Source organism: Nyctibius grandis, chromosome 6 (assembly GCF_013368605.1).
Source record: "Nyctibius grandis isolate bNycGra1 chromosome 6, bNycGra1.pri, whole genome shotgun sequence".
Lineage (NCBI taxonomy): Eukaryota > Metazoa > Chordata > Aves > Nyctibiiformes > Nyctibiidae > Nyctibius > Nyctibius grandis.
Window position 1 is genome coordinate 27,257,396 of NC_090663.1, and position 60,948 is coordinate 27,318,343.

Sequence of the window (60,948 nt, forward strand, 5' to 3'; positions counted from 1 at the left end):
TATTGGTGAAATTTGTCCCAAAATGCAGTGAGTTTCTGGTCAGGGTGAACGTGCCTATTTGTATAGGGCCTGGAACATCTGGACAATCATTTCAGCTGGACTCGTGGACAATATTGCAATATAAATAAAACCCAAAAGCCATGCAGGATTAAAACAACATTTAAAAATCAGAGGAAGGCCACCCTGAAAACTCTGATGAGAATGTCCTCTCAAACCCTACTCTTTTATTTCCTGCGTGACAATGTTTTGTTTTCCAGTATATGACCTTTCCAGTATATGACCTTCTTCTAATTTGATTATTTAAATCTCTCAGTATACCCAGAAATTATTGGTACTTCCTCCCAGGCATGATTACATTTGACAGCCTTATCTATTGTTTAGTAATTTTTTTTTTCTCTTCTGATGTTCTTCTGGAAACCACACACATTACACCAGACATCAAAGCAGTTCCTTCAGAAGCAGTGCTGTGGGCAGCAGCATTGCTTTTCTGAGCACGGAGCATACCAAATCTCCCAACAGAAGAGTCATTTCAGGCATAACAGCCATTTCAATAAAACAATAAGGAAGGCTTAAATGCTAAAACTAATGCAATGGAAGTAAGAACAGCCAGATAAGGCACTGCTTTTAATCACAGCCCCATTGGAGAGAAATTGTCTTGTGGCATGACTTCTTTGAAGGGTTTTACTCAGCTGAGTTGTCCCACAGTTGTTCACATAAAATGAAGTGAAGATTTGATCCACTGTCACGGAATAGCTAAAAGCAAATTTGGCTTAATCTCTTCCCCCTATGTACTGAAGCCCAAAAGAAGCATACAGCCAGAGGGGGTGTCAGAGACAAGATGCACTTGTGACTCAAATTGCAAGATAATACTTGATGAAGTGGGAAAAATGATTATTTGGATTTTCTGTTTAATCTATATGAAACTGAGGATGGAAAACAAGGCTGCGTGAAATCACTAGGAGAGTGATGAAACTGGATTTTTACTCACCATCACCACAACAAAGCAGATTTCGATGTGTTACATGCAGTGCTTGGTGTAGTGTCCAGTCCTGTGGGGGCTTCTGTGGATCATTTTCTTGCCAGTCATGTTCAGTTTATCATTTATCATTTCATCTACAAGTTCTGCTCTAAACTGAGCTCCTACATCTTTTCTATGATTTGCTTTTTATAGCAAAGCAATGACTCTGACCTTCAGAATGTTGTACAATAGTGGGGTTTTTTTTGTTGGTCTGCTTAAGAAACATATTTTCTCAGCTCTAATATCTTTTCTCACATTTTAAGAGTACTGTTTGCACCAGAAGATAATAACCTTCAAGAATTTTAAAACAGGTGTAAGTCTGAAAACTACATAGTCACAGAAATTATTCCTCTGTTTCATCATTTATAGCTTGGAGGATGTAATAACAAAACCCATAAATGCAAGACTTTTTTTTTAAAGCTTGCTACTTGTGATCTTTGATTAGAAATTACTGCTGTATTTTCAATTAACATAGTATAAAATATTTTATAATATCACTTCCCATGCAAGCAAGAAGAGTGAAACCTTTAAAAAGCTGGATATATATGGTGATTTAATATTTATTGTCCTGTATCGAAATAAATTTCTTTCAGACACCCTCATTGACCAACACTCTTATCTGTGGATGTTAAAAAGGTAATGCGGAAGCCAGATTCTTCTGGTTATTATATTTAATTACAAAGTGCCTGCTATGGGGAGCTGGCATTAATTTTGATACAAAAGATCAAGTAATGTAGGTTCAGTTATCCTTCTCGCATGAAAAGAGACAGATCTTCAGCTGACATCGAGGAGGGTAACTTGCTGGAAGCCAACAAGGTTGTGCTGTTTTACAAGTGAGGATGCAGTTCACTGTGGGACAGCTTTTTCCCCCACCCCAAGGTCCTCGTCTTTGCAGTGAATTGTGCTGTAGGCTGTTGGCTGGTTCTGCACAAGTAAGGGTAGGAGGAGAAAAGAATATACATTGTCCATTTTCACAAGGAATCCACTTCAAGTTCATGGAATATTTTGCTGCAATGATTTGATGTATTTCTCCTAAACATCCTAGATAAAATACAATTTTTTTCTCAGGCTTTGGGGCAGAGTAATCTTCTCCAATTACCTGGCGGTCTGGAACAGCCAGGCCTCACGCAGAATCATTCAACGTAGTTAATTTAAATTAGTTAATTTTAATTTCCTTTCTGCATCACTTTTCACAATAGGCATGTGCATCCTGGGCAAACATTTTAACAAGTGTACTTATAAGTAAAGTTTAGTTTTAGGGGTTATTTATAACCTCATGTTTGAGTAAAAGGATAAATCTTGATGAGCAGACATTAATGATCTCTGATTAAGAACATACAGTTTGTAAATTAACTCAAATGCCTACAGCATGGGTTATTAAATCATTAATTTATTATTATTATTACTAAAAATAAAATCAGATTTTGTTTCTAATTCTCTGGTATTTATTACCATTATCTCTGGATAGCTCTATATTATTTTAAACCCTAATGCTCCCCTGGTGTTTTCTTTTTTTGCTTGGATTAACACAGGAATCCCTAACGCGGGATCTGAGCTGCTGCTGAGGCAGTGCTCAGCATTTCAGGCTCTGATGCCAGAGGAAGAAGACTGCTGCGCTCCATGGGAACAGTGAGGAAGCAGCAGGTCTCAACTATTTCTACATGCTGCCTCAGATCCACTGGAGCATCTTCCTTCCTCAGAGCAGCTCTGGGTCCACTGCCAAGAACTGAAACTAGAAAATAAACTGCAAATCCCAAAGTAGTAGGATTTGATCTAAAATGAAGTATCATAATTGGCATATTCGGCCTCTGTCATTACTTCTCTTACGGTAGTATGTCTAACTTCCTAGACTGCATAACTACTTTGAAGAGCAAAAGGCAGAGACATCCGTGTTGATCATCAAAGTATCTTAAACTTTGGAAACTGCTCATAATTCGTTCTGACTTGCCTGAGATACATACAAAAGGCAAGCATTCATTAGAAAAGTTAGAATTTACATTTTAAAATTTCCACAGATGACATGCTATTTCTACTGACACTTATTTTTAGATTATTTCAAATTACCTTAGAAATTGCCAGGTTGGTGCAGTGCTACATCGTATATCACAGAATCACAGAATCACAGAATCAACCAGGTTGGAAGAGACCTCAGGGATCATCGATCGAGTCCAACCATTGCCCTGACACCACCATGTCAACTAGACCATGGAGCTAAGTGCCATGTCCAGTCTTTTCTTAAACACAGCCAGAGATGGTGACTCCACCACCTCCCTGGGCAGCCCATTCCAATGTCTAATAATCCTTTCTGTAAAGAAATTCTTCCTAATGTTCAACCTGAACCTCCCCTGGTGAAGCTTGAGGCTATGTCCTCTTGTCCTATCACTAGTTGCCCGGGAGAAGAGGCCGACTCCCACTTCACTACAACCTCCCTTCAGGTAGTTGTAGACTGCAATAAGGTCACCTCGGAGCCTCCTCTTCTCCAGGCTAAACAACCCCAGCTCCCTCAGCCCTTCCTCATAGGTCAGACGCTCTAGACCCTTCACCAGCTTGGTCGCCCTCCTCTGGACTCGCTCCAACACCTCAACAACTTTCTTGAAGTGCGGGGCCCAGAACTGGACACAGTACTCAAGGTGCGGCCTCACCAGTGCTGAGTACAGAGGGACGATCACTTCCCTAGACCGGCTGGCTACACTATTCCTAATAGAGGCCAGGATGCCATTGGCCTTCTTGGCCACCTGGGCACACTGCTGGCTCATGTTTAGCTGGCTGTCGATCAGCACCCCCAGGTCTCTTTCCACCGGGCCGCTTTCTAACCACTCTTCCCCCAGCCTGTAGCGCTGCATGGGGTTGTTGTGGCCGAAGTGTAAGACCCGGCACTTGTTCTTGTTGAACCTCATGCTGTTGGTCTCGGCCCATCTATCTAACTTGTCCAGATCCCTCTGTAGGGCCTTCCTACCCTCCAGCAGATTGACACTCCCACCCAGCTTGGTGTCATCTGCAAATTTGCTGAGGGTGCACTCAATCCCTATGTCTAGATCATCTATAAAGATATTGAACAGCACCGGCCCCAGAACTGAGCCCTGGGGAACACCGCTAGTGACCGGCCGCAAGTTGGACTGTGCCTCATTCACCACCACTCTCTGGGCCTGGCCATCCAGCCAGTTTTTAACCCATTGAAGAGTCCACACATCCAAGCCCCAGGCAGCCAGTTTATCTAGGAGGATGCTGTGGGAGACAGTGTCGAATGCCTTACTGAAGTCTAGATAGACTACATCCACAGCCCTGCCCTCATCTACTAAGCGGGTCACTTGGTCATAGAAGGAGACCAGGCTGGTCAAGCAGGACCTGCCTTTCATGAATCCATGTTGGCTGGCCCTGATGCCCCGATTGTCCTGCATGTGCCGTGTAATGGCACTCAGGATGATCTGTTCCATCACCTTGCCTGGCACCGAGGTCAGGCTGATAGGCCTAGAGTTCCCTGGATCATCCTTCTGGCCCTTCTTGTAGATGGGCGTTACATTTGCTAATTTCCAGTCAGCTGGAACTTCTCCAGTTAACCAGGACTGCCGGTAGATAATAGAGAGTGGTTTGGCAAGCTCATTTGCCAGTTCCTTCATTACTCTGGGGTGAAAAAAGAGTATAAAGAGTAAGACACAAAGACAAAAGGTTACTAACGATTGCTATTTATTTTGTTAAGTCGATAAAAAGTGCATAGTACAAGCCCTTTATCCCAATCCAAGTACTCAGTAAAAGATTACTAGGAAACCGCAAATGGCACAGATGATTTTTTGTTTGGCATAATTCAGACATTTTAAACCACTGGTTTACATTAGGTACATCACATCATCACTCTTCTTTTTTCAATCATGAACTTTACAAGGCTAAGTGATCTGCAGTCAATACATGAATACATATGATTTCTCATTTCAGAGTATAATAATTGTGTTAAGCAGACTCTAAAAATACTATTGTTTTAACAAAGTTCTAAGCTAAGGTGTAATTGTAAACTTCCTTCCATATTTCCCAAGTTGCCACAACTTGCATCTCTTACTAACAGAGCTTAAAACCTTCGTTACAGAATTAATCATATCCTGAAGCTCCACATACCACTAATCTCTTCCACACTCCTCCTCAAAATTTACCATGAACATCTGTAATCATGTCCTGGCCAAACCAAACCATGATACAATTATTTCATCACAAACTACATCACTAAAGGTCAGATTTCTGCCACCCTTACTAAAGCTGCTACTAGTACATTATCTCAGAGTAGTCCCACAAATGTCAGTGCAACTACTTGATGAGTAAGGCACTATTTAACATGAATAAGAGTGGCAAAATACAGTCCTACAATTAGTTACCTTTATTTTAATTAAGAGTGGTGATTTGAAGATTGTATCTTGGAGAGATTATCTGAATTTAAAAGGCATACTTTTTGATGTGGGATAGTGGCCTGGCTCTTTAGTAAAACATTTTACAATAAAATATTTCCAATGTTTTTTCTTAGAAAATTTAAAATAGCAATTTACATGAGGAAAGCATACATGTAGAAAATCACTGGGACAATTACTTAGATGAATTTAAGGAAAAAGTTCATTTAAATGTAAAACACAACATTACTCTGAACAAAAAGTTCAGTTGCCAAGACTGTTAGAGCTGGGTGCACATGGTGAGTTTTATAAATCCGTACACAGACATTTAAGTAAAGCGAGACTGATCCTCACAAGCGAGGAGGATCTGCTGTAAATCTCACCAACTTCCAATAGGATGAGAAGCGGCGCTCTGTCTGAAATGAAGCCTGTTTCAGTTGGCTTTTTAATCAACTGGAAGCCTGTTTTATGTATCTGATAGTGAAGAATTCTGGCCAAAAGTTCTTGGAGAAAAGGTCATTGTAGGAGATTACGTATATTGTCTTGTTGGTTCAACAGCATGATGCTGTATTACTTGTTCTGTTCAAAACAGCACCCCAAACATAAATGTACACAGAAGGCAAAAAGCAAGCACAGTCAGATTGCTTGTCCCAGTGACATCTTTACACAGTGTTTGTGGCCTGTACATCATTAGACACAATGGGACAAATTCTCTCAGCTTCTCTGCTGCAGCTCCATTGCTTTACATGGCACTGCACTGATGTCACTGAGAGCACCTGGCCCAATCTTCTTCATTTTTTAAAAAAAAAAATTATTTTTTACACTTGCTCCTATGCTTGGGAGCACACTATTCCATGGAAATTCAAAGGGCAGTTACAGCAAATTACAGAAGCCTTTCTTCAGGTCTACGCTGCACCTTTACAAAGAGGCTTAGCTGGCCCGCCATTTACCCTGAGGAGGAAAACCCTTCATCTGTCAACCATGGCATCTTATGTGAGATGTTTGTTAGAGCCCATTAATACAAACCTTTATGCATCTTAACAGTTAGTCCCTTCAGCTCCGTAACTAAAGCCCTCATGAAATAAAGGTTTGTAGAGTAAGGCTTTGAATTCCCATATGTCTGTTCTGCTGACCTTTACTGAAAGAAGCTTCATATTGGTAACACAAAAATGTTCTTTACATTAGTCTCATCAATTTTTCAAATTGATCAAGAAAAATATACAGTGTCGCTTTTCTGTACATCTTCAAAATGTTCTTAAATTAATGTACATAAAAAAGACATTCCCATTTGCTACAACGGGAGGTGTGCACAGGTACGTGCACAGCCACACACACACACACATAAAGACACCACACATGCACACAACTATTAGAGGGAAAAGACATGCCATATGTAGTCACCTGCAAGTTTGTTATTCTACAATTACAACCAGTAGATAAGAATGAAATGTTAAGAATTGCTGATAACATACAGGTGAAAAAACTTGAAGATCCAGTATATGTTGTATACCAAAAATTGGTAACCTCGGTAACCTCTTGGTATGATTTCAATCTGTCCAATATACATTACATCATGGCTAAAACTTAGTAAGATATTGATTATTAAAAGACTATACCAGGACAGAAAATTCTACCAAGTTCTTCTCACTAAATTTCTCTTTTCATAAAGTCTATAAGTAAACAAATACATTTTTGGAATACATTTTTTTTGACAACATATTGAATAAAATATATCATTTATTGATGAACAAGATTAAATTAATTTCTTTTTTGGTGGTATAATATTTTGTGTAAAGTTCCCAACATATATGTCAAAGCTTTGACAGTGGCAATTATCACATTCACTTCTTTGCGCACACACACACACACACACACAGAGTATAATTCTAGTGGACAATCCGTGCTTTTGCCAACAACCCTGAAACCTATGTTAGTGGTCCAAAGACCAGACTAAAAACTGCTCTGAACCCAGGGCAAATATAAAATAATTTCAATTTTTCACCACATAACTAAGCTAATACTTGCAACCATAATATAACTCTCAAAAGCATACTGGAGAAAAAATATGGATTAATCTGAAGAAAGGTTAGTAACCTTCCATTATTATAGATGCACAGGGATACTCTTTTTCTTTCAATGCGTATCAGAAATCACTGCAAAGAAATTAAGATCATTGTAACAGAAAGAGACTGAGCGGAATGTCCACAGTAATGGTAACAACCAAAAAACCCCTGCAACGCCTTATCTTTATTCAAATTACAATCTACTAGGAACTGTAATATCATACAAAGCAAAAATTAACCTAAAATTGAAGTCGCTAAAAGCAGTTCGTGAAGATAACCGCTGAATGATAATTCTGCTCTATATAAACGAGAAAAGAAAACAGTATTGAATGGGGTTTAGAAGTAATCTGGTCACCTCGTTCATTTGGTCGTGCAAGGTTTTAGCTGCTGAACTTTTCCAATACTGAATGCTCTAGTCCACTGGTGGGGCTGGTGGTTCTTGTCCCTAGGGGGAAGGAAGGAGGAAAAGAAGGAAAAAAACCCCAAGTACAGGATTAGAAAAAGAACTCAGAAGAGTTACATTGTGCTTTCTTTTAAGATATTTCACTATCTCTTTCAATATTCAGAGTAAATGAACATCAAAGAACAATACTATTTCCTGTATCAATAGGAATTTTTGCATGATCCCACATCTAGGACAAAGATCACCTTCCTAGTTTCGTGCTGTAATTTTGCTTACTGACTTCTCTAAAAGCTGTGATTTTCCCCTTGTACATAAGAAGGCAGCAGGCAGTTCCAGCCGGGGACAGCCGGTGTCCGGAGGACATTATGACCCACACTCAGTCACCTGTGCCTGCTCCATCCCATGGCAGGCCTCACAGTTGGCCTTCATGATTCTACTTCCACTTTGGTTTTACTCATTTTCACTGTTAATGGAGTTCCAAGAAAATACAGGTGAAAAATGTAAGGAAAAAATTACTATAAGATAGTCTGTACTAAAACCAAATACATTTCAGCTATTGTAGAGTCTCTCTGCAGGGCACTTCAAGATGCACTTACATTATGTGGGCTGGTTGGCTTCCCGGCTGTGTTGGATCCTCTCAGGTTACTAGGTCTCAGTAAGAACAAGACAAGTGCAATCACCACCCAGGCCATCATCATCATGGCAAAGCTGATGCCGTTGTCACTGGAGGAATTTGGTCCTGGCACTACAGACAAGGAAAACTCAAGTTATAATGCAGAGTGATAGCAGAGTTCTTTCCCCAAACTGAAAAGAAAAATGCAACGTAAGTCTCAGAAAAAAAACTGAAATATTTTTCAATTGAGTTTTCTGCTTAGTCCTTCCTTTTGGCTTTGAGACAAGTAATTCTTGGTTAGTGTTACACTGTTTTTTTATCACATTTCTTATCCCTTTGAAAAGAGAATCTATTTCATAAGATTTCACTGGAAGTCTCAGAATTATCACGAATATTTCTTAGTTTACATTAACTCCTATTTAAATACAGATTATAAACACACACTTTGTATTTAAGAAATCAAACTTGATTTTTAAGAAATCAAACTAGATGCAAAATATATTTATGTGGGAAAAAACCCCACTTGTGTGTTGGTGTTTGGTTTTTGCCTCAAACAAATAAAAGAATAAGACTAAAGAGATGAAAGCTTAGACTCCGTTGTTAGGTCCCATGCAGAAAACATGCTAATTCTGCTAAGAAGGGAGCAAACTAATGGTTATAATTTTGTTGGCTACTGTAAGTTATTTATTGAGAGCTTGTTCAAACAAGTGTCTGTGTCAATATGCCAGATCTCCATGACTGATCATCAAGGTCATGTGGTATTTCTGATAGCATCAAGGAAAACGTATCTGTCAGGAGAGGAAAAAATGCTGAGGAGATACATGAAAAAGTGAAGCCCAGGAATAGAATATAAAAATTTTACACCTAATTTCCATACAGAATGGCTGAGACGTCAAAGTATGGAAGTAGAACTGAGAAAATCCCCTCAGACTGGAGATGGCTGGTTAGTCTTTTTGGATCAAGAAACTCTTGCAAATACCTGCACATTTGAAAACAACTTTTCTCCTCTGAAACATAATTTCAAATAATCAAACTAACTAATGTTGTCAGCTGAAGTGCAAACAAATGTATAGTTAACTACCTATGGTACTTGCATGGCTCCATTTACAACAGTATCTAAAGACCTAACGTCTTTATTAATGATCTACATGATCAATTAATACAGAGGAATTAATACAAAGCTATAATGAATAACCTTCAGAAAGAGAAGAGCCATTCTATTTTATTACTCAATTTGAAAACTTTAACATCTGGGGAAATTCCACAAAGACACCCGTATCCATCAGATTTTTCAGTTTACATAATTTGGATCATCTCATTATTCAGTCAAGTCTGGATTCAGTAGCAGGTGGAAGTTGTTCTTATTTAACATTTGCTAGATACCCAGTGAACTGTTGGAGTCAGTTATTTTCTTGAAGGTTAATGCTGCTACCAAAGAACCATCCTCATCACTGTCACACTGCGTAGCATTTTTAACAGAGGCTCTTCTTTTAACAGAGGCATCGGGGCCAGCCAACATGGATTCATGAAAGGCAGGTCCTGCTCGACCAACCTGGTCTCCTTCTATGACCAAGTGACCCGCTTAGTAGATGAGGGCAGGGCTGTGGATGTAGTCTATCTAGACTTCAGTAAGGCATTCGACACTGTCTCCCACAGCATCCTCCTGGACAAACTGGCTGCCCGGGGCTTGGATGGGTGGACTCTTCAATGGGTTAAAAACTGGCTGGATGGCCGAGCCCAGAGAGTGGTGGTGAATGAGGCACAGTCCAACTCGCGGCCGGTCACTAGTGGTGTTCCCCAGGGCTCAGTTCTGGGGCCGGTGCTGTTCAATATCTTTATAGATGATCTAGACGTAGGGATTGAGTGCACCCTCAGCAAATTTGCAGATGACACCAAGCTGGGTGGCAGTGTCGATCTGCTGGAGGGTAGGAAGGCCCTTCAGAGGGATTTGGACAGGTTAGATAGATGGGCCGAGACCAAAGGCATGAGGTTCAACAAGAACAAGTGCCGGGTCTTACACTTCGGCCACAACAACCCCATGCAGCGCTACAGGCTGGGGGAAGAGCGGTTAGAAAGCGGCCTGGTGGAAAGAGACCTGGGGGTGCTGATCGACAGCCGGCTAAACATGAGCCAGCAGTGTGCCCAGGTGGCCAAGAAGGCCAATGGCATCCTGGCCTCTATTAGGAATAGTGTAGCCAGCCGGTCTAGGGAAGTGATCGTCCCTCTGTACTCGGCACTGGTGAGGCCGCACCTTGAGTACTGTGTCCAGTTCTGGGCCCCGCACTTCAAGAAAGTTGTTGAGGTGTTGGAGCGAGTCCAGGGGAGGGCGACCAAGCTGGTGAAGGGTCTGGAGGGTCTGACCTATGAGGAAGGGCTGAGGGAGCTGGGGTTGTTTAGCCTGGAGAAGAGGAGGCTCCGAGGTGACCTTATTGCAGTCTACAACTACCTGAAGGGAGGTTGTAGTGAAGTGGGAGTCGGCCTCTTCTCCCGGGCAACTAGCGATAGGACAAGAGGACATAGCCTCAAGCTTCGCCAGGGGAGGTTCAGGTTGGACATCAGGAAGAATTTCTTTACAGAAAGGGTTATTAGACATTGGAATGGGCTGCCCAGGGAGGTGGTGGAGTCACCATCTCTGGATGTGTTTAAGAAAAGACTGGACATGGCACTTAGTGCCATGGTCTAGTTGACAGGGTGGTGTAGGGGCAGCGGTTGGACTTGATGATCCCTGAGGTCTCTTCCAACCTGGTTGATTCTGTGATTCTGTGTGATTCTGTGATTCTGTGAAAGTGGTTTCTTCGTAACACAGCTAAGACACAGCAGAGGGGCACTGTGGGGAAGCTTACAGCTATGCCATTCACAGCGCTGCTGTTCTGTGAGTAAGACTTCATGAGCTGGGGCTGTTGGACTGACGTCCTTTACCGACATCTCATGCACTCCAAAATATCAGAGAAGAAAAAAACCATGTATTATAGAAGTTCATGTTTCTCAAAGCACAAACACCACCATTAACTCGTATGAGCAAATGAAACTGCCATACAGCTCTTGCCTTTTAAATGTCCAAAATACAGACATTTCAAAACTCAAGAAGTTGCTAATGTAGAGGAATTTTGTGATTAGAAGTATATACAATTACAAGTGATGATTCCTTTGGAGATCTGAGTGAATAAAGGGCGCTGTATATGAGGAGAAGGTATAGTGCAAAGAAAGTAAATGAGAATGCTATGGCCTCTAATTCATTAAACTCTAACATATAATTGATTCAGAAAGCATATGGAATTGCACAGTTAAGAGTTTAGAACTGCAGTTGTGTTGAGGGAAAAATATTATTATCAACATGATATATCAATATTGTAAATCTTGGATAACCTTTATATAAGCAAGCCAGTAAACTAGCATGTAATTCGGCATGAAAAGAACAACTGCTTTATTTTGGGGCTTCCAGACAACATTAATAGCCACCCTGAGACTACCTTCAGCAGTATATAAGACAGCCTTAGGTACCTGCTTTGGCACTTATGTTCGGTAGAACATTGAACATCCAGATCACCTGTTAGGCTGGATTCCCTATACGATGCAGGGAAACAGGGGCTAGTCAGGCTGCCTTCCGGAATTTTGGCTGAACCATAGTGCACTTAGCGGTTAAACAAGAGTTGGGGTAAGTAAATGCTGCTAGGTCAGCTCATGCTACAGGTCAAGGAAGGGAGCAGAAAGAACCACAGAGGGAAATCACAGGTGTTCGTGCAAGACACAATTTCTATCCAGCCTGCGCTGTAATACGGTTTGGATGGAACCAAATATGCTGAAACATGTTCTAAACTAAGTTAAGCAAGACAACGGCTTGGCCCTGTACTACCTACTCAAAGCATGCCAGATACTAAAACAGCCACAACACTGTTTACACTATTCAAGTACCATTAATCTCCGTGCAGGAGAAAGCTTTATGACGGGCTGTTCTGAGACTGTGGGATAAACTCCCATGGGAGCTAATGATTGGTGAATCCTATCTGTTGCTCCACATATGAGATACAGTTCTTTGGCTTGATTTTTCTTATAGAAACAGAGACTAGGCCACATAAACTAGTGTTCTCTCAGAAAGAGATGGGAAGGAAAATAATAATCTTCTGTGACAGATATTTGCCACTTCATTTAATGTTCTACTAGAAGACAGTCAAAGCTACTAAAACAATGAGTTTGGTAAAAATAATTTCTAAAGATTAAAGGTCAACCACCTCTTGGTTGTGCAACTGAAATCTCAAGAGTACAATATTAAAATTAATAAATGCCCTTGTTAAATACTCCTTACATGAACTTAGTTCTCCTCTTAAAGTACTATTTTTCATTCAGAGTGAGGCTGTACTCTAAAGAAAAAGAGGAAAGACTGCGTTTCTTTTATTGTAAAAGTACATTCCATGTGGTGCTTTTTGTCTGCCCTCTCATGGTAGAAATATCTCCTTTTGGATCTTCAGCTTTTTACTGTTTAACATCTGCATGCGGGAAAGCAAAAGCCTGCTCTCTGACTTATGCCTTCTTCTTTTCATGGTGTTTTTAGCCTTGCCTGTTCTGTGAAAGAAAGGTAAGAAACGATATGAAGAGAGGTATCTTACAGGTGAATCATCAGGGAAGACAAAGAGCCTGTGGGACCTTCAGCAGATAATCCTTGCAAGCTGACACTCTCAAAGGCAGGGATAAGGAAACTGCAGAAAGCCAAAAAGGACTTGAGTGGAAGAAGGGAGAAGGGAATTACCAGAACAGGGAGGGAGGAGTTGGCAGACATTTCATGCCGTTAGGTTAGGCTGCTGTGACTCCCCTAGATGAGTACAACTCAAGATGAATCACAGATATGCATTGATTTTAAAATACACAAAAATTTGGAAGCAGAGTAGACAAGACTTGAGACCGTCATCTCTGACCACATTACAAGCTAGCAGAGCACTGAGAATAGTGTTGAAAATATGAATGTGGTAAATCTAGGTCACAACATCTGGGAATTGCTAGAACACAGACAAAAAACTCAGGCGGTGGCCCCTCATTTCCTTTGACATGGAAGGCTGACTGTGAAGGGCCATGAGCCATCAGAGCAGCTCAGTACCAGCTGGGGATCCTCCCTGGGCTGGATGAACCACTGATGTTGCAACTGCAACACACTTGAGAGAAATCTGCCCTGCTCCACTTGCATGAGACAGAATTCAGAAAAGAATTATCGCTCTTATTCCTCATTTCAAGGGAAACTGTAAGATCTTCTGATTTGCTGAGCATAAACAATCCCAACAGAATATAAAATGTGTTGCATATGCAAAACTTGCAGCCTTTTTTCTCCAAGGCACCCACTGAAAGGGAGGGAACAGTCATCAGACTCTGATACATGCTTTACTGTCATAGCAGATATTCTGATGGAGAATAGCAGAGGAACAGCCAGACATCAAGCAGAGTGCCCAAATGCTCTCTGAAGCAGTGCTCATATCCTCTCCTACGTAGGAGTACAAACCCAAAAGCATTGCTCCTGACCCCAGCAGGAAACTCTCTGCATGGTAGTCACTACAATATAATAGTGCCAAAAACCATAAATAAGAATTTAGAGCTAATAACACAAAAATGCAAATGAGGGAGTTTTGGTGCTACAGCTTTGATCTGGCTCCAAAAGTCTAAAAAAGATCTGAAATCGAGGGTTGAAAAAACAAAGTGTGCTCAGGAAGAATCAACGCAGGGTGTTTCTGAGAACTTTCAGCTGGTAGCAACAGCATAACACATGACGCTGCTGTGACACTGGCTGAACCACAGCCCTGACGTTTCCCAAAACAAAACCACATACGTCTCATCACTTATTCCACAACTTTGCAACTTAAGAATCTGTGTATGACAACATTCCCAGCTGCGCTTCCAGAAGGAAGACCAAATCCTGGGAATGAGCAAACGGGTGTGAGTGGAAACAAGCTTCTTCATATCAAGGTCCTGAAACAAGGAATCAAAGTCAGCAAGTAACAGGAAATGGAGCTGTGGGACCTAGGGAAGAGGAGACCCACCTTGAATATAAGCTCATCATGGTATAGCTCATCAGAACAGGATGAAGGAATAGACAGAAGAGTGGCCCAGAATTGTTTTAATCTGTCTCTGACAGCGTCTCTAGAAGCTTCTCTGGGCTCAATCTGTTTGGTTTTGCCTTTGACTCCTGGGTGTCTTACAGAGCTCACGTTGCCCAAGCACAGAATCACAGAAGCATCACAAAATAATCTGACAAATAGGCAGTCAGTGTCACTGCATCAACAGAAAAATACCTTCGCTGGAACTACACTGAAGGCAATATAATAATGTAGGAGAGGATTTACTCTATAATTTTTGCTTTGGTTTTTGAAACAAACCACTGGTTTGGAACAACTGCTGCCAAATTGCTTGCATCTGCACAGTTATTGCAAGGATCTCTTTCAGGACGGAAAGCTATTTGCCACAAACCATTCACATCCCCACCGTACTGTAGCTTGGTAGCACGAAAGCTTTCCCACAAGCTTTGTGCCCACACATAACAGAACTTACTCATTTATACAGTCTTTAGCCTAAGAGCTTCATAAACATTGATGAGCCAAGACTCCCAAAGCTTGAGTGAGAATGACCTACCATCGCTTGGTTTTGACTGTGGACTAAAGCTCAGAAAGCTGCACAGCCTGCTTGTGCCTACTTCTCATATAGGAAATATTCTGTCTCCTGTCACCTGCTTCTTTCCCTCTCCTACATGCCTGTGATCTAAAAAAACAAAACACACATAGAAGTCTAAGGTGTGGGAGATGAAAAAGTCTGCCCTAGGACAGGTGCATTTGGGAGAGGATGGGTACTGGAAGTCAGGGACACACAGCCTAACTTGTAAAGCCCATAAAGAAAGAGTAAAGCACTGTTATGGCACATGTGTGCCCCATTTTTTTTTCGGGGTTATCTGGGAAAGCTCATAGCTTTTCCCCTTCAGCCCAACATGGCAACGAATCTGGGGCTGTTTCACATTGGGAGGGCACAGTGCAAGTCCAAGCTAGATGCCCATCACTAAACAGGTTTTACTGGGGAGTGAAAGGGAGGAACATGAGAGTGAATGAAGGCGTGCCCTCTCCCCAAGATCCTGGAAACCTTGACTGCACTGCTCCTAGACCTGTAGAAGACAGAGGCACCAGCAGCTCCTGCTTCCAGGAACACTGCTCAGGTGCTCCCTGCTCCCTCCAAGCACTGGAGCAGCGTGGTAAACTGCAACGAGTGCCCCAACCCTTCCCCTGGTGAAAAGGTAAGTATCTGCTTAAGGTGTGCACAGGTTGATGATCTGTTACGTGAAGTGGCTGAGTTGAAGGAAACAGTTAGAAGACCGCGCAGTATTAGAGGAGCTGAGACAGAGATAGATAGGTGGTATCAGCACCATGCCCCCTTAGAAGACACCACTAAGAAAGAGGCTCCTTGGACCCTGGTGAACCACAAAAGCAAGACTCCGCTTCAGTCTCCACCCTCCAGTATCACAACCAAAAACAGATATGAAGCTTTAATAGCTATAGATACCCATAAGCAAGATCCACAAGATGTAACCACACCATCAGCAGACAGTGGATACTGTAAAAAGAAACGACGAGTGCTCGTGGTGGGTGACTCTCTGTTGAGGGGCACTGAGGCGCCCATCTGCCAACCTGACAGAGAATGACGAGAGGTATGCTGCCTTCCAGGCGCTAAGGTGCGAGATATTGATGAGAGGGTGCCACAACTTGTTAAGAGAACGGACTACTATCCTCTGCTTCTCTTTCATGTGGGCATGAATGACACCACGAGCCTGAACCTGGGTAGGATCAAGGAAGACTACAAAGCCCTGGGGATGCAAGTGAAGAATATTGGTGCTCAAGTTATCTTCTCCTCCATTTTACCCGCCAGAGGAAAGGGGGCAACCATAAACAGACGTATAATGGAAATCAACTCTTGGCTTCGTGGTTGGTGCTATCATGAGGGTTTTGGCTTTTATGACAATGGGACACTCTTTGACAACTATAACCTGTTAGGGAGGGATGGGATCCACCTGTCTAAAAGAGGCAAGGGAATCTTTGGCAGCAGGCTGGCCAACTTGGTGAGGCGGGCTTTAAACTGAAGGACTTAGGGGGAGGGGTCCAGAGCGGTAATGCTCATGCCATTGCCTCTATTGGGGGAATAAGACAGGCCAATCAGAGCAAGGAGAAAGGTTCCTTAGCTGCCTCCCAAGATAGGAACAAGATGGCCAACTGGCTCAAGGGTATGTATAGATATCACGGATCCTCTTGCGCCTCTCCTGGGAAACCTGCATGCTTGGCTGCCTCTCTGAAATGCTTGTATACCAATGCATGCAGCATGGGGAATAAACAGGAAGAACTGGAGATCTATGTGAGGTCGCAGGGCCATGATCTCATTGCAATTACAGAGACATGGTGGGATAGCTCTCATGACTGGAATGCTGTCATGGATGGCTACGTACTTTTTAGGAAGGACAGGTCAGCAAGGCGAGGAGATGGAGTTGCCCTTTATGTGAGAGAGCAACTGGAATGTATCGAGCTGAGCCTAGGGAAGGATGAAGAACGAGTAGAGAGCCTATGGGTAAGAATTAAGGAGCAGGCTAACACGGGTGACACTGTTGTGGGGGTTTACTATAGGCCACCTGATCAGGAAGAGGAAGTAGATGAGGCCTTCTACAGACAGCTGGAAGTAGCCTCGCGATCGCAGGCCCTAGTTCTCATGGGAGACTTCAATCACCCCGATATCTGCTGGAAAGACAACATAGCTAGGCACCCACAGCCCAGGAGGTTCCTACAGAGCGTTGACGATAACTTTTTGACACAGGTGGTGGAGAAGCCAACGCGGAGAGGTGCTCTGCTAGACCTTGTGTTAACAAATAACGAAGGTCTGTTTGGAGATGTGAAAGTTGGGGGTAGCCTGGGTTGTAGCGACCACGAGATGGTGGAGTTCAGGATCCTGCGTGGAGGAAGCAAGGCAATAAGCAGGACCACAACCCTGGACTTCAGGAGAGCTGACTTTAGCCTCTTCAAGGACCTCCTTGGGGGTATCCCATGGGTTAGGGCTCTGGAGGGCAGGGGGGTCCATGAGAGCTGGTCAATATTCAAACATCACTTCCTCCAAGCTCAAGATCGGTGCATCTCTATGGGTAAGAAATCAAGCAAAGGCAGGAGACCTGCATGGATGAACAAAGAGCTTCTGACAAAACTGAAATGGAAGAAGGAAGTCTACGGAATGTGGAAAAAGGGACAGGCCACTTGGGAGAAATACAGGAAGGTTGTCAGAGAACGCAGGGAGGCGACAAGGAAGACCAAGGCCAGCTTGGAATTAAATCTGGCAAGGGACATCAAAGACAACAAGAAGGGCTTCTTCAAGTACATCAGCAGCAAAAGGAAGACTAGGGAAAATGTGGGCCCGCTGCTGAATGAGGAGGTACCCTGGTGACGGAGGATGCAGAGAAGGCGGAGTTACTGAATGCCTTCTTTGCCACAGTCTTTACTACTAAGGCCAGCCCTCAAGAATCCCAGACCCTGGAGGTTCAAGAGAAAGTCTGGAGAAAGGAAGACTTTCCCTTGGTTGAGGAGGATCAAGTTAGAGATCACTTAGACAAACTGGACACCCACAAATCTATGGGCCCCGATGGGATGCACCTACGAGTGTTGAGGGAACTGGCAGATGTTATTGCCCAGCCACTCTCTATCATCTTTGAAAGGTCATGGAGAACAGGAGAGGTTCCTGAGGACTGGAGGAAGGCCAATGTCACTCCAGTCTTTAAAAAGGGTAAGAAGGAGGACGCAGGCAACTACAGGCCGGTCAGCCTCACCTCCATCCCTGGAAAGGTGATGGAGCAGCTCATTCTGGATGCCATCTCTATGCATGTGGAGAAGGTCATCGGAAGTAGTCAACATGGATTCACCAAGGGGAAATCATGCTTGACCAATCTGATAGCCTTCTATGATGACATGACTGGCTGGGTTGATGAGGGGAGAGCAGTGGATGTTGTCTACCTTGACTTCAGCAAGGCTTTTGATACTGTCTCCCATAACATCCTCATAGGAAAGCTCAAGAAGTGTGGCTTAGATGAGTGCACAGTGAGGTGGATTGAGAACTGGCTGAATGGCAGAGCCCAGAGGGTTGTGATCAGCGGTGCTGAGTCTAGTCGGAGGCCTGTGGCTAGTGGTGTTCCCCAGGGATCAGTACTGGGCCCGGTCCTGTTTAACTTATTCATCAATGACCTGGATGAAGGAACAGAGTGAACACTGAGCAAATTTGCTGATAACACAAAACTGGGAGGGGTGGCCGATACACCAGAAGGCTGTGCTGCCATTCAGCGAGACCTGGACAGGCTGGAGAGCTGGGCGGAGAGGAACCTCATGAAGTTCAACAAAGGCAAGTGTAGAGTCCTGCACCTTGGGAGGAATAACCCCATGCACCGGTACAGGTTGGGGGCTGATCTACTGGAGAGCAGCTCTGCAGAGAAGGACCTGGGTGTTCTGGTGGACAATAAGTTCACCATGAGCCAACAGTGTGCCCTTGTGGCCAGGAAGGCCAATGGTATCCTGGGGTGCATTAGGAAGAGTGTGGCCAACAGGTCAAGGGAGGGTATCCTGCCCCTCTACACGGCCCTGGTGAGGCCACATCTGGAGTACTGTGTGCAGTTCTGGGCCCCCCAGTTCAAGAGAGATAAGGAACTACTGGAGAGAGTCCAGCAGAGGTGATGCAGAGATGATCAAAGGACTGGAGCACCTTTCTTATGAGGAGAGGCTGAGAGAGCTGGGTCTGTTCAGCTTGGAGAAGAGAAGACTGAGAGGGGATCTTATCAACACTTACAAATACCTTAGGGGTGGGTGTCAAGAGGAAGGGACCAGACTCTTCTCAGTGGTGCCTAGTGAGAGGACAAGGGGCAATGGGCACAAGCTGAAACATGGGAAGTTCCATCTGAATATGAGGAGGAACTTCTTTACTTTGAGGGTGACAGAGCACTGGAACAGGCTGCCCAGGGAGATTCTGGAGGCTCCTTCTCTGGAGATATTCAAAACCTGCCTGGACGCAACCCTGTGCAACATGCTCTAGGTGAACCTGCTTTGGCAGGGGGTTGGACTAGATGATCTCCAGAGGTCCCTTCCAACCCTTAACCATTCTGTGATTCTGTGATTACAGTAGCCCTGATGCAGGCTAATTGAGTGAGTTCATACGCTCAAGTGGTAAAGCAATATAGGAAAACAAGATCCACTTCATTTTTATTTAAAAGCATTTGGCAATGTTCCCTCTAGACCATGGAAAGCGTAAACAGAGCGCCTTAGGGCAAGCTTACATTACTGCATAACCTCTGCACAGCTATGCTTCCCTGCAGATGCTGGTAACGTTTGACTGTCCTAGTTATGTTCACCATTTGGCAGAGTTTTTCGGATGTATTTCACAGCAAATTGTGTACACATCAGTACTCTGCATCATTAACTACACAGCCGCTGAGTCAAACAGAAATGCAGTCACGGTGTATGTCAACTGAAGAGCTGGTGGGGAATCTCCTCTCCCTCACAGTGGAGTAGAGGGTTCACAGTACAGACAGTAAGTTACTCAGCCCCAGCCGTGAATATGTGTACGTGTGGGGGTCTGTGCTGAATATCCAGTCTTCACTGGTTAGGCTGCTATGACTGTAAGGAGGACAAATAAAGCCCCCTCCAAATTTTCTCCTTAGGGAAAAATGGAAATCATCCTATTTGGAGGCTAATGGTAAGATTCAGTAATGACTGGGGCCCGATCAATGGTCACGCTGGTATATGGATACCTCCAGCCTGCTCACCATTGCTGCTCCCATACAATGCTTCCAATGTACAAATGTTCATCTGCATCACAGATACTCAGAAATTACCTCCCCCACATAACAGTTTAGTACTGTAGTATTTGATTTCACGCAATATGTGCCTATAACATTAAATCAACTTCTGCATTTTAAAGACCAGTCAGATTGTATTTTAATTACTACTGTTTATTTTACTTCCATGCACCTGATCTCGATAGTTACTTACATTCCTGAAGGCATTCTGTGTCTGTGCAGTACGACTGGGATTGTCTCAGCTGAAACATAAAAAAAGAAAGGCATGACACTTAGCAATGAGACTTGGTCAGCTTTTACCGAAACCATGATTTAGTATAATGTCAGAGCACAAGTTCAGGGTAGGGATGATTATAACCGATCCTTTACTGCATCACACTTGGCTTATGGTGTGTGAAGAATCCCAGGTACGGAGGTAGTTTCTGAACACTATTTACATAATACCTTTAAATCACCTGACTAAAGTGTGATTTGGCAAACTCAAGTGGAAGAAGAGGGTGTACAGATCATGGAAGGAGGGGCTGGCCACTTGGGAGGAATAAAGTCTGTTGTCAGAGGATGTAGGGAGGCAACTAGGAAAGCTAAGGCCTCCTTGGAATTAAACCTTGCAAGAGAGGTCAAGGACAACAGAAAGGGCTTCTTCAAATACACTGCAGGTAAAGCCAACACTAGAGGCAATGTAGGCCCACTGATGAATGAGGTGGGGGCCCTGGAGACAGAGGATAAAAAGAAGGCGGAGTTACTGAATGCCTTCTTTGCCTCTGTCTATACTGCTGGAGGCTGTCCTGAGGAGCCCTGGACCCCTGAGGCCCCAGAAGAAGTCAGGATAGAGGAGGAATCTGTCTTAGTTGATGAGGGCTGCGTCAGGGACCAATTAAGCAACCTGGACGTCCATAAATCCATGGGCCCTGATGGGATGCATCTGCGGGTGCTGAGGGAGCTGGCGGAAGTCATTGCTAGGCCACTCTCCATCATCTTTGCTAAGTCGTGGGCAACGGGAGAGGTGCCTGAGGACTGGAGGAAAGCGAATGTCACTCCAGTCTTCACAAAGGGCAAGAAGGAGGACCTGGGTAACTATAGACCGGTCAGCCTCACCTCCATCCCTGGAAAGGTGATGGAACAACTTGTCCTTGGTGCTGTCTCTAGGCACATCAAGGATAGGGGGATCATTAGGGGCAGTCAACATGGCTTCACCAAGGGGAAGTCATGCTTAACCAACTTGATAGCCTTTTATGAGGACGTAACCCGGTGGATAGATGGTGGTAAAGCTGTGGATGTGGTCTATCTATCTCGATTTCAGTAAAGCGTTTGACACGGTCTCCCACAGCATCCTCGCAGCTAAACTGAGGAAGTGTGGTCTGGATGATCGGGTAGTGAGGGTGGATTGTGAACTGGCTGAAGGAAAGAAGCCAGAGAGTGGTGGTCAATGGGACAGAGTCCAGTTGGAGGCCTGTGTCTAGCGGAGTCCCTCAAGGGTCGGTACTGGGACCAGTTCTATTCAATATATTCATTAATGACTTGGATGAGGGAATAGAGTGCACTGTCAGCAAGTTCGCTGATGACACAAAACTGGGAGGAGTGGCTGACACACCGGAAGGCTGCGCAGCCATTCAGAGAGACCTGGACAGGCTGGAGAGTTGGGCGGGGAGAAACTTAATGAAATATAACAAGGGCAAGTGCAGAGTCCTGCATCTGGGCAAGAACAACCCCATGTATGAGTACAAGTTGGGGACAGACCTGTTGGAGAGCAGCGTAGGGGAAAGGGACCTGGGGGTCCTAGTGGACAGCAGGATGACCATGAGCCAGCAGTGTGCCCTTGTGGCCAAGAAGGCCAATGGCATCCTGGGGTGTATCAGAAGGGGTGTGGTTAGCAGCTCAAGAGAGGTTCTCCTCCCCCTCTACTCTGCCCTGGTGAGGCCACATCTGGAATATCGTGTCCAGTTCTGGGCCCCTCGGTTCAAGAAGGACAGGGAACTGCTAGAGAGAGTCCAGCGCAGAGCCACGAAGATGATTAAGGGGGTGGAACATCTCCCTTATGAGGAGAGGCTGAGGGAGCTGGGTCTCTTTAGCTTGGAGAAGAGGAGACTGAGGGGTGACCTCATTAATGTTTATAAATATGTAAAGGGCAAGTGTCATGAGGATGGAGCCAGGCTCTTCTCAGTGACATCCCTTGACAGGACAAGGGGCAATGGGTGCAAGCTGGAACACAAGAGGTTCCACATAAATACGAGGAAAAACTTCTTTACGGTGAGGGTGACCGAACACTGGAACAGGCTGCCCAGAGAGGTTGTGGAGTCTCCTTCTCTGGAGACATTCAAAACCCGCCTGGACGCGTTCCTGTGTGATATGGTCTAGGTAATCCTGCTCCGGCAGGGGGATTGGACTAGATGATCTTTCGAGGTCCCTTCCAATCCCTAACATTCTGTGATTGCTTCCACGCAGGTTGCAGACACTGAATGCCTTTCAAAATTCAAGTTAAAAATCTATAGTGGTATAGACATTTTTAGATACAGATATACTCTCTATACACATTTTGGGATTTATAATGGATAGGTGTTACTACTATTATCTAGATCAAGTAACATTAAAATACTCTGTGATTACACAACAATAAATGATCAGACTGTAATAACGGTTATGCACAGAGAAGCCAAATTAAAATTTCATATTTAAACTTAGCAAGTACTATTTTTTCCACCCAGGATCTTTTTTTTTAAAAGCAGATTTTAATTTGTATTTTACTGTTTTTTCTCTTTACTGATGGGTAAAATTTAAAGCACTTTTAGTAACTGTAATGACTATTTACATTTACAGACTAGGTAACCTTGCTAACTGCAAGAAAAGTCAACACTGGATAACCTGCAAATCAGTATAACTATTTTACAGATGATACAGTCAAAAAAGAAAGACAAATACCACATTCTTTATCAGGCACAGAGAGGTTAAATGGATGGGATTTAACCTGCTGTATTATGGAAACAGGTTCTTCCCCTGCTTAGGTGAACCACATAAATTAATAATAAAAGTTGTGAAAAGTACAGAACTGTTACAATGCCTTCGTTAGAACTGACATTTGCTTTTTGAAAGGTTTTATTTCACAGTAGTGTCACAAATCCCAACGCTTCTTGTCACAACAGGCTAATCTGTTTATTATCAGTGTCAATATACAAACATAAAAGAGAATAAAAGATTATGTTCCTTATGAAAGAAATACATGAATAATTTCTACAAACCCAATTTCCCCTTATATTGGCATAACTGATTTGCTGTATGTAGTCATAATATTATGCCAAGCACATCAAGGAAACAGATGAGCAACTGAAGGAGGAAGACATTTGGAAAAGTTTAAGCTCCTTCCTTTATCATCACGATTTTCAATGACTGATGCATTTGAGAAAGAAAAAAAATTTCATTGGAGATTGATCACATTCATTCTTTCATTAATATATTAAGATCTGCTAGCAAATTTACTGAGACTACAAAGAAGTTCCTTGGGAAGTACTGGGAAGGCTGGATTTAACCTTTCAGCTATTTCTATAGTTAAAAACAACAGCAGGGGAAATTCAAACAAAAGACTTCTACTTACCTTATTTAAAAAAAAAATTTTAAATCTATCAAACTATGCATATGTCCTGCCCTTCTTATATAAAAGTAAAACCTAATTTTATTTTCAAACTTTGGAATTCATTCTCAAAGGGGAGGTATTATATTAGCAATAGTACAAATTTGGAATATCTGACACTGAGAAATTCCTGAACTGGGAAAACTGGATATCGCTATCCCCACATTTTAAAAAGATGAGCAACATACTTATCTTCTGTTTGTATAAGGGTTTATTTCTGGAGGGGGTCTTAATTTATAATTCCTACTCTGTAAAACACAGTTTGCAGCTATTCTTCAGCACAGAATGATGCTCAGAATTAAAATAAGTAGTAAGTGTATGATCAGAGACATCGTATAGATCAACAAGCATATAGCATCTGGTTACCCCTCTGTCCCCAGGATGGCTAGTACTCATACAGCGTATCTAGTTTGCCCAGACAGGCAACATTGCCTTGGGGTGTTCTAGCCACAATATTAGTTATCTCTCATTCTAAGTGTTACACTCTGTCCAAATACAACTTTTTTAAACCATGCAGTTGACGTTTCTATAAAAGCCATCTCAAAAAATGGTGCGTGTACTTTCCATTGCTGTTAACATCCTGATCTTCCACCTGCCAACCAGATGGGCTTCCATTGCTACCACAAAAAAAAAAAAAAAATTGAGCTTCAGCTTTGACTGACGTGAATGTGTTAACCACCAGAGAAGCTTGTTTAACAACAGCAGAAAGATATTCTGGCTACAGCTATGCATTTCTCGAAGAGAGGTCTCAGGGGTGACCATGATCATACCACGCTTTGTCTTTCGCAGTCCCCTTGACCATTTCTTCATGAAAAGCCTACACACTGTCTGGAAATGCCTGTTGATGTAGTAGGCCACCTGATTAAGACACAGTAAGTATTAAATACCTGAGATTCTGTGTGCCCAGAGGGTGCACTCAGATACTGAGTTTTATCCTACAGGCATCCTTGGTGATTTCTCAAAAGACAGGACAGGCTCCAAGACCTTAGAATGAAAAGTACTGCTGGAAACACCAATGATGATAGAAATATTACAGTAAGCAAGCAGTCTTCAGAAAAATACCATTAGAAGCTGCTCTACAGATCTCTGCTGAAAAAATCCTCTTATATTAGATTATATCCTGCGAATAAGGAAAAAAGTCTGCTTATGTATGGAGGAACAATATACAGAGGAACCTTTACAAAGTACAGAGCTATCTGTAATTTGTCTGATAATAGGGCTGTGCTTTCCAGAGGGCTTGGACAACAAATATTCAGTTTTTTTCAAGGGGATTTAGAAACTACCTGTACAAGGAAGGTTTAGAAACCTCAAATTATGTTGTGAAACATTTACAAGATAAAAGTATGAAAAAATTGCGTTTTTAATAATTTGTATGAAATTTCTCTAAATTGAAAACATACATATCATGAAAAAATACATATCATATAATCATGCAGATTTAAAGATCCCACCTAAAAAAATTACACTTCATAGTCTCTGCTACATTCATATCCAGCAATACAAATATTTCTTAGAAATATTTCTTAACTATGCCAGGTAATGTAAAAATTTCCTATAAAAACTACTTGTGCTGGAGAAGATTTGGTCAGAACAGGACCACCCATAGACTCAAATAGGTTTTAAGATGCCGTAGATCACATGATAAAAAACACACTCAAATATCCTCTCATGCTCTCTTCCCCTCCTGACTACAAGTACTTGCAAAACCTCAGTAATCCACATGCAGAAGCTCTAGGAGGGGCTCTGTAAGCCAGGGAGCCAGGTAACAAATCTGTTTTTAAGAGCTCAGTGACAGGCTGCGTATTCTCTTGGGATGAAACACAGCAGATGACAGAAAATGAGCAGCAGTAAAACCAGGTTTTTCTCAACTTGCTCGGGTGAACTAGTTCCTAACTCTGTAACCCAATACAAATCTGATCCCTTGCGGTCACTCAATTAGTCAAAAAACGGGAAACGATTCTGGCACATGTATGAAATGCTTACGTCAGTTGAATGGCTGGGAAAGGTAATGGCTTTTGCTGAAACAAGAATGCTCCTTCCACTAATTAGCTTGCTCTTGACAACTACACCCTTAAAGGACATAGCAACTGTTGGAAAAAAAATGAATGTGAGACATTTCAATCATCAGGTAATTGAAAAAAGAGCAATTATCATGGACTGGAAATAAACAATCCTTTGTATTCAGATTTTCTATTCCAATGTGGAGGGGGAGTTTGGATGCAAGTTTGTGGAATAATAATAAAAAGTTGAACCAGGCCTTCCCTATTCTCAACAAAACCCTCAAAAAGACTTTTCAAATATGCTCAATGTTTTTCAGGCTGGGAACACTACAGAGTTGATGAGAAAAATCTGAATAGAGAAGTAATTCTTAGAATACATTAACTCTTACATACTTAAAGGCAATATTATTAATGGTGGTTTGGGTTTTATTCATATTTCAGAGATCCTTGTGTTGTCAAAAATGTGAATTTAGTGGGAGATTAATAATTGACTGCCTGATCTGACACCTGCTAAGGTCAGCAACAGCCTTTTCATGTTTTTCAGTATATTCTGGAACAGGCCCTTAAAAAGAACACAGAAATTAAGTGAGTGAAACATCAGGGCTTATTCAACAAAAGAAGAAGAGAGTGAAAAAACATTACAAAACTAAATATTTACAGAAATTATTATTTTCTTCCATTTAAATGAAGAGGATTATATCTGCATTTTAACATTCTCTGTGCAGTTTGTCATATAAATACAATACATGGCTTAGTGCATGTGAGCCAAAAAATGAACCGATTTGTCTTTTATTGTGCAAAATGAAGTAAACACAAATTGTAAACAGCATGAAAGCTAAAAGGGAGCTAAAAAGGCTCCAAAATTTTCAGTTTTAATAGAGTGCAAACTTGCAGGCCATACAGTAAAAATAATAATTATAAATGCACATTATTTAAAATATAACTGTGAACTTTAATTCCCTCCAAGTACATAGCTTAAGTTAAAATAATTTAAATTAATAATCCCCACACCACAAGAACTCTTGGTCAATATGAGTGTTTGGTTTCTATGAAGCCCCTCATAAGTTCTTGGAACGGAGAGGCACCAGCAGCTGAATTACAGCAAATCAGTGTCCACTTACTGACATATTTTGAATGTAAACCCAACACAATGGCCAGAAAAAAAAAGAAACCGAGTTACTTCTAGTGGTAAGAGATAAAAGAGCTATTCCTCACTCTTTCACCATGACACTCAAATTTTGCATTGCAAAAATAAAAACAGCACATTTAAAATGGCTCCCAGTTCAAATTTGAAATAGCTCTTCCTTTCTTTCTTTTTTCTTTTTCCAGAAGACACAGCTTTTAGCCTCAGTTCACACTAACACAACAGCATTTAGATCCTGCTCCTTTGACACTATATATAGAGTTTTAACATGCCATCTTGTGGATCAACAGCATCTGCCCATCAAGCATGCCTGAACACTGACTGTGTCCTGCTGCTACTCTTACAACAGATGCCGTGTTCTGGTAGGAGTCTGCACAGTTTTTAGCAGTGAGGGCCATCACTTTTCACAATCCCCAGCTGTGAACAAAACATGAACAAGGGACACTACTATAAGCCTCTGGAAACTTTTTTGTGAAGTCACTATATTAAATAAAGTCTCTCTTTTTTCATGTGCAAACCTACTATGGGTACACAAACATGCCACTGTGTGGTGAAAACAGGGTGTGAACTTTTACTGCATGTTAGCTGCTCCACAAAATCACTGAAGTCCAAGTGAAATAGTAAGCCCAGTGAAACAGCTTCATCTAGCTAAACAGAGAACTTGTTTTTCCAATACAGTGACCTCAGCCACTGGGATCATTTCAGTCTTCCCATGAAAGTTAAGCTACTTTGCGTTTACCGCTCCTCACAGATAGCTACTGTGGAGAAGGAAATTCAGACTTCTTCCTGCCTTCACAGTAATTCATTCTTGTGTCAATTCCCTTGTTTCTTCAGAGGAGGAGTTTTCTGAAACTCTTCAGATGAGTTTTCAGAATTTGCTACCCCAGAGTTCAAGAGTCTCACAAACCCTGAGACTGGTCCTGCAGTCTCTGCCTAGACAAATTTATTCTTTTTAAATTAAAGTCAATAGCGTCTTGCCTGAAAAAAGATTAAGCATTCCTATACAGTATGAAGACTTTTTCTTTTTAAGAGTTAAGTGTATTATTTAAAAGTTAAAAAAAAAAAAGACAAAGCATACAAATACCAGGAAGATAGCAATGATCAGACAGCTCAGCAGTTTGTCATTTTAGAGAAATAATGGCATAATCCCTGTCCAAAAGCACTTTCCAACTCCAGAAATGGTGTAATAAAGAGGTAACAAAACAAGAAGAACAGGACTAGTGGCAGGAACACAGTGCAATAATCAATGAAGTCTAGTGTGAATGGCAGATGAGATGAAAATAAATTATTTATGTAGGGATAATTAAAATAATTGCCTTTTAGAGTAACTTTTGAGACAGCTCAAAGCAAAAATAAGTCCTCAGGAAAGACATGAATTTCATGAGCCAGGTTAGGAAAAGACCTCCATACAAAAAATTGTAACGGAAGAAAGCCCAGAGAAATGTGTGAAAGAAACAGATAAATCAGGTACAAAGATAAAAGAGCAGAAACTGACAATGGCGGCAATGAAAAGAAAAGGATAGATAAGCAGGAAAGCAAGGACAGATAGGTAACTTGATATGGTCACTTATCCCATGCATAAAAGTAAATTTAAAACAGAATCATAGACTGTTGATAGAAAATTTTACGCGATAACAAGGGCAAAACACCATCCCTTGTGAAAATACTTTTTGCAATTTTGACCAGTGGTAAGCTCTGCTTTTTCTCTCCAATGATGCCAGAAGATGACAACACCATGGTATACTCCTGATTGTGTTCTCATGCTTCTGGGTAGTGAAATCACTGTTTAAGCTTTGCTGGCAGCCACATCTGTTCTGTCCAAAGTATATAAACGATTTAGTAAACAACATGATAAATAAATTGCTGTGGTAGGATAGGCCAGTCCTGGATACAAGCCAGGTTACAAACTGAATTGTAGCATTATCTGTAGAGTTCCGATTTAAAGATGCAAAAAATGACACCTACATGCATGATTCTGCTACAAGCTGGCCAAGAGAAATAAGAGAAAAATAAGGGGAAAAGAAGGGCATACTGATGGAATTAAATTGTCTCTTAAACTACATTAGCTTCTCTTAGGGGAACAAACAAAGAAAAAGTGAACACTGCCTTCCCCACTCCTACATTTTCTATGATCATAGGCAGAATTAAAATAAAATAAATGATTATTCATACAAGGACAGAATAATAGTCTGCGATAAAAATACGGAGTTTGGTCCTGTGAGGTGACAAGTAATTTTCTCTCCCACAGCAAATGAGAGAGAAGGATGGCTGGTACCTTTCAGAATCATACTCCTAGTTTACAAACCAACTCTTAAGACCCAGAACTATCAGCTTGTTATGACAGAGGGAGAACAATTAACTTTCATACTGAAAGACATGAAATTTTATGGAGGAAGATGCAGCAGAGAAACAAGTCAGAGGGACCAGTGTGCAAACAGGAGCCTTGATTTGGGCAAGAACTCATTCTTCCCTTTATTTTCTTATTTCTCCTGGGATTGCTGTTTCACCTTGGTGTCATATAGATCCCCCTTTTCCACACTTCTCTCACTTTCCTACGGTTGCATGACTTTTATTGGTACTTCATTTTATAATTTTGCTGGCCTTGAGGACCTGGGATATCACTGGCATCTTACTTTTAGTGAATGCAAAGCAGAATGAATTAGCAGAACAGGGAGAGTCAGGGAAAAGAAGATGAAGCAGTGTGATAGTCAGGATCATTACAAGGAGCTCACAGCACCTCTGACTACACGAAATACTAGACAACAAATGGATGACAGAGAATATTACACAATATTCCTACAGAGGCATCTGAAAACGTTAATGAACTACATACACAGATCTCCCAAGAGAGCATTAGCAAACTTATATATAAAATACTAAAACAGAATATATGTGGGTTTTTTGACCAAACAGTTGAGTATCTTCTGCAAAATGATGCATATTAGCAAATGAAAAGGGTACTCCCACATAGAGAGCCTTGAGAAAAAGGCTTAGAACTAGGAGTTCCAACAGATAAGTACAGTTTGCTCTAAGTGTTGATTACATCCACATGTGGCCTGAGAGAAAAAGCACAATTTTCTGCTTTTTCCTGAAATAAGATGGCTACAACACAGCTCTGATCATCAAACACAGTTCAGCCATTCATAATACAGGTTATAGCTATTAATTACTTCTGGAATATCAAGCTGACAGATTTTCAGTGCATAATTTTCTACACTGCTTGCAATACTGTCACACTACGCATGCTTTGAGGCAGTCATAAGGCGTGACTGAGATTTTTTTTTTTTTTTAATATATATACTGGTTAAGAAGCAGCAGCTTCCAGCATACTACAAAGCTCAGGAATGGGAAATGCAAAGACTGACAGGCACCTTCAACCTTCAGTTAAGTCCTAATACCTAGCCCCTTATAGGAAAACATGGTCTCCATGGGACATAGACCAGAGTGGACACCATTTTTCATGGCTTTTTTCTTTTATTTAAACATGCATTTACCTGTATAGAAAACAGTATCCATTTAAACTGCTCGATCTAGAACTAGTTTCTAGCTTAAAGACCATTAGCAGTGCATGAATTCTGTGATACAGTTTTGTGGCCTTAACCTGTGCAACACCAGCACCTTGAGCACCCAGTGAAGGCGGGGAAACGGAAGGCAGTGGAGCAAGAGTGCTCAGGAACAGGCTCGCACCCTGCCACTCCAACCTCGTGTTTTATTCTTTTGGCCCAGTGCCTCTGGAGGTGCATCAAGTCTCTTCCCCTGCATCTCAGAAGGATGATAGCTTCTTTGTACTAATGAACAACCTAAGGTTCATCTGTTGGGAAAGGTCCTTTTTGAACCAGCTTGAACGCCAAGAAATTGGGAGTTGAAGGCACAGGTCTGGAAAAAAAGGGGCAACTGAGAGCAAAATGCAATTTCCTGCTCTTAGGGTGGTTGACCAAGAAGGGCTATAGACTAGAGGCAGTAGCAACTGCTATTAAATGAAAAAAAAGGAATTAGAAGGCAAACGCTATGGAACATGTGTAAGAAGTCTACAGGGCAACCTCCATATTTAGAAGGTCACTTTAAATTATTACAAATGTATTTGGTACTAGTAGTTCTGCTGTGCTTTCAGTAGGCAGCCATGTCAGTAGGGTAACTCACTTTTGCTGGTTGCCTGAGGGACTATTTAAGTTGAGCTTAGCTGTGCTGACATCTTGAGAGCTTTTCATCCATTTGCAGCACACAACACAGATCTATTTTAATCATCTGTGTTTATTCTGTGCTGTTTGCACAAGGTCTCCCTCAGCCAAGATTCATGGCTATGCTATATACTATTTCACACTATGCCAGTTTATATCAGTAAGACTCTAAAATGACCCGGCCAAGAGAATTATGTGGAAACTTGGTTGACAAAAGAGTGTTTGAACCAATTGTGTTGAATTGGTTGTGCATGTGGGTCCTGCATGTGGGTCAGGGCAATCCCAAGCACAAATACAGGCTGGGCGGAGAATGGATTGAGAGCAGCCCTGAGGAGGAGGACTTGGGGGTGACGGTTGACGAGAAGCTCAACATGAGCCGGCAGTGCGTGCTTGCAGCCCAGAAGGCCAGCCGCATCCTGGGCTGCACCAAAAGAAGCGTGGCCAGCAGGTCGAGGGAGGTGATTCTGCCCCTCTACTCCGCTCTTGTGAGACCCCACCTGGAGTACTGCATGCAGCTCTGGGACCCCCAACAGAAGAAGGACATGGAGCTGTTGGAGCGAGTCCAGAGGAGGGCCACGAAGATGATCAGAGGGCTGATCAGAGGGCTGGAGCACCTCTCCTATGAAGAGAGGCTGAGAGAGTTGGGGTTGTTCAGCCTGGAGAAGAGAAGGCTCTGGGGAGACCTCATAGCAGCCTTCCAGTACCTGAAGGGGCCTACAGGAAAGCTGGAGAGGGGCTTTTTACAAGGGCAAGTAGTGACAGGACGAGGGGGAATGGTTTCAAACTGAAAGAGGGTAGATTTAGATTAGATATTAGGAAGAAATTCTTTACTGTGAGGGTAGTGAGACACTGTAACAGGTTGCCCAGAGAGGTTGTGGATGCCCCCTCCCTGGCAGTGTTTAAGGCCAGGTTGGACGAGGCTTTGAGCAACCTGGTCTAGAGGAAAGGTGTCCCTGCCCGTGGCAGGGGGGTTGGAACTAGATGATCTTTAAGGTCCCTTCCAACCCAAAACCATTCTATGATTCTATGATTCTATGAATAGCTACTTTTGCTATAAAAATCTAGTAACACCTCATAATACAGGAGAGATTAAAATAAAGTAGGATTTGCTTTCTATCCCCCTGAGTTTTTGAGACATTCAAGCCTTCTGGTATAGCAACATAACTAGACATGGGCCATTACTTTGCAATTAGCTACAGACGAACAAAACACAAGGTTGTAATTCTCATAGGGGTCTGTAAGGCCATCAAATGTCTACAGTGGAATGCTAGCAGTTGATCAAAATGGGTCCTTTTCTATTACAGAATTAGAAATGCTTTGGGTTAAAGAACATATTGCTCATTTTCATAGAAACTAGTGTGAGAGAATTCTAAAGTCACACTTTCTGTAAAGCAAATAATACTGTAGCAGAAGTGGAAAAAAAAAGGATGTTTACATCATACAAAGTTATGTGTGTTACTGTCTTGCTTTGACATTTCTGGCCACTCTAAGTAGTCATACACAGGTCTCAGGCTTCATGGAAGATGCTCTCTATATAATTATCCCCCGCTACCACATACACTGTGTTCTCAATCTAGTTTTCAGACTTGAACTGATACTCCACAGATCAGCCATGCTTACTCAGAGAGCAAAGAGTGGAGGAGTAACATAGTGCAATTAGATTTTTTATTTTACAAGAGAAGTGGAAAAAAAGGGAAATAAAAAGGTTTAAATATAATATCATTCTTCTCCAGAGGTTTGCTATCTTCTGCCACAACTATTTCCTCTGGATAGCACAGAATGTCCTTCACCATGACTCTTTCAAACAACTGGCCCCTTGTCTGACAGAGTCCCCTCCATTAAAGTAGTTGATTGTTGTTCTTCATTCTTGAACTTTGGCTCTTCTTGTCAAGATAAGTTTTGCAGGTGGAAGAGACCGAACAGGAGATAAAGTCATACAAGCTAACAGACCTGTCATTGTCTTTTGACAACTCTTGTGTATGTGCAGAGGATGGAAAGTCTTGTCTTATTTTTCTTCTATGCTTACTTCCTCTTATGGAAGTTCCCAATTATCTGCTATATCCATAGAGTAAATAGTGAGCCCAACATACAATAGTCAAATTGTTACACAACACCACCAAATCATAACAGATGTTGCCATGGGTATTATATATTAGAAATTATATTTATGAAGTCACAGCCAAAGACTTTAGATTTGTCCTAGGAATATTTGGAAATCATAATATTTGCTTATTATTTACAGTGGCCCTACTACAGAAGTTTACCATGTGCAAAATTTTCGTATTTTGACACCAAGAAGAACCCTGTAAAATCCACTTCAGGAAAATGATAGAACATTCAGCGTCAGAGGATTCAAAGCCACTTAAGTATGTATATACAAAGTTTTAAGAACTGTGGGTATGAACACGATCTCCCAGTTAACCTAATAAGCAGCAAAAAGTCTTTTTAAGATATCATGTGCATTGGAGATATAGAGTCCACTGTCTATAAAATCTTCACGGTATTATGAATTAAGAAGAAAAAAAAAAAAATCAACAAAACAAACCCCTGATTAGTTAAGCAAACTGAAGGACTGAAAAATAATCAAGCCACGTAGCTCAGTAAGAGTTAGGCTTTTTAAAAACAAACAGCTTTCTTGTTTGTAAATTTTCTGTAGTGTTGCTAATATCAGAGAGGAAGAAGAGTTTAAATGACAATAGCTTTTTTTTTCATTGTATAAGCATTAATTGTAATGACAAGATGAACTGAATTCTGCCTTTCAAGTAGAGATTTAAACTATAAGCTATATATAAAAAATACAATGTATTCATCCACAAATTGTACTTTGAATACCAAATACATTTTCTAGGAATTTCAAAGTAAATACACCAATTAAATTAGAAATTAAAAGTAACACTTTGGGAATTAAAACAAGAACTTCAGGTTGTAGAGTCAGACTTTTTGACCTCCTTCTGACCTTGGCATAGCAGCGTCATTCAATTTTCCCATACAGTTAACTCTAACAGAAATCCTGTGTATCTGAACACGTATTTTTAACTCTACATGTAATAGTCATAACTGAATACATCGTGCCTTCTTCATTAGCAGAAGCCTTAATTCTTATCAGTGTTATTCTATACAGGTATAAACAAATTAGTCTGTAAAAATCAGTTTACTTTAACCCAAATGCAAGTTATTAAAGTCTACATCAATCATGGGTTTTTTTTCCACAATGTCAATACTGGACTGAAGAATCCTAAAAGTACATTTCCACACTTGGGCATCTCTTATAATTACACTGTTATTCTGTTAAATTTGATCTTAACTCTGAACTTCTGGATTGACAATGCTCAGTCTGGAGATAATTACAACCATCTTGTTACACATTTGCTCCAAAATCTTGACAAGTACTCCCAGCTACACCACCATTCAAATATGCTCTGGTGTGTTTTTTACCTATCTAGGTTAAAAAGAATCAACAATTAAGTAGGTATAGGGAACCATTCTGGGTATATAGCATGTTTGGATATTTTTTGCCCCCCACAGGCTGAACAACTACAGATTGCCTAGCTTTCTTGTATCAGAATGGTTTTGGAGTAAAGGTTTTGAGGATCCAATTTTTAGAGGTAGTGGGCACCTAGTCTCCATTGAGATTTGTGGGGTTTAGCAACTGTGAGAACTGATGTCCAAGGGTTCCTTCTAAAACAACTAGTAAAATTCCTCTTTGCTTATGTTGTGTAAGACTGAGTGACAAAACAGCAGCTTAGAAAGCAAACTCTTACTGAAGCATAAAAGTTACAGACACAATAATGAAGGTCTAGCAAGTCTCCTACTGAAATCATGCAGCAGGTTATTTGAGGATAGTCTGGCTGCTGACAGAGACTTTTGAGACTTTTCCTTTCTAGATACCGCTGAATTATCCCAGCTAGTGATTTGCTCTTACAAATATTTAGGAGCATCTGTTTTGCTTTTTAGGATAGATGAAATCTGGCATTTCCCCTTACTCCTCACAGTTTCAAGTGCTAATTGGTATGATCTTTTTGGAAGCTGGACACTGAGCAATAAACTCCTTTCCTGCAACTACACAGGAACACTGTTAGACTGCTCTTGGTGAGTGCCCAAGAGGGTGCACCTACGATGTGCTCTGTCTACATTCACAACTTAGGAACTAATGTGCCTCCAGATGATCCATTTGCACGCACCTTAACACTGCATGGAGCAGCCCAGGAACAAAATCTCACAGACCTTTGTGGCACTGCTTCTGCCTCTGAACACAACTCACCTCCATCGCTCATACCTAGAATCCTCCAGCCACCTCCACCCAGAATCCTCTCACAATAAAGAGGACCGGCTGACTGATGCCATTGCCTGTCAGTATCTTCTAGCAAAAATTGAAAAGATGAAAATGCTGAATGGGGGTTGAAAGTCTGAACCATACTGGTTCAGATTTGCATCTGACAAGCCTCAGAGGAAAAAGCAGCCAACACACACCCTCCTTTCTCCCTCCCCGCTTCCAGAAGCTTGGTCCTGGGCGTTCCTTTGTCACCACTATAGCACGTGTCCAGAAGCCTCAAGGTCCAGAATCAACACAACTGTGAGATATGGCACAAATATCATGTTGAGGACAAGAGGAAAATCCTTCCTGGTAAAGAACATGTGTATGAGCATCCATATGGGGTAGCAGGGAGAGATCAGAATATTTTGAAATTGTGCCTCTACCTGGGGAAGCATGAGCTAGGATGGCTGGGCCCTGACATAAAGGCTCCACAGAAGAGAGAGCTGTTCTTCACAGAAGCCTCAATTTTCTACACCCTGGTGCCAACAGCATTGACTTTTAAACAGCACGTAAGTAGACTGAAGGATGCAATTACACTCCTGTACTCAGCGCTTTAAACCTGTATCTGGAATACTGCATCCAGTCTGTGGCTTCCCTACACAAGACATACTTACAGACTGAAGTGAATTCAGCAGAGGGTCACCAGGGGCTGGAGCACTTGCTCTGTAAGGAGAGGCTGAGGGAGCTGCGCTTGCTCAGCCCAGAGAAGAGATGGTTTTGGGTCGATCTAACAGCAGCCCTCCAGTACTTACAAAGAGGTTACTGACAGGACAGAGGTAGGCTCTTCACAGTGCTGTACGGCAGAGGGCACGCTACGTTCAACTAAAACAGTGGATGGAAAAAATTCTCTACCACAAGGACTGTCAAACATTGGAGCAAGTTGTCCCAAGAGGCTGCAGAACTGCTATCCTTGAAGGTTTTCAAGACTCAGCTGGAATAAAAGCCCTGAATGACCTGGTATGAATTCACTGTTGACCCTGCTTTGAGCAGGAGATCAGCCTACATGACCTCCTGAAGTCCCTTCCACCCTGAACAGCTCTGATAACACCAGCAAATGGGCACACATCCCGTTCACTTCCTGCACCTCCATCCACCAAACAAGCTTGTTGCTTGTTCAGCAATAAGAAAGTCAGTCAACCTCTAATGACTCATGAGACTCAAAAGAGCACTGGCTGCACCATATTTGGGAACTACCAAAGGGAATTATATCAGGCCCATAAAGCACATGGAACTGGCTAAGCAGACATGCTCAATTTGTCTGGTGTCATTTTGGACTTTGGTGCAGTTGGCCACTGCCACTACATGGATCTAGGCTGTTTGGCAACTCCAGCTTTCATGCTTAGCCCAAGGGCCTCATGGTCTGTGAGATGACAAGTGCTTGTCATTTCCTGTTGTCCTTGTGGGGAATCGTTTTGCCTTCTGCTGCAGCCACGGATGTAGCCCTGTCACTGAGAGAGGCTGGTCTGGGGTATTTTGGCTCCCAGTATGGCCTGTGTGTTTCTGAGGAGGCATTCTGTGTGCACAGGCCCAGGGGCACATTGTGAGAACATGATGGCACAGGTTCTGCAGTGTTGCGTTATGGACATGGGTTGTGAACTCTGCTTAATCTGAGCAGAGTCATTCTGGGAAATCGGGCATCCAAGCTCCCTGAGAGTACACACAGGTACAGCATTTGCCTGGCTTTCGGTTCTTCCCCTGGAACTCCAGATGAGATAGTGTAACAATGCACTCCAAGGCCAGGAAAGTGTGGACGCTCAGGATTTTATGTTCAGAGCAAAGCTGGGCTATATGAGTGCAACCCACACATTTGCAAGAACAAGCTATATATAGTTCTTGCAAAGTGCTGTTTAAAACAAGTTTGTTCTTTTGTGGATGTATGCACGTGGAAGTGGTTTTATTTTAAGGGCATGAACACAAATTGATTCCTTATTCCCAGACATACATTCTTTGGGGACTTACACATTAGCCCTACTCTTATCATAGGCTAGTGGATCCATATTTTCCTGATAACCTTCCTAAAATACTTATGAGAACCTCTTGAAGAAGGGCCTGATCCTAGAGACGATACTCATCACACATACTGCCTCGAGCAGTTGATGCACTTAGTAACTTAAAAGGACATTAATTTAGGCCCTAAAAAAGAAAATGGGATAAATATAAATTTATGAAAATCAACAAGGGGAAGTACATCAAATTAAGCTGATGTACAATGTGATCTTAAAAAATAGTTTAATCAAATTAGAGTTGTAATCAAGTTCACTTAATTGCTCACAATTCACGATTGTTAGTGTTATTTTTAAAAAAATATACTTTTACTTAGAAAAAAAAATAGCACTTTGTAGCTTTTTTTTTTTCAATGGACAGTGAACTAAGTTCCATACAGAAGCAAAGAATCATTGCTATTTTACAGGTCACAGTGACAGCAATGTAAAATAACTTGCTTGAAGTTGCTCGACCGTATCAATGACATGGCAAGAAAAATAACTCAGAACTCAAAATCACTGGATTCTCAACTTCAGAACTGTTTAAAGGTTAGTTTTAAAAATTTAGACACTGTTATCTTGCCATATGAGTAAGCTGAACTTCCTGTGTGTGGTATCACTTTGAACTCAAGGAGTTTGCAGGGTGGTTTCTTGTTTTTATGCAGACTAAAAAAGGGTTACAAAGAAACATTTCAACAGAAACACTGTTAATGCTGTCCAAAGCAGCCCTAGGAAATAAACAGAAAGCTATCATTTGTATTAAGTATTCAAAAGCTCATCAGAAAGTCAGATACACAGATGCTAACTGTACACGCAACTGAATAAGCAGAATCAAAAGCATCAGTAACTGCAAATCTGCAAGAGCTGAAGTAATGTCTGAATAACCACCCTTCCAAATATCCTCGTGTTATCCTTACCAGATTAATCAGTCTTCTCATTGCATGTTCATGTGAGCAAATGCATTCACAAGGATCAAATCCACCTTCTGCCATGGTTCTCTGGATAAACCTGAACTTGGCTGTGAACACCTAAGAATAAGAAGAATAAAAGGACAATGAACTCTTTTTCAACTGACCTTATTTTCCAGAGACTCCCACATCAAGTTTCAGTTCATTTAATGACAGGGTGAAAAAGCAGAACAAAGCAGGGTAATCCTATTATTCCTTTGGCAGCATGAATGAAGAAGTCTGGTATGCGCAGTTACATTCTGATGTTGCTGAAAGCAGGCTTCCTTAGAGAGCCAAATATTTTTTTTGCAAGAATTTGTGTGTCTCTCCTGGGTTTTCCCACATACCACTGTGAAATACATCCTAACAAACAAGAACCAGAAAGATTAAATTCTGGTCTCTCATAGTGGGACTCTTAAGTGTACGACTACAATTTGAAAAGTCAGGGGAATTTGTACTCCTAAACTACTATCAAACTGCTGGCATTCTCCCTCTGGATCAATGTACAGGAAAATAATTTAAAACTCTAACTTCTTTGCTACAGGGAGAAACAATCATCCCTATTGTATAAAGAAAGCAAGCAGCAGGGGTGCAAAAGTGGATATACTTGGAAACACTCTAAAAATGGAGCTACAAACACTAATTTTAGATCAAAGAAGTAGGTCATTCACTTAGCAATGCAGAAAGTTCAAAGAAGCTGTAATGGACATGGTGGGGAATCAATTCTAGGTTATTCACCTGCTACAACCACTTACACCAGACATGTCAAGCGTATACAAGCGTATCTTTACCAATACCTTTCTCAGTGTCTTAATTGACGGTCAAAATGGGTAGCAGATTGCAAGGCACTTCTACTCTTGTGGTCAAATCAGGGATTGATTTTTCTCGAATGAGGACTCTTACAATGTATTAGATCAGTTCTGCATAATGATACTTCAAAAATATTTTTGTTAACTTGGCATCAATAAAGCCGGATTCAGATTGTGTTTGTGTTGCATACACTGGGGCCCTCATGTGAGAAAACTGACAAGCTTAATAAATGCAGCAGCTTAGAGCAGATACCTCCTCTCAATTTCCCGAAACAAGTAGTTTATGAAGGTGCCAGCCATTTGATAAGGGTGTGCTGAATCAACAGATGTGTTCTGCAGCCATCCCCTATAAAAACTTACAGCCTTGCTCACACATAAGCATTTTACTGTTTTAACCTCACTAGGAGAAGGAGGAATAACCCATATGGCTATAAGGTATCTTCATTCAACAGAATGTATCACCACAATAGTTCTTCCCTCCTGGGGGAAGAAACAGATGGAAAAAAGAAAATGCATTTCAGAAGTTCTTCCTCTGTCAATGCCTACCACTCTTTTGTATTATCCTCTGCCACAGTGGAGAGAGCCAGATGATAGTAAAAGAAGGCAAGAGATATCTGTATCTTCATTACAGAGTCTGAACATCGGTGCCCTTAATCTGCTAGGCTCTCCACTTTTTAAAAAGAATACTGAAAACTGAAAAAGAGCAAAAAAAATATTGAAGGGATGGAGGAAAGACTTTTTGCCTAGACACTAAGAAAGAGTAATCTAGCAATGTAGAGAGAAGAAGGCTGAGAGATGACTTGATTACGTAGTGCACAAATACCTTTGCATAGAAAAATAAACTCAAGTATTGAGAAGTTCTTCAATGAAGAGGTGATCAAGAACCAATGACTGGAACCTGTACTCAACCAAACTCAAATGAGAGGCAAGGCATACATTTTTACCACTAGAGTAACTGACCAGTGCAACAAACTGCCAAAGAAGGGGTAGATTTCCCATCTCTCAGTGCATTCAGATGTGCTTCAGCCAAAGACAGGTTATTCAGTAAAAATTTAGATCCAATGTTCTCCAATACACAGGAGATCATAGCAGATGATCTAATGATTCTTTTTGAGAGTTAATTATAAAGCTACTACACTAACTTTTGTGAAGTTATCTTGGAACCACTAGAACTGCACAACAGCAACAGAAGACATTTTTTAACTACACAAGCTCCCTGGATGATATGCCACGACAACCAGAATAGCCTTTCTAAAACTATTTTAGCGCAAGGACCAGGTAAAAGCACTAATTGCTAAATAATGCAAAATGGTTTCTCTGGACATAATGCTGACATCCAAAAGAAGGTATTTGAACCAGTAGAGTTGCAAAACAATATTTAATTGCAACTGGAAAGAATTTAGGAGTCAGTAACACATAGCAATGTCACACCAATTAACAGAGGAGTGTTAATCTATATACAACTACAAGAAATCAAAACATCAGATAAGAGTAATCACCAATGAAACCAGGCTAACATTCTTTGTAGAGCATACAACTGAAAAAGATTAGACAATAAAGGGGAAAATTTATCTGTCATATAACATCATAAATTTAAGTGGAGGTGCACTAGAAGGAATTTACCCCAAGGCATCTGAATTGTACGTGATGAATTACCTTAATGAGCTAAAATAAAGCAGAACACATGTCAACAAGTAAAATGCCATCCAAGCTTTCAACAAAAGATCCCTTACAAGCTTTCCCACCTTCACAGGATGCTGAAAGGAATCATCTTTTATCTTTCCTTCCTCTGAGCCTATAACAAGCTCTTTCATCAGCAAAGGACCGAAGATGGACCATCTATTTTGGGAACAGCACTAGGTTTTCCCTTGATCAAGGTGCTAAACTTGGGTTATTTTATTACTTTTTAAAAAACAGGTAACTAATCCCCCTTTATGCAATTGTTTTTTGGTGGGAACTGGAGGAAACAGAGATTTTATATGTGGCTGACCAGTTATAAAGAAGAGAGAACCACTCTATATTATATAATGATTTTCACTTGTAAAATGACACTCTCATGTCTGTATTCCTTATTAAAGCACTCTTGACTTAATAATTGTGTTATTTGTAACACACTTAGAATGCATAAAGTACTAGATATCAACTAAGCTCTGTAATCAGATCCTTAAGTTTATTAATGTTTTGAGACCCTGGGTAAGATTTGGTAATAAGAGACTAGTATTTTTATATATCACGAAGCAGTATTCCTTGGCGCCACTGCGTGCTCTTACGCAGCCCGTTTGTACCAAAATCCTGTTCCAGAATTGCAATGTGCTTCCTGCCTGCCTCCCAGTACTTGCAATTGTCTGATCTCACGTCAGCGGCTAACTTGTTCTGCCCAGCTCTGACCTCTTCACCGTGAGTCACACCAGCTCTCCACCTTTTGCAAACACAGTTCTACATACAACCTATCACAGAAAAAGGGAGGATGTGCTCCATTCTTTTCCTCATGACCCAGAGAAAGAAAAAAAGCTTGTAGTTTTATTTTATTTTACTTTATTTTTCTGTACGTCTTTCTGTTTATCATTACCTTCTTTTTCTTGGAATTTATAGAGTAACTGGTAAGACACAGCAATTGGTAAGGCTGTGATGTCAAATACCTGCAAGTACTCTGACCGAGAGAGTTACTTTTACTCAAAATTACTGTATTTTGGTTTGGCCGTATTACTGCTAGCACAGTATTTAATTCACAGGGTTTACAAAGAGCTGAAAGATACATTTGGTAAATATGCCAAAGCTCTCACTGATAACAGCTGAGAAGGTATATATTATGGCCTCTAGACTAAGAAAACTGATAGAAAGCATAATAAAGGAGCAAATTAGTAAACGTGGACAAATATGATGTGCCATCAGAGAGTCAATATGACCCTTCCAGTGTAAAGAGGCCCACAGAGGCAGTCATAAACAGTACTACTGCAATTAAAATATTGTAGTCAGAGCTGGAATTACTATAATTCGGGAGCAAAGTGGAGGATGGTCTCTGATGATTTAAGACAGAAATAAAAGCCCACCATTACCTTTTGACTTGAGCATCTGTTTGAAATTGTAGGTAATGAAGCCATATTGAAAAATATTTCTAGTCTCTCATGATTTAAAAAATGGCATTCTCAGTTACAGTAATTATTGTAAATTGTTTCTTCTTTTATTATCTTCCCCAATCCCAGCCCTACAGCTGTGTATTATATTTTATATACCCTACTATCAAAAAAGCAATCTTTATGGCTATAATCTGACTGGGGTTTTTTGTGCCTGGGGACTCTTCTGTATTTTAAAACATTGCAATGACTATACATTATTTCCCAATTCAGCAACACCTCTCCTGAGTAAATAGCATGCAGCTGGTGAGCTCTGGGAAACAGAAATTACACTCTGCCTCTCTCCACCCTAAACATTACAAAACTGAATTCCTTTCTAGCAGGAAGGCAAACAAGAAGTTTTGTCAATTTTCCATGTGCTGGATGCCCTCCAATGTGACTCCAATATGGTGGTGACTAGCAAGATTGTCAAAGTACACATATTGATGATCTCTACTCCTTGGTATAAAGGAGTGTGTAAAAATATTTATAATTCTAGTATTCAAAGAAACACTCACTACATGATATATAAATCAGAGTCACCGAAGATTTATCATGGACTAAACCTGGCATCTTCAGCATCAAAACTCTAAGCCCATTAGCTCTTATCTTTCCTGGATCCAGGCACTTTTAAAATGTAGAGTATCACACACACAATGCATACAATGGCTAAAGATTCCCTCTGCTAAGAACTATTTTAGCTGTGTTGCTATTTTCTTGAAGATTGAAGGTAAGAAATCCTTGGGAGCAAAATACCTCACAGCACAGCAGACAAGTAACAGAATCTTTCCACGTTACTTTAAAGAGAAATAAAACCCTATTCAGCTCCTCGTTACTGTTTTTCAGCCAACAGCAATAACTCAAAGCACAATTGTCAAATATCTCTAACAAGCCATAGAGTTAATTTTGCTTCTGAGTGCAGTTTGAGAGAAGAGTGACAGAACAAATGACAATATGTATAAAATTCAAAAGAAAATTGTAGAAAGAAAGCAAATGACTTATTATGCCTCTGCAGGCATCTTGAAAAATGATAAAGGGCTAAAATAGCAAAAGTCATACACAAAGCATGAACAATTCACCCCAAAGATAAAATGTTCATTTTTATCCTACTGTCAGAGGCAGAAACCGTCTCTCCTATACTCTTCCATGATCTCCTAAAGGATCCAGGTTTCCATAAAAAGGATTTGTTCTCTTGCCTTTTTACCTGCACCTAAACCATCTTAGTATACACGTTTTCTTACAATATCTGACCCTTTCTGCAATTACTTTCTTCACAGCACGCCTCAAGTTTTGTTCTTCTGTATAATCTTATCTATCTCCAAATGACCTCCAAGTATTCTCTTCTAGCATCTAAAACATCCTGTACATTGGCCTCACGTAGCATAACACCCTTGCAATCCTGCACATGAACTCCTGTTCCAGAGAAACTACCAGGCACTGGGGCTGCGTGACCATAGTATCCATTAACGTGGGGGGTGGAAATTTCCTTCAGTTAAAGCAAGAAGAGTCTGCTGTGATCAGCTCCTCATAAAGCTCCTGATCACTGCTTTTATAGGACTCTTCCTTCTCCTTGGCCACTCTGTCCTGCTGGGTACCATTAGTGCTCCACGGGCAACTGGAACCTCAGTTGACTCATTACTGGGCACTTCAAAATGCCTCTGGTACAAGTGGTTACTCCAAAATCAGTTTCTAATCCTGCCTCTTCTAGGGACTAGGCTCACTGAACCCTGCCTAGTCACACAAAGTCCAATTCAACATCAAATAGGTATCCAGTAATACAATAAAGGTATCTTCAGTACAGCGATATTGCTTACTAGTGACCAACGAACCAAGAGGAGCCTAAACGTTCAAATCCAGTGAATCCCAGCCAAACTCAGAACTGTCTGTATTTGTCACATAACACATCTTCTTGATGATTTCCATCTTCTATAATATTTATACTTCATGCACATCCATCCTCCCACGGAATCCTGCGTGTTCTGTTAGCCTTTTGATGGACTACCTACATCCGACTCCCTAGTCTATTATTTAACTTCCTATTATTTCAGTTGTACAGCTAAACTTTGTAATTAAGACAGGCCAGGGAATTTTATCCATTGATTTCTCCATCAAGTTTCTCTTCAGGCTGGATTAGAGCACAGAGGGGAAAAACAGTATGCATGGATTTGGAGTTTCTCTCTTTAAAAAACAAACCAGAGATATGTGTAGATAGGACTGGCTGATTTCACCTGCAAAGATCTTGGTGAAATTTCCAGCTTTTTTCAATTGCTGATACCAGAAATGCAGCACATTTCCTATCACCAGAGCACTATAAAGGAGGAATGAGGCAGAAATGATAACAGAACCATTAAAGAAGAAAAGGAAAGGAGTAACTAAACACAGGATAAAACTACAGGACACTGTAAGAAAACAAAAGCGTTTGCAGTTGAATAGCGAAGAAACATCACAAAAGGAACTACAGAAATAGGGAGAAAATAAAGAGAAAAATCAGCAGTACTTTAAAATAAATAAATGCTATTCTGCCTGAAGCTAATGGATGTATGATCCTAAGGCAACTGAGGAGGCCACTGCACTAAATCTAAATTAATTCAGAAGTCAAGCACCTGGCATAAGTATCCTGTGGAAGTGGTCTGCATGTTTTACGCAAGAGTTTTAAATTGTCAGAGTTATAGAACTGGCAAAAAATAAGCTTAAAATTTCTAAGGAAACTTCCTTTACAAAGCAACTTCCTCTGTTCAAACAAGGCTAAAAATAGGTTCTGTAAAAAAGAAGAATCTTGTATACAAATTTATACTAATTAAAACATTCCAGGGATCTGTTCTCCTCTATTACTGTAATTTAGATAGTTCAAGTAAATATTCCTTCACAGAACTTAAGTCTGAAACACTGCAACATTATACTGGGCTTTTTTATAATGGTAATTTTTAATCCCTTTTATTAATAATGCAAGAGAAGCTCTCTCCCATCATCCCTTACATGCTTAGAGCTCCATTCTGCTTTTACTGAAACAAATATCAGCATCCCCATTGGCTTCAGTGGACCAGGATCTAGTAGCTCGGCAAGGTCACAGATCTCTAGAGGACTACTGATGATCTTTTTCTACCAGGCCTCCTCCTGGGCATTAAATTGAGTTTTCAGGACAAAAGAAAACCAACTGGCTGACTGGGCAGCAGAAGCAAACCAGCAGGATATAAACGTGGGTCCTGCCAGAAGGAGTGCTGCCACAGTAAAGTGTGGCTCCAATTACAGCTTTCTCCAACTAATTGTCCCAGTTCAGACCATCCATTTAGCTTTTCTAGGGAAAAGAGCTGCAATGATTTTGATGGCTGATGCAATACCCAAAGAGGGTTCCTAGACATAGCAACACTTTCAGAGTATAAAGCAATCCTCTCCACACTCTTTCCTTATAATTCCAGAGGGCGGCGGGGAACACAGCTGATTTTGTACTTGAAAGCATCAGCACATCTCCCTGGACTTCCAGCTGTAGCCTAATGAGCTGGCAAGTGTATTTTTGCACTGCAAGTTTTCTCAGGATAATTAACAAGATCTAAGATGAACTTTTCAATGCAGATTAAGCTAAGCCAGTTCCTTTCCTCAGGGAAAAGTCAGTGCTTAGCCGTGCACACAGATGGTATGCAACTGGTGCTGTTCTTGTTGGTTTCAACAGAGACATCAAGACCAGTAGGAGCTCCACAAGAGAACTGCTCAGCCAGCCGCATCCTGCTCAAGGCACACTAGTGGGTAACTTTGCTACTGTCTCACAAATCACTTGGTATGTAAGTAAATTATGAATTAATTTTCTAGTGTCATCCTTCTGGTGCTTCTTACAAATGCTAACTTAATACAAAACAACTTAAAAATAGAAGCAAAATCAAAGAAACCAAGAAATGCTGAGCCAGCCACGGAAGGATACTACAGTGACATGCCGAAATCGGGGAAGGAGCTTTTGAGCAGGGACTGGCTCAGAACTGAGAATTAAGTGCTAAGGATCTTGCTGATGTTTTTTTCTGATGGTCTCACAAGACTACTGGAGCACTGGTACATTCCTTGTCCCCACAGCATGAGTCCACTACTGTGTGACCACCACAACACTGTGAGCATTGCTGGGCCACTAGCGTTTTCATCCCGATGTGGACATTTGGACTTGCTCTGAGTGGGTCAGGAAATTCTTCTGGCAACTCGGACAACAGTGCTAGCACCTAGAGCAGTGAAGCAGGAGCCAGCGCATGAAAACTTAAAAGACCTGTAATTATGGTCAAAGCCCTTTCACAGCCAAGCATCACAACTCTTCTCACTGAAGTACGTGAAAAAGTTCACACCACTTTAAAGAGTGGCAGGATCCAGCAGGAACCTGGTAGGAAACTTACTATTTGTGGACAACGGTTACAGGCATGCTGAGGTGCATCAGTTCAACACAGAATGGTGTATCAGGGAAATACAGAAGACAACGCAGATGCCTCTTTCAGTTTAATTAAGGCTTGTCAGTGTCAAGTACAAGTCCCAGAGGACAAGAACCCACACAGTAAAACCCCCCACTTTTCCACTACTGTTCCGCACATTCCTTTTCATGGCCAGTCCCCAATATATGAGGAGAGAGAGAAAGAGATTTCAGGCTTTAAGGCTATAAGGCTGATGTCAGTGATCAAAACTGAATTCCCCAAGGGAGCTAAATAAGACCCATCAAGATTAAAAAAAGCTATTTACTTATTCCCATGCAGGTGGCTTAACATTTCTTCTGGGCAAAACACTTGAAAAGGAGCTAATTATGCACATCCAGTCGTGGACCAAAAAAGCAGTTCATCTATTTTAGAACTCATTTACTGATACTTGACACAGAATGTTATTGCCAAACTCCAGCTGTCAGCATTTGGTCATCCTTTTGTTAAAATGATATTTTTCTGAAAGAAATCTCTTGCAATATGAAAGCTAATTAAGAGAAGATGTCAATGACACAGAACATTGTCCAAGAATAATACCCTCTTTCTGCTAAGCAAATGCTTCAGCTTCACTTCAACGTTTATTTCTAGTGTAGGAGACTGACAAAGGTCTAGGACAAAATTATTCCTATTGCACTGAATGACTAATGACTATTTAATCATTTTGTTTGACATATGTTAATGCAAAAGGGTGGGCTATCCTCTGTTAAATTCCTAACACATTGTATTTCAGCTAGTTTATAGAGCAAACTGGAAGCCCTCTCCTGTGGTCTTCAGTAAGGCAAGAAATCTCATTGACTTTAACGGGATTCTCCACTTGAGTGGTAAGTAGAAAAGCCAGCTCCCAGGCAAATTTGCTTACTCTCCTGCTTTTGGTTAGTGTCTCTGGCACTACCGACTGCCGCAGTCTTGTGTCAAAATTCCTCTTCCCATTTCCCAGCAACAATTGCCAGTCTCCTAAGTTCAGCCGCCCCGCAGCTGTAAAAGTGATGCACTACTGCTGGAAGCAACACATATCGAATATGAAACCCCTGCCGAGAGCACTTCTGCACCAGCACTGAGAGTACATCCATGCTGTGCCATGCCAACCACGGCTACAGGCTTGTGCTGCAATGTTTTGGCAGGCCTTCCAGTGAGTAGACTTTCTCAGGGAAACAAGAATAAAGGATAGTCCCTTCGGATGGAAAACAGCGGAGGTGAGATTCTCGCACCAGCCTCCCCATGGGAGTAGAACAGGAAAACTGACTTTGCCGTTTGTTACCCCGCCCATGAGATGTTTGGTACTTAACTTTCGGGCTTCATAATACGAAACTAATAATTTACGTTAAAAGACTAAGTATGGGAAAAGAATATGTTCCTATAACCAACTATGTAACCTATCCATAAAATTTCTCTGCTCTTGTTCCAAGATTTAGGAATCAAGATTATGATTAATATGTTCAAATGGACCAAAGCAACTTGAGAGCTCAAAGCAGATACAACTTTAAAGCTCACACAGTGAAGCTCAGGACTCCAACTCGTAAGCAAATTACTGTGGTGTAACAAAGCCACTGCACAGCAGCTGAGCTGTGGCAACACGGTCCCTGCACACGCTCTTAGCCCATGGGAACTGTGGGCAAACATGACTTTGCTTAGTCTGTAAGAAAAAGAAAAAAAAGTTAAGCTGAGACATGACACTTCAGAGCTGCCCTGAGCTCACCGTGAGCACCCAGGCAGTTACTGCAGCTCAGGTGGCCTGCAGTAACTCATTATTTTGAAGTAATTTTTTTGGAGGGTCAGTCTTTAGACATTTTATCTCTTTGCAAAAATAAACATGAAAAATTTCTCTTATTCATCCCATTATAAAAATGTACAGTTTCAAAATAAATACAAATGGAAGTTTTTCCACCGTATTGAACCAGCAAGTGCAGCCCTAAACCAAGAGCTATGAAGTTTTTTGAGACTTGTTTATTAAGAGTACAATTGTTTAGATTATAAAATACCTTACTAAATCCTTAAAACTGTAATGTTACCCCAATCACATACAAACACAAAATTATACTGAAATTCTCTGGAATATTTTCATTACTTTTTCCTCCAGGGATGACATATGTTTCTAATAACTTGCCACTGAGCAAACAGATTTAGCAGGGTAGCAGCATGCTGAGAAAGATAGCAGGATTTTCAATTTTCAGATGAAAGCAGCTCTGTTCCCTAGCAGCCCTACTCCTAACCCCTTTAGGCCAGATCAAATTTTATCTGAAGCTAGCGGGTGCCTGTCTTTGACTTCAATGGAAGTTGAATCAGGTTTTCTACATACCTGCAGTAAACAATTTGAAGTTTATCAATTAGAATATTTTTAATCACTACTTATACCAGAGGGAATCTGTAGCAATTAACAGGATTTCTGGGGTTGGTTATTTACATATGTTTAGCTAAAAGACGACCCAGTTTTTACCAGAGAATAACCTCCATCTAATTCAGCAGACTCACAGACTAGTTTAGATTATCAAAAGGAAAGTGCTATGCAAATTACACAAGTCTCCCCTGCACCTACTAGCAACAGAGTTTTAAATCTATTACACTAATTTGCACAAGGAAAATCTATGGTACTATTTAACGAGATCAGGATTAGTTTGCAACACACATCTCCACCTTCATCTCCACAGTTTTCCTGCGGGAAAGAAGGTATTTTTCATCTTTAGACACTTTTTTTCTACACACTAACTTGAAACTGAAGCATCTGACAATCTCCGTGGCTCAAGAGAAGTCTATGTATAAGAATGCTTCTATATTTCATGGAGCTCACTGATAAGAGCTTTATCTAGTAGCTTCAAATAGGGTGCTTAATGACAGGTGCCACCTAACCAGTCTCACCTAGATATGAATGTGATGAGCCCCTAAGGACACCCTAACCACTTGCACAGGAACTCTTGTTAAACTAAGGCCACTCACACCAGGAAGCTTTGTTTCACACTTGATTTAGTCCAACTATTTGAAGACCTAACCCTCAACTTTTCTTCACATCTTCATGTAATTTCATTCAGACAGCTGTTTTTTCCCTAAACTAACTTTTTAATGTATGAAAACTGACAAACTATTTCATCAAGCTCTCTAAAAATATTGCCTTGCTAAAAATAAAGCTTTTATGATTAACTAACAGGAAATATACGAACACGTACATGTGAACATACGAACAAAAAGGACCAAAGCTCTGTTACCAGAGGTCTGTATTTGACAAAGATTTGACAAAGCATTGCAGCTGCTTATATCATGTAAATGGCTGATGCTATATTTTTATACAGCTTTTCTGTTCTTTCTGACAAAAATATTTTCTTTCCTAGGAGAGCTCAGTGTTTTGGATCTGACATTTGTCTAGCAGTTTCATAAAGTAAGAATGAAACTCTATTCAGCTCCAGAAAGCCATGGTTTTTAATGCATGCAAAGCTGCAGAACAATCAGAACTAATCTTAATGAGGAAAACTTTTATCAAGTGTAATTCTATCTGTTCCCACCCAAATGGGACTAATTTGTTCCATTATCTGTAAAAATACCAGCTAGACACTTTGACTAAAGCCTCTGAAGCATATTTGTTCAATTAATAACCATGCAAATGTACAACTACTCAATCATGCCAGAGGCTGCTCCCCAAGCATCTTCAAATCTTTCATGAAAAGCTATATCAATCACTAAGGGACCTTTTTCTTGCCCCAGTCAATACCATGGAATAGGTGATGGGATGGAAAGAGGAAGATAAGACCATACTTCTCCAGTGTACTGCTAATGAAGTCCAGCAGAAATAAGACTAACACAGCCAACATAGACTGATCCTTCTCATTTCCCTGACTGTATTCTTTCATAATGAGGAGCTAAGTTGTCTTTCTTCAAATGAGGCACCTTGGGAACTGGGGAAGTCAGTCGGTGAGTCAAGGCATACAAGATGAAGGAGCTATTCTGGGAAAATAATTCCTTTTTTTTTTTTTTTTTTTTTCACCTGAGCAAGGACTGCAAGATTTGGCTCTGTAGTATAACCTTACAAAGTTTTCCTAGATTCCACTGCACTTACAGAGGACTTGGGAGCACTTGGATCTTCCAAGAAGTACTCGGCATCTTGAAGAATCAGTTGCTTCATTAACAACTAGATAGATCTTTACATATTAATAAACTGAATCAATAACCTAGGAAGTTAAAACTGAATGCGTGCTTAACATCAAGTGTAACAGCATGTACGTAAATGCATGTATGCAAAGCATGTATGTAATAGCATGAATTCAAAGCAGGTTCATGGGCTCTCTCAAAGCAGAATATGGGCAGATGACATCAATTTTTCTATGTATAAATGCATCTGCCAAAATATTTTTGTATTTGTTGTGATGAGTAATCTGATAAACGTTCAAAACATACAGAGTAAGAATCTGATACTTGGTATTGTCAGGGCACTGTACACCTTCACCATTCATATGTACTTAGAAGAAGAGAAAGAGGATCTCGCTACTTTCATTGCACTGGCCCTGTGAAGACTCGTGATGTTGTTAGGCCCAATTCTGCTATGACAAACTTCAGTAGAGACAAAGTCTGGTCTTTCAGAACGTATGTCAAGTACCTAAAATATCTAGGAGGGAAAATTCTGAAATATAAACATAGACTTTGTTTTATTACACATCTGTTATGCAAATAACATTCACACATCACTAATTCTGAAGTCTAAATATATGAAAGTAAAAAATAAGAAGCTAATAGCAAAACAAGAAGTCAGTTAGAAACTAACTTTCTCTAAAACCAAATACTGACTTTTTAAAAGCAGGTACCATAGTTACAAAGCGACTAAAACCACAATGCATTTTGAAATTGTTTTTATGTAGACTACTTCTTCAACAACAATTGTATTATTCTTATTTTTCCCTTAGAACGAGGGAAGAACATGGACTGCAGAATGCTGCCCATGCAACTGGGCCATGGACTTCACACCTTGGTTGTGGCTTGGGTAAGGTGCTGCAAAACCATCACAACGTGCATGGTATAAGGAATTTCATAGGACCGTGCTCATTACATTTATTTCTACAGTCAGCAAAATAATATCCAGCTAGACTAAAATAAGATCCACCCAGAGCTACAGAACGGTTGTTACCACCATCTCAGTTCTAAAGCAGACCCTCTTGGTCCTGAGTGGGTCAGGGACATCCCCGCCTGCCAGAGAAGCACGCGTGACAATACTGTGTGGAATGACCAGTAACACATCCAGCAGGGCTTTGTACTTGTTTAGGACCTTATATAAAATGATCTCAAACGAGTTAAAATACAGAACTCTATACCACTCTACAGTTAAGCAAAAATTGTAAATCTCATATTTTACAAAACGAGGCAAAAAGAACTGAAGAGGCTGGACTCTAACACAACAGTGGCAGGAGAAAGGACAGTGCTCAGGACTGAACTGGCTAATGTATTGCCAACATTACAACCACTTTTATTTTGCCAACTGCTTCTACCATTTCAAGCCATGCTGTCAGTGACAGGATCACTTTTTAAAATCAATGATCAAAAACATTAGCTTGATTTCTTTCATCTCGACAAGTCACATGAATTAGATGGAATTATCAAGGATTTATTCTCTCTCACCGTATATAGGAAGAAATCAAAAATAAGATGGATTTTTTTTTTCTCATTTTGATTTTTTTGAGCCGATGTCTGCTTTTGGAAAGTAACACAAATGAGTAAAGGTGGATAGCACTCTAATAGCTAAGCATGTAAAGACTTCTAAGACGTAACCCACTAATGCTCACTGCAGATACGTACCTTCCCCAGCAGGTACACTAATAACATTAACATGATGAGCTATTAAGACCAAAAAGGTTAGATGTCCTCCCCTGTAAAAAGTGGAGATAGTTTTCAAAACTTATCTATATGCATAGACATGGGTGTTCAGCCAGTATACAACACAAACAGTCCCTACACCCACAAATCTATCATCTAAAAGACAATCCTGAAGACTGACTAGACAAACAGGTGTTTGCCAGGAAACAAAGTTTTTGATGTAGGTCACGCACCACATTCACGTAGGAGTAGTGGTTAGCTGAGGCCTCAGAACTGCCATGGAGGGCAGTGGCTGAGCTGCAGTGCAGGACATCTGGGAACCAGTCACGGTGACAGCTGCAGAGGAATGACCACGGATGATATCTTGTGGTTTCCAAGGCCAAGATACCCCTTCCCCACTGTAATCTGCTATGAATAACATCTTGGAGCATGCATATGAAGAGTTCCTGGCAGGAATCCTATCTTTAATAAATTAATGGGAGTGTGACGCCGTCCTTTTCCTGAGATTATCTTTCACAAGACGTTGTCCGATTTCCCCACTTTAGTTGTACATGCTGTTCAAAAAGCAGGGAGCAGCCTGGGAGCACAGTGGCACACTGACACCAGAGCGTCACCACTTCCAGCTGCTTTTAAAGAGAGAAAACTAAAACCCTTTGTTTCAAAGTATCGGACTGAGATCCTTAAAAAAAAAATCGACAGAAGAGTACCACTTTGCACTAAAAACCGCGACAACCACAAAAACCCACATCAGACCACCTGTAAAGAAGACGAGGGGACGTTTCACTGGTTTGAAGAAGAAGAGTACAGCCTAATAACGAGCGGAACGGCTCCGGCTCTCCCGGTGTTTACCTTCCCGGGCACCCGGCGAAACGCCCGGCAGCGGGGACGTTGCTGTACTTGAACGGCTCGAAGTCACCCCTGCCGCCCCCACCCGGGGCTCCCCAGGCTCCGCGGCCGCCCCACGCCGCTCCGCGCTCGTTGGGTGGGCGAGGGTGTCCGCGGAAACCCGCCCGGCTCTGCCTGGCCGCCGCTGGCCCGCGCCCTCCCCGTCCCCGCCGGCGCCCCCCCTTCTCACCGTGCTCTGGCCGCCGTCGCGGGGCGCGGAGGGCTGCGGCGGGCTGCGCGGCTGGGGCGGGGGCAGGGCGGCCCGGCTGGCAGAGTCGGCCCCGCGGCTCGGCCCCGCTGCTTCGGGCCGGCTCACACGTCAGCCCGCGCCACGAGACCCGGATCTGCCGGCTCCCGGCGGCGGGGCCGGGGCGGTGCCGCGCGGCTCCCGCCCCCCGCGCACGCCCCTCCGCGGCCCGGCCCGGCCCTCCGCGGGGCGGCTGTCAGCCCAGCACGGGGGCCTGGGGGCCGCCCGCGCCGCGCCGCCGCTGGGCTGCTGGCTGGGCAGGGAGAGCCGCGTCCCGGTCCTCGCTGCCCGGCTGCGCGGGCAGGAGGCTACGCGGCCGCGGTAGCCCGGCGTGGCGGGCGGTGTCGTTTTTAAGCAACGCCTCGACCTTAAAATAACGCCCCAGTAAGTCAGCGCTGAGAAGACGCGAGGAAAGGAGCTCCTCCGGCCCCTGGCGTGCGGGTGACTCTGCCGCAGCCCCGCGGTCAGGGCTCTGTGCCCCTCTCAGAAATACGGTCGCTGTCAGTTGCTTGGCCCCCAGCCATCAGCTACGAAGTGTGAGGGAATTTACAGTGTAGGTTCTCGCCGAGAAACCTAAAGCCACTTTGGGAGCTCATGACTCACAAGGCTTCCCCGCAATTAAAGCATCCCCCCAAATATGCGTTCAGCTGCTGTGGAATGAAGATAGAAAGGAAAATTTCAGATCACGGCTTCTCACATCAGCCGGTTGGGTTTACCTGCGCCTAGCCAAGGAGCTGGGGTATCACGCTCCCATACGAAAAGATGGACCGCGTCCTGTCCTGGGGAGACTTGATACAATGTCACAATGCAATAGGGATTATATAGGGAAGAAAATCTTGTCCTCCAGTGTTTCCAAGGGTGGCTTGCCTCCTCCAAGCCAGAAAACAAGGCCAATGCTACAATTACAGTGAAAAAGGAAGTTTGGATGGAAATTGTCAGTTCTCACAAGTCAGTACCTCCTCATAGCACCAGTGCCTCATATGGTCTGATACGGCCCACACAGGGGGACAACCTTGGCTGTGCTCATCGCTCTTTGCTGTTGTCATGGGGCCTTCAAGCCTTCTTTCACGGCTACACTTTTTTTCTGAAAGTTTTTCTCTAGCCTTGGGTGTCAAGCCTACGCTACTCTGCCAAGTCTCAGTTGCATTGCCAGTTGGCAGCCTTGCACATCCAGTTGTTGTTGGTGTGCAGAGCCACCTCTCCCTGGAAGACGCGGGTAGGCTAACTCTGCCCACTCCCATTTAGGGCTGGCCCTGGACATAACATTTTGCTTCCTGAGAGGCAGCAGGCAGGCTACCTTTGTCCAGCCATGCCACACAGACCTGGCTTGCTGTGGATCTTCCCTCTCCTTTGCCATGTTTCAGCCCTTTCTCTTGTGTTAGTGCCCAACTAAACAGTGGCAGTACTGAAAAGTGAATCGAGGCACTGACACAAAGCCAGGCCATCACACAAAAAAGCTAAACTATGCAGAGCTCGTGTCATCTCGTCTTCCTCAACCAAGGGAACTGAACCTCTGGTAAGGCACTAAGGATGCTAAAATTTATCTTTAATTTGGAAATATGAAACTACATCCCTACAATGTTTCCTGGAAGAACAAGTTTCTCGACAACCTGTCCAGGAGTTTAGAGTTCAACAGGAACCATGAGCACCAACAACATCAAGATACGCTTGGCTTGAAGTATACTTTGGCTGTCCTGGCCAAACACAAAGCCATCCAAGACAACGGAGTCAGAGGGTGGTCATAAGCAGAATGATCAACTGTAGCTGCATCCTTCCTCCCACTTCTCCCTCAGCCATCCTCCTAACCCTTCATCAGGGAACAAGCCATCCTAAAAGCAAGCAGAGAGAGCTTCCCAACACCATTAAGCAGCCTTGCCTATCTGTCACACACACCTAGCACCCAGGACTGGTCATTGTTCTAGAAAATGGATCTGAGATCCTGAAATCCCCAAACCGGACACAGCTTACCATACTAGTCCTGGCTTAAACAAGAGAGGAGAGCAATGGCAACCACAGAGCAGTGGAGAGGAATGTTCCTCCTGTCAAGCAGAGGCAGGAATACCGAACACTTCTATATTCTTGCTTGTGGGTAATGCCAAAGAGCCTGCTGTTGCTAAAAAGATGGCAAGCATACTTGGGGCAACTGTTGCAATTGGGAAGAGAGTCTCATAGTGATTGATTCTTGGAGGACTGAATTTGTACAGTCCTAGAACTGGAAGGGCAAGACTACCCGTGAGCTAGACAGGGAGTCTCAGATGCCTTGTCAGAAATAATACAAATCTGCAAAGAGTCTGTAAAGGAGAGGCAGGAGCTGATTGGGATGACAACTGAGCGATGTACAAGAAAGCAGCATGCAATGATGGCACTTACAGCTAAAGCTGTGACGTCTTCCTCTCTTACCTTGATTCAAGTGCAGCCTCCTCAAAACTCGGCACATCACATCTTTCTGGCTCATTTCTCTCATCGCCCCATCCAGGAACTTGCATCATGTCTGGTAATCTCTTGAAATTGTCCCTTGATGAGGCATGCAAGCAGCACTATCCGGCTGGCCAGCCAGCCCTCTGGGTGAGATGCAAGCACTCACACCAAGCAGCTCCCCCTCCCTACTCTTGTTTCTTCCCCTTGTGTTTTTACTGCAAAATTCTGCATATCTGTAAATAGCTTTCCATAAGTGGTCTCAGCAAAAAGCTGAGGTTTTTTTCAGTATTGTATTCTGCATTATTTGCACCGACTTTTTGACAGCAAAATAGCAATTATTTTTCTGATTATTTTTCTGATTATTTTTCTTTGTTCAACATATATGTTTCCATAAGGATTCTTGGAAATATGGGAAGCCGATAGGCCTATTGAAGGATGGATTTGTGAAACGGTGATCCTCATGGATGAAACTTCAGAGTATGAACTGTCAAGGAAGAGGACAGACAATAGGAGCTGCAGAAGTAGGGACCAGGAACAAGAGAAACAATGCATAAGCTTATTGCTTTCCAATCAGCAAGTACATATATAGAAGCAGAAAGTAGCTAGGTATTTTGCATAAAACATTCTGCCAGAGCATCCCTCAGAATCTGGCCCTCCTGGTTCCCACGGGCAAACGAACAAGCCATAGCAGGCACTGATTCTGTCTCAGCTTCCCACTCCCAGGCTTCAGCCATCTGCTCCCCCTTACACTCACAAATTTAGTGCACGATACAGCAGTAAAACGAGATCCTGATATGGAGGCTGTTTTCAGACTCACTCTATGAAGTCTCCTTTCTGGCAGCCAAACTATGATGAAAGCAGTGATGACTTAGGCTACTTATGAACAACGGCATGAGATGCATTCAAGATCAGCCAGTAACAAGGACAGAATAGTAAATCCATTGATTTTGGCACACTAAAAAGAATTGTGCTGCCCACTGCCAAGTTAAAACTATGAAAACAACTCTGCTTGAAGGGCAGAAGATGCTAATGTTCCTTCCACCAATAACCCTGCACAATGGAGGCGGGTCGGAGTTGAGCAAAACTTACTATGACATTCTCTACACCCATCATCTGAAAGTTGTGTGGATTCGGCACTTTGTAAAGCAACAGGCAGATGTCACATTGCACATCACAGTGGTAGCTTTCAACTTTTCTACCCTGATAGGCAACAGAAACGCAGGAGTCATATTGGTGATCTAACTTGCCAAATAACGGATGAGCTTGTTTACAGATACCCAAGAACATTACTTTTCCCATTCTGAAGTCCTCTTTCTGCTGATGTTTTTCTCATCTTTGCTGCGTAACTCATGCGACTAGGCATTGTATCGCTCACATCCAGATACTTTGTGGAGTGGAAATTCTTCATCTGCAATTCATGCAGTTTCATCAGATCTGAAAAATGACCTAGAAATGGGGCAAATCTTCTTAATGTAACTCCTTTTCTGTCTGCTCCCTCTTTTTTTGTATGCAATCCATAATGAGTAGATAATGGTATTCCCAGAAGGAACCTACATGAAACTTTACTGCAAATTTTGATACTGAAGAGCCACTTGGAAGATGTCTGCAGCATGGTCTGAAAATGGCATCCTGGAAGTGGAAAGGAAAAGATTATAAAGTACCCTTGCAGTAGCCAGGTAGGAGTGGCCTTTTGACAACTACACTGGGCTTTTGGAAAGAGGGATCTAATTTTGGAAAAAGAAGCCAAATCCTTAGAAAAGTTGTTCACAAACATTCCTAGAATTCAGCTGGGCTGGCGTCTCACAAAGCACTGGAGAATTGCAAAGCACTTTGGGATACTAGGCAGCAAACCTGTGAATTAGCTGGCACAAAGAATATATTATGTACTTAGGTTAATTTAACAGAAATTTAGTCATGTGATCACCACTGAACCAAATTTATACTGCCAGATTTTCTGCCAATATACAGATACAAGCTTAACAAACATCCAACCACAACCTAAGCTGTCAGGACTCACAGAAAAAACATGGCTCAGTGGAAAGAAGAAACTCCACTGAAATTGACAGAGGATCGATGGAGGGCTTTTGTGCATCACCACACCAACACAGACTGTGAGATAAATTAGCCACAGTCCAGAGGAAATTATCACAACAGATTGCTGTGATGCTGCCAGATCACAGCTGCCCAACCAAGTTTTCCAAACTAGGAAATGGAGGAAGGAAATCTGAAGTTGAGGGGATGACAAAGATTATTTCACACTTAACTAGAATATTGACTAGTAACTTAGAGCAACTACGAAATGCAAGCAGGCCAACTGGGACACTTATAAGACCAGGCTTGCAAAAAACATTTAAAAATAGAGGATTAGGATCTAAACCACTGAATTGTTAATGATAACACTTGCTGGTAAAGACACACCATCTGAACTAGGCTGAAATGGATCTGTAGAATTAGAACAGGAAGTTCTCAGTAACCACACAAGTTAATGAGACAAAGGTTCATTAAATTTTATTGTGATTGATAATTATGCAGTCATCAGTGTCAGGAACATATTTTGCAAATACTTTGGGAAATCCCTCTAAAAATGCAGTCTAAGTGAACCAACACTGGTATAACCTTAACAAATTGTTTTTCCTCTGGGGCAGAAACCATAATAGCAGCTGAACAATTGTGGTGGGTTTCTTGCAAAGAAAAGATGAGAAACAGCGTGAACTGCTTCTTAAGCAACTGTAGTTCACAGCCATAAGCTATCTGCAGCCATAAACTTACCAGCAGCTAACATTGCTATATTCATCTGAAAATTGCTGCCACTTGGGGAAAACACATCTCATGTCACCCTCTCTCTCTGTTCAGAACCATTTCAGCATTCAGTCTGAAACTGCCTCTGAACATGAGTCAGAGCCCTCAACTGTTATGGTTCTCACAGACTTGAAATAAAAATTAATCTCTGTTCATTTTCCAACTGAACATCTAATGGAAGAAGCCATATCTAATAGACAAACCACTAGCACAAAATGCAAGCCAGTAGATTTGATGAATGTTAGCGCAGAAGAAAACGTGAGAGAAGGACATGAAAATAAGATTCCAAAGGAATTTTTTGGAACTTTTACTACATCTAACTAAGAAGCAGCAAGGAGTCAAACTTTTCTGGTCAGGAACTGGGAATTACTCTGATCTGAAACGGATATATGCAGCTTTGCAGTTGGTATTAAGCACTCAGTATATCACTGAAATTTAAGAGTAACCATCCATTTAAAAGCCAAGGCATTATTTACCAAGGAAAAAAGAGAGAACAAAGAGAGAAGACATTTCATGCATCACTGAGGAGGTGTATCAAAAGGCATAACTGCCAGTCAGTCCTTGGAGATCGGTATTCTATCACATAAAATGTGGCAGCATCTCTGTACGGACAACAGAGAACTAAATCAAATGGTTGGAAAAGAATCTGATCTGTTATTACTGTAAGTGATACTCTGGTTTCTGCAGCACATTCAACTATGCTCTTCATTTTGGATCTTAGAATACGAGTATTGACAAGTGGACTAGAAATTACCGATTTCTCAGCTGGCCAAGATCTGTGTGAACATAATGCAAGGGTTTTAGCTTGTGCACATTTGCTGTTTGAGGATGTGGTATGATGCCGCTGGATGGTTGCTGCAATATGTCAAACCTGTCGAACAGGAGCTGTAAACCCTACAAGTGGTTTGGTATGAGAAAGAAAATTAGGATTTACAGAACTTGATAACACTGTCAGGTCAGGAAAAAAAAAAAGAATTCTGTAGTATTCAGCTCACACTTCACAGTTTAAAAATTTTGCGAAAACACTGCACAGATTAAGGGAAAACATTTCAGTGTTCAAGAGTGTGACTTTACATTTTCAGTACTTAAATGGGTTCTTGTGGTTACTTTATATAAAGCTACTAAGGTCAAAACTGGACATAGATGTTGTCTCTAAAACAGGAGGTAATTACTGAAAAAAAGATGGAAAGATTTGAAGCCAGTGCCATATTATAGCAGGAGTCCAGCTCCTCTGTAGAGAAACTACTGAGGGAGACAGACTCTTCTCAGTGGTGCCCAGTGACAGTGCAAGAGCACTGGGCACAAACTGAAACACGTGACATTCCAGCTGAACATAAGATAACATTTCTTTACTCTGATGGTGGTTGACCACTGGCAGAGCTTGCCCAGAAAGGCTGTGGTGTCTCCATCCTTAGAGATATTCAAAACCCAAACAGACATGGTCCTGCCTGGCAACCTGCTCTGGCTGACCTCACCTTAATAGGGGGGTAGACGAGATGATCTTGAGAGGTACCTTCCAACCTCAACCATGCTTTGGTTCTGTGATACTGTGCAACTCAAGAGAGAACCCAGGAGCAGGTACACCTGCAGAGCACTGTCACCACAATTTCAGTGGGAGTAAATTATTTGGGATGGGTGATATTAAAATACGGGGATAGTAAGGCACCTAGAAATACCTGTGCAGAAAGACTATATATATACATTATTCAGTGTTAATATCTTTTATGTCTGCTGTATGTTTGGGGGAGGGACCAACAGCATAACATCACAACATTCCTACAACTGAGAGTTAGGATCTGCAAAATCCTGGGAGACAATCACACAGCATGACTGAATATCTCCCAGCATGACTAACCTCTAATTGGGGAAAGAAAGATACAGTCTAGAATACTGCCTTTTAAAAGTTGACAACTTCCAATTTACCATGTGATCTTTTTGCACTCTGTCAGGAAGATGGGAAAGCTGT

At 41.8% G+C, this 60,948-nt stretch overlaps 1 protein-coding gene across 1 annotated transcript; it reads right to left on the reverse strand.

Moving 5' to 3' along the window:
- Window positions 1–7,616: 7,616 nt before the first annotated feature.
- SMIM14 (small integral membrane protein 14) lies at window positions 7,617–53,806 on the reverse strand. The gene is made up of 5 exons (XM_068403371.1): window positions 53,709–53,806; window positions 38,456–38,566; window positions 20,491–20,539; window positions 8,451–8,599; window positions 7,617–7,896 (listed from the first exon to the last, which is right to left on the reverse strand). Exons 2-5 carry the CDS (start codon window positions 38,528–38,530, stop codon window positions 7,864–7,866), a joined length of 306 nt encoding a protein of 101 aa, XP_068259472.1. The 5' UTR covers window positions 38,531–38,566; window positions 53,709–53,806; the 3' UTR covers window positions 7,617–7,863.
- Between the last annotated feature and the right edge of the window lie 7,142 nt (window positions 53,807–60,948).

What these genes read in the sequence shown, in the direction of transcription:
- SMIM14 (XM_068403371.1), bottom strand. Translation starts at nt 38,530, where the DNA reads ATGGCAGAAGGTGGATTTGATCCTTGTGAATGCATTTGCTCACATGAA. An exon ending in CACAGAATGCCTTCAGGAAT is followed by an intron (nt 8,600 to 20,490) that starts GTAAGTAACTAT and finishes CCTTGTCTGTAG; the next exon opens with TGCCAGGACCAAATTCCTCC. An exon ending in AGCCAACCAGCCCACATAAT is followed by an intron (nt 7,897 to 8,450) that starts GTAAGTGCATCT and finishes CCTTCCCCCTAG; the next exon opens with GGACAAGAACCACCAGCCCC.